Genomic DNA, 72,089 nt, shown 5'->3' on the forward strand with positions numbered 1-72,089 from the left:
AATTTTGGAGTTGCTGAAGTTGCTCCTAAAATTGGTCCTCTGAGGTAATTGTTGCTATTACAATTGGTCCTGCCGAAGAATGGAGTCTTGGCTGCCTTATATAGGCTGGAGGGAGCCTCGAATCCATCTGGAGATTGCTGGAATCACGGGAGGTGAAATGCTTTTACTGGGGTGAAAACTCTTTTCCACCGAAAGCAACAGTGATTCTGAATGATTATGTCTGTGAACAATAACTTTTACTATTCATGAATAGTGACTTGTCCCCCTACTTTTCGAGAGTACTGTTCATCGATCGCTGTTGGACGAATAGTGACATGTCGGGGAATCTGCTGAGTGCTGGTACTGTTCATGATGCGGGTACTATTTATATTAGTGGTTGGTGCTGATTTTGAATAGTAACTGGATTGGAATCTTATCCCTAGTTGCTTGGCCAGGATGCTTTAGTTAGGATGTTTCTAATCACTATCCAAATTATATCCACTATATGGATCTTGTGAATCTTGGAAGGGATCAATTGGATTGTGATTGACTGATGCTACTAAAGCAGTAGGAGAAACCTGTTCTTCTGATTCTAACTGTTGTGAGTGGGCTATTAGCTGCTGGGCTAATTCTTTTAACTCTTTGCTAGATTTTCCGGTGATCTGAACAGAATCTAGGCTAGACTGAGACCTTGTTCTGTGAGCAATGGGTTGCTAGATTGGAGGAGGATAGTCTTTATAGACTTGGTTGATGATTTGTTCAATCCTTAGATTGTCCCACCATTTTACCGAGAATTCTCTGTCTAAGAGATTGATATTGATCTTGTAATCCCATTTGCTAATCCAGTGGATTCTGTACCTTTGGGAAAAAAGCAGAATTACCGGAAATTGGGAGCGGTGGCTTGAAGTCTTATATCTTGAATCAAAGTACCTCAAAGCATCCTGCAAGGGTTCTGGAAAGATCTGAGGGATTGATCCAAACATTTCCCACCACTTTATGAACCAAGAAGGAAGCTGTCCTACGAAGTCTCTGCTAAACATTAAGAACCATGAATGGTTATAATTCTGATTCTGAATGAAGAGAACTTTCTCAAATGCATCAATGTAGTCATAATAACTATAATAGAGTGATGAGCCTGAAGGGGATCTGTAGTTCTTGAGGATCCTTAATTCAGAAGGATGATGTCCCCAATCTTGGCAACTGACAAATCCTGTGATGATGAATTTGTGGTAGAGGACTACTGAGGGGTCCCTGCTGTTGAAGATGTTTTCTATTTGGACTAATTTTTCCAGGTTGAGGATACTCTTATAGAACTTGATATTTTTCTCTGGGTGCTTGGGTAAGAAATGCCAACCTTGTGGCAGAACTTCCATGCCTAGGGCAAGGGGATCTGTTATATGAACCAAATAGGGCTCAATATAAGAAATATGCTAGAGGAAAGATTTCTTAATGTAAGAAGAATTTCCTTTTCTGGATGGATAAGAAGGCTTTTGGGTTTGGATAGGGCCAAAAGGTTCTTCTAGAAGATAAGGGTTGGTTGCTTTTGGTGCTGGAGAGGCTAAGGCTGAACTGTAACTGGGTTGACCATAAGGTGGCCTTTCATAATTTGGTTTTGGAATTGTTGAAACTAAATAACGATTGGCAATGTTTGATGGTAAAGCAGGGTTATCCTGTCTAGGGCTTTTTGCTTAGGATAATGGGACAATTTGGCTAGGAGTGATTGGTACGAGCTTACCTAGGTTCTGTGCTTGGCTAGTACCAACAAGGTTTTGCTGTTTAGGCAATTTTGGTGGTTGGGACTGTTGTACGGGTTTCTTCCCAGACATCTTGGCTATGACTTTGCAAAAATTCACAGGTTAGGAAATCAGGGATGCTATTATGGCTTCCTTCAATGAATTCTAAATCAAAGTCAAAAACTGAAAGGATGGCTTGCCATCGTGCAAAAATCTGTTTTGATGCAATGTTTTGAACATCTTTTTCTAAAACATGTTTTGTTGATTTACAATCAATTCGGACCAAAAACTTTTGATTCAAAAGATCACTTTGAAATTTTGAAATGCATAGTACTATAGATAGTATTTCTTTCTTAATAGTACTATAATTAATCTGAATGGGAGTCCATATTCCCGAATGGAAACAAACTATCTGTTCAGGAGAATTGGGACTAACACGCTGAAGGAGGATGCCACCATAACCTATGTTAGAGGCATCTGTCTGGACAATCTTGAAGGAATTGACTGAAGGAATTCCTAAACAAGGAAGGGTCTTGACATATTTTTTGATATGTTGGACAACTGTGGTATGGGCTAGAGTCCAAGGGGATGGATCCCAGTGTAGCTCAACCAGACCTTTAGGATCATCATTCCCTAGGTCCAGAAGAGATTTAGGTGTACAACTCCAAGGAGTTAGAACCAATTCCCAGCTTACCACACCTTGCTACACAGCCAAACAGGATTCGATTGTCAATGAGGAAGACGATCGTGAGCAATCCCCCCCTTCACCATCTGGAATTGATATGGAACAGCCTCCAGACAAAGAACTCTTTGTGTTAAACAGAGAATTTATTCCTGACCTAGAAGAATTAGGTAAGGAATTTAGTTCTGAGGAAAACATGACTAAAAGAGAAGCCTATAAAGCCAATTATACCAGAGAGCAAAAAGAAAAAGTATTGGAAGCTTGGACGGCATTCATGAGGGAAATATCCCGTAATGTCCCCTTTTTCATATACTTTGAAAGGTATTTTGGCCAACACAAGCAGTTTTGGGTTCTCACCAACACAAGCTTGTAGATAGGTAACTGCCTATGGGGCTGCTGTAGATCTGTTGGAGATCTAATTCGGGATATATCCAAAGGTGGTCTACACTCATAGTCTAGAGGAGTGCTAAGCCTAGATCTGTCAAAACTTAACCTAACCATGTCGTCGGCTAGCTGTTGGACAAATTCTAGATCTGAATTCTGGGCTAGGTTTTGGATCTGTAGAGTATGGTTCTCATTCTCTAGAGTCCAATTATTTGGGAAAGTGACCTCTGTCCATTTCAGGGTTCTTGGGACCTGAATCCTGGCACTAGGGTCAGTGGTTTGGATGAGAGTTGTCTCACCTCTTTCCCTTCTATCAAGTGCTCCGATATTCATGTTCGTTCTCATGCACTTGTAGTATACTCTGTATATCAAGGCGATCTGACTAGTTCCCTGTGTCATAAGGGCTCCATGGGTCTTAATATTGAGTGTGAGGGCTTTGATAACTGTGCTATCATGGATGTGGATAGTGAAATCTGGGAAACAGTTAAAATGGATTGGTCCGTTGCTAAGACTGGTTTCTATGGTTCCTAAGAGGCTGTCATTGAATCTGATGTGACGAGCATCTCTGAGGGCCATGAGGATTGAGCTGTTCTGACCTCTTCTGGTGAGTGGTTTAACTCCTACTTGGACTAATCCTATGTGTAGGAAGTTATGACCTTTGCCCCTATGTGCTTGAATATATATATAATACCACATTACCACCCACCATTTTGCCAATTTGTTTGTATCATTAATCCTACTGTCCGACCTACCCCTCACTTGCTTTCATTACTCTTCCATAAGTTAGATTTCTCTTTGCAATTCTCTCTCTCTCTCTCTCTCTCTCTCTCTCTCTCTCTCTCTCTCTCTCTCGCTGAAGATCTGTTCCATACCACTCCACACCACAAGTTCTCTCTCTGAAGATATGTAGCAAAAAATCTATCCTCATTTGTTCAAATTTTTAAAGAAAGTTACTTTTTTTTAATTGAATTTTCTTAAAACTTGAGAACTCGAACTTCAGGAATTCGAGTTTCAAAATAATGGTAAATTGCTAATTATTTTGTGAACAATGATAAATCGTTATATATTTCGATCAACAGTGATATTTGGTCATTTTGGCCGACAATTAAACTTATTAGAGCATCCACATTGGAAGAGCTATTTTTTTAGCTATTTGGCACATACTTTTTCTATTTTACCTTCTCACTTTACAAAACATCCAACATTAATGGTTTTATTTTAGGTTTCAACACAATAAAATAATATAAACTAATAGGCCAAGAATGTATTGACCCCTTTTGGTAAATCAATTAATTAATTAGCCAAGTTAATTAATTAGATTCAATTACATGCAATAAGCGTAGTATCACAAACAAATCACCAATTGTACTAAATGCAGCGGAAATAAATTCGACACGGGAGATTTGTTTACGAATGGAGAAAACCACTGAGGCAAAATCCCAATCTACGACTGGAAGGAAATGAGCTTGAAAAGCCTATTTTTTACAATAAATTTGTAGAGGATGGGTTTGTAATCTAGATTTCAAGGATGATTTAGATAACAAGGAAAAGAACGGGCTTTGAGCCCAATGGCACGAAATAAAGAGTTATTTGCAAGAGTAAGACTGAAAGTTCCTCCTCGAACACAATCCGAGGATAGTTTATAAAAGTATTTCCTAAGGTTGGATACAATTATTGATTATCATATACTATTGGCCCTTTTTCTTACTGAAAAAGCCTCCCTTCTCTTCGTAGGTCTTCCCCTTTATTTATACTTCCTCTTCTTCTCTTCATCATCTTTCACCTCATGGTTGCAATGCTGGTTTAGGATACTTGTCCCATCAATTTTTCCCTAAAGTCCGCTGGGGTCAGGGACCAAGTTCCAAACTTCATGCTCAGGTCCCATCTTTCCATCTATGCAGTCAGTATATCAATTACAGAGCTTTTAATGTATGGGCGGTAGTAGCAGTTTTACCTTAGATATTCCACCGGTCTTTCTATTGTCCTCCACGTGTACTGTGTATTCCCGTAGTCATAGGATTCTTTATAACATAACCCGGGGACACTAAACCTCTCTTTCTATGTCCTCGGCTTAACAATCCGAGGACAAATCTACTCCTTGGACGTAATTGGTCATTCGTTTATCATATCTTTACGTGGCATTTCTTTATGAGATACATTCAGATACTCCAAGATCATTTTGATGTCTTCGGATTGGGTTTCTAGCCCAAAAGACTTCGTTGGGCCATCCTTGGTAAATTACCGGGCCCAATGTCCCTACAAGTGATATTTGGTCATTTTGGCCCACAATTAAATTTATTAGAGCATCCACATTGAAAGAGCTATTTTTTTAGCTATTTGGCACATATTTTATCTATTTTACCTTTTCACTTTACAAAACATCCAACATTAATGGTTTTATTTTAGGTTTCAACACAATAAAATAATATAACTAATAGGCCAAGAATGTATTGACCCCTTTTGGTAAATCAATTAATTAATTAGCCAAGTTAATTAATTAGATTCAATTACATGCAATAAGCGTAGTAGCACAAACAAATCACCAATTGTACTAAATGTAGCGGAAAATAAATTTAACACGGGTGATTTGTTTACGAATGGGGAAAACCACTGAGGCAAAATCCCACCAGATGAATTTAAGGTCACCACCCCCGAGAATCTACTATTATCAATTACAAGCGTTTACAAATATAAGGAATATTACTAAACCCTTTGGCCTATCCTGAAATACCAACATACAATTAAACCCTTACCCCAAAACCCAATTGCATTTGTATTGTAGTAGCAATCTCTCTGTTCAATGCACGAATCACAATGTGTGACTAACCAATGATATACGGATCCTAGTACGTGACTAACTTCACAGCAACCCTTTGATTGTTGTAGTTGATTTGAGGTAGCTTCACATAGAAACACCAATAAGATCTTCAATGTTAGTGCAAGAGACTTTGCTTGGTTACAGAACCCAAAGGCGTACAAAAAACGCAGCAAGAACTCTTTCTTCTATAGGAGGAGGCTAGGGTTTCAGAAAGAAAATCTTATGAAGCTCTCTAGGGTTAGGTTTTTCTTTTTCAACCTCCTTTAAATAGAAGCTTAATGGGCTCTCCTATTCCAAATAGGTTTACACAAAACTTGGGCTTTCCTAGTCCAATAAGAATTATACAAACCCACAAATCTTGAGTTTTCCTAGTCCTATAAGGATTATACAAACCCATAAACAAATAGCCTTTTAAAATAAAAATGTTGCTGGCTATAGTCTGAATCCTATAGGCTCAATAGATCAAGACATGTGTTGAGTTTTAATGAATCTCGACAAATTGAGATTCTGTTAAGGAGTTATCGAAACCTGCAGATTGCACTTTTCTTGAGCAGATCTTAAGTAATCTTCATTTCTTCAATTTAACCACTTGTAATGATCATCTTGAACCTTCTTAGATTTACCCAAATACAAGTAAAGTGAGTTTTGTCAAAGGATATGTCAATTACATAAAAATGTCCTTAACATAAACAACACAATAATATAATATATCTACTACATTAAACAATTTATTTATTATTTTTTCTTTATTCTTCACCGTCTTCATCACTATATTCAGGCACCACCTCCACCACCAGTGTGAAACTCAACACAAACCCAGCAACCCCAAATCAGCACAAACTCAGTAGACAAACATGAACACAAACCCAACACAAACTTGGCGGAAACCTAGCACAAACATAAACACAAACTTAGCACACAAACACAAACCTAGCACAAACTCGGCGACGATGGTGCTTGAGGTAACAAATCGGTGATGGGGATTGGGGAGATGGGGTCTCAACGAGATGGATCTGGGTAGATGGGGTCTCGGTGGAATGGGTTTGGGGAGATGGGTTTGTGGGTCAGCGAGTTGGGTTGGCAAAATGGCTGGCGAAGCAAAGAGGAGAAACAAAGTAGAGGACAACACAGAATGAGGAGAAACGCAGAGGAGAAATGAGGTAGAGATGAGAAATGGAGAAAAAAAAGTAAAGCGAAAAAATGTTTTTTTATTAAAAAGCAGTGTGAAAACAACATTTAATAATTTTTTTTTTTTAATTTTTACATATGAGCTACAATGCACAACCAAAAATAGTTGTGCACTACAGCTATGAAGCCAAAAAAATATAGTTTTGGCTCTACCGATGTAATCACATTTTGGTATTTGGTGGTACTAAAAATAGCAATATAATTTTTTAGCACCGCTAATACTAGTGCTCTTATAGAATCCACTGTTCGTGTGAATAAAGAAGAAGGTATTCGTGTAAATAAAGAAGGTACTTAGGGACCTATTTTTAGGGATTAGAGCACTAGCAGTGGGGGGTGTAAACACCCCCCAATTGCTATTTACCCACCAAACCTATAAAATGAAACTCCAACCGGGTTTGGGAACCTAAAATTGTTTTGCTACCTGCTACAGTAAGGTTGTATCATTTTTAATTAATATCTTCTCTCCAATGGTTGTTGAGGATAGAGACAAAGATAAAATGATGGAAGAGATAATAATTTTTAATATTATTTGTTGGTATGTTTTATATTATTTTAATGAGTTATTTGTAAAAATAGAAACTGGAATGTTGGAAGAGTTGTAAAATGAGATAATAAAATAGATCAAGTAAGTTTTTAGAGTATAAAATAGAACTTTTTTACAATCCTCATTGCTAATACTCTTAGACGAGTATTCAGGAAGTTGGGCACTTGTGTAAAACTGAAATATCATTATGATTCAACCAAAGCCAAAGATCAGGTGGCTCTTCTTTTTTCTTTTTCTTTTTTTGATATTAAGATAAGAAATGACAAATATGAAGACAAAAAAGAAAGGTCTCTGTTCTTTAAATTTGTGAAAAAAAGTAGATTGACCCATAGATGGGGCAAATTATAGTAATCTGTTCCAGAGTGTTCAGTGGTTAAAGCTCGTTAAAAAAAAATGGAGGGTTCAATTTCCAAACTTGTTTTTTTAGATGAACCTTGGGTCCTCCATTCATGGATCAGGTGGGAGGTGGTTTAGTATATAATTTAAATGAAAAAAACTGGTCACTTGCAAAGCAACGTTAAGCCGCAATATGACGTTTCTCAAGTCCTGTAACAAATAGACATTCATCTTACATTGTCTGAAACTAAATGGATGCAATACTTTAAGCATCTTGGTCCTCTTGCCTTCAGCTTGTGGTTTGGTTAAATAACATCATCATGATTTCCAACTAATCCAAACGAATAAAAATGCGTGCAGCCAAAATTCCTTGTTTAACGTTGCCTTTGTAAAGCCCACATCACATCATTAATGCATGATAATTAATTTTTTACTATACAAGCTTATATATTCTGGGATTATGCCCATTCTGTAGAGAACCTGAAATATGCAGCAACTACATCCCAATAAATGATAGTGTGCATAAGACTCATTTGGAGAATCCTCAATCAAATATCTCCTGGGCTTCAATTATACTGTGCTGACTGAAAAAGAGAGCGGGAGAAGCTAGGGTGATTGGACTGAGTCGTGTATAAAATGAATTTAAGTTGAAAATATAAAAATGAAAAGCAGAAGGAAAATCAGATCAAGAAAGAAAAAATTATGATCTTACTGGTCATCCTTTGCGACCCGATAATATTTTTCGGCATGCTGTCGTTGACCGATTAGTTGAGCAAAACGCTCATCATGAGTAATCACTATCAGCTGAAAATTTTCCTGGCCCTTTCTGTCCTCCATAATTCTAAAGAAAGAGGACAGAAGATGGGTAAATGCAGGCCTTCATTCTGTAATGGACTCTCAAGTGAAGATAAAGTAAATTCATACCTCAGAAGAGCTGCAGCTAGACTCTCAGCATTTGGGCCATCTAAATTTGTGGTCGGTTCATCTAGTGCTAGTATACCACAGTTGAGGCAGAAAGTTTCAGCTAATGCCAACCGTATGATCAGGGAAGCAAGGACCTGAACTAAACAATTATTTTCCAATTCCTTGTAAAAGAAAGAGGCAGTAGAATACAAAGTAAGCATTTAACGATTGCTCACCTTCTGCCCAGCACTACACCTTCCCCTCATTTCTAACTCTGCATCACCAGTCTGCATGAGAACCTGTATAAAAAAAAATGCAACAAAAACAATAATAAAGTTTTTGATGAATAATAAAATGTTACAAATTACGCAATGGGTGGATCTTGAACCCACAAAATTTCACTCCACCTTGCTCTTACACAGAAAGGAGGCACATTTGAGCTAAAACTCATTGGCAAAGCTATAATAATAATAATAATGAAAAGAGAAGGAAAGAAAAGAACAGTTGAAAATAATTTCCATACCTTGTAGCTGTAAGAACGAGTCCCAGCACCTTCAGAATCCGAATGGATACTTATGTAATCTATATCTTGTCCTCTGTAAGTTTGCTGCCACAATTCTCTTATAATTTTATTTATTTCCTCCATTTTCATTGTGTGGAAGCGCATAAGTGCTCTGAAAGGATATGGATGAAGAGAAATGATTATCAAAACATTGTCAACATTCATAAGAGAACTTTCATCATCAGTTTTGTACCCGTAATAGGAACCATAAAACAATGTCTTTTCTTTTCTTTTTCTTTTTTTGGTTGAATAAAACGCCTTATCTAATCCACTATTTTTCAACATCAGGTAATGCTGAGTAATTTAAAAAATGCCTCTGCCAAATATGGCCCGAGAGAATTCCATCCAGGAAAAAAAAAAAAAAACCAAGTTATTAGATAATTAAGAATATAGAGATGTCTACTGGAAAAATATAGATGATTGCAGTGATTAAAGAGAGATGGGAATGTTTAGAATTCTATAGCAATAACTGCAATATAGACAATCTGTTCTCTATTGCTATAGAATTAAAAGATGGTAAATTTACTAACACTTAGATCTTTTCTCTCTCCTTAATCCCCAAATTGCTATAGAATTTATCATATACCTTAGATTTAGCCTTTTGGACAGGTAGGCTGCTATAATTCTCTCTCTTTTATCTAATTGCTGCTTGAACCTCCTTACTATATCTTAAAATTCAACTATATCTTTCCAGGTCTCTCTATAATGGAGTTAAATTCAATTGTAAATTTAGAGAGAGACGGAAAAGCGATTGTCTTAGTTACCATAAGATAAATTCCATAGCAACCATAGCAATATAGACGGGAAAATATAGAGACCTGGAAAGATCTTCATATGGTTTTAATTTACCTAAAAAAAGCATAAGATAGGATCCCAGAGAGGTTATGTGTTGAGTTTTAAAAAAAGAAAGCAGTTCTTCTAAAGTATATTAAGTTGATTAGGGATATGTATAATGGAGCAATAACTAGTGTAAGAACAAGTGGAGGCATCACAAATGAGTTCCTTATCACTATAGGTTGGCATCAACAATAATGATGGATGAGCTCACTAAATCAATTCAAGAAGTCCATTGGTGTATGCTTTTTTTTGCAGATCTATTTTTTGGGAAAAAGTTTGGTTCCAAATTGATATGGAGGTATCTTGCTCCAACCTATGATGTGGCAATTAAAGAGACTATTCATGTGTAGTTTTGATTATATAACTTTTTAAATGGGTCATGTGATTTGTAATAAACATAAATAGTCTTATAAATTACCACATAATGGGTTAAAAAAATGACTTTGTCCATAGGATGAAACTAGAGGTGGAGTTAATTTCAAATTAGAAATTTGGCAAGACACTCTAGAATTTGAAGGCTTTTGATTAAGTAGGATTACAAGAATACATGGAATGTAAGTTAAGTAAAAATAGGAACAAAAATGAAGGGGCAGTAAGACTTGATTGTCAAGAAATATTAAAGTGTGATAACTCATATAGTTGGAGAGATTGATGAGGATATTAATCATAGGATAAGAGCAGGGTATGTGAAGTGGAGTATGAAGTGGAGAAGTACATCAACAGTATTATGTCATCTTAGAATAGCTAATATGTTTATAAGACAAACTATGTTCTAAGGTATTGAATGTTAGACCAACATATTCATAAAAGAGCAAAACTTAAATACAATACTTAGATGTTATTCCTTATGTTCCCTTTTTAAAATTCTGCTGTGTGAATTTTTTCTCATGGGATGGAAGTATATGTTTTAATTAAGTAACTATATGGCTAAATCTTAAAAGAGGAACCTACGGAACAATACTGTACCTAAATTTTGTCCTTCATAAAATAATAGTAGTTGAAATGAGAATGTTAAGATGAACTAGTGGAAATACATAGAAATATTGGGTTTGAAACAAGGAACTTTGCTTAAAGATACAAGTGGCCATATTGATAAAAAGATGAGGTAGAGCCACTTGAGATGGTTTCATAATGTTCAAAGGAGAGCGATTAATATACTAATGAGATAAAGTGGGTTAATTCAAGTTGAGGGAAGGAAAATGGTAGAGGAAGACCAAAACTAACATTAGTTGATGTAGGACGAAAGCCGCTATTTAATTTTTGTAATTTATTAATTTTGGTATTTTTATGTAATTTCATTATTTTAGGTTTAGGGTATTTACTTCCTTGTTTTTAGGTGCTTTTAATGTTTTTTAGGTCAAATTTCGTTCTCACTATGGTTAGGTATTAATTAGGATTTATTTTAGAATATATTTTCTTGTCTGTCAAGTTTTACAGAGCCTTTAAATAGGCCTCTAAGTCTGTATACGTTTTTAAGAGATTATTATTAATAAAATTTAGACTATCTATGTTCTTTCTAGTGATTCAAGATCTATCATATTGTGGATTCAAGGGACTCCTCATGGATTTGAGGTTTACTACCATAAACTAAACTATTAGTTTCTGTTCCATCAAATAGAGCATCATGTATGTTTTCTTCGGGCTTCCGCGACATTAGTTGTTATCAGAACCTTGACTTACCCTAGTTTGATGGCTAATCGGTGTGATGGTAACCACCACAACGACAACGACAACGACGAAGTTGAAGACACAATCTTTACTAGGGCTGAGTTCCACCAATTTCCTGAAGAGAGACAGCAAATTATGGGCAAAATCTGGCAAGGGATTTCTACGCTTCTTGCTAGGAAATCATCTCACAACAATAAAAATCAATATATTCAAAAAGGCACTCCTAAATACAAGAAAATTCTATTCTTTGAAGGAGAGATGCTTAACTTGGATTTTATTGACTGGCTTCTTGATTTGGAAGAGTATTTTAATTTTTGGAAGATATGTTATAAAGAACAAGTACGGCTTGTGTTTAATAAATTGGACAATGAAGCATAGGAATGGTGGGAAGACATTCAAATTGATAGAAAGTGTCAAGGTGAGCATCCAATTCACACTTGGGAAAGAATGAAAAATGCATTGATTTATTTATGGTTTCCTCATGATTATTATGATATACTAGATTATACAAGTGTTGATTATAGATCTATATATTCGTATGAAAAAAAATATGTTCAAAACGAGAAAAGGCAACCACAAAACAAAAATTATAACGGCGAAGTCCATGTTTCAAGATAAGAAAAGTGTTTGAGGGTTGACAAGATGCAACCAATTTCTAAAGAAAATTTTGAAGTTGTTGAATTGAAGCTTAAAGATAGCACTTTCCAGAATTTAGATGAAGAGGTAAAAGAAAAGAAGATTGAGTTGATTATGGCTAATGATAGAAATCAAGAGATGGTAGTTATTGAGAATATTGTGGAATGTCCAATTGAGATGAGGATGAGTCCATCACCCACAATCACTGTGTTCCCGGTGGTTTGCTGAAGATGACTACCCAATCTGTTGATTTTCTTGGAATAGAGATATTTGATTTTATTATCAACACTTTGTTGATTGATGTTACAAATAAATTGAAGGCAAATGAGAAGAAATTTTATGCTACACTATACCGATACAAGTTTCAAAATTGGATCAAGTTACTAAAGCATTCAAAATATATGTTTATTTTGAGAGAGATTTCGGATCTCAACTATTAACTCAGACAAGTTTTTTTTCAAGTGAAGGGGTCTAATGTAGGACAAAATCTACTATCCAATTTTTGTAATCTATTAATTTTGGAATTATTATGTATTTTCGTTATTTTAGTTTTAGGGTATTTATTTCCTTGCTTTAGGTGTTTTTAATGCTCTTTAGGTCAAATTTGATTCCCATTATAGTTAAGTATTAATTAGGATTTATTTTAGAATATATTTTTTTGTTTGTCAAGTTTTACCAGGCCTTTAAATAAGCCTCTAAGTCTTAAATGTTTTTAAGTGATTATTATTAATAAAATTCAAACTTTGTTTATTCTTTTTTCTGGTGGATTCCAGATCTATCACTTGATGGATTCAAGAGACCCCTTGTAGATTCGAGGTTTACTACCAGAAACTAACAGTTTAGTTTCTATTCCATCAAAGAAAGCATTGTATGTGCTTTCTTCAGGCTTCCGTGATATCATTAGTAGAAGTAGTAGAGAAGAACATTTCAATTATGGAAGTTACATAGAGTATAATTTCAAATGGAATAGAATGGCAGAAAAGAATATATGTGGTCAATCCTAACTAATAATCTTATGAAGATGCATAGGCAACCCCAAAAAATTTGAGACCAAGGCTTTGTTGTCATTGACTAATAAGTAATACACACATACTCGGTCTTAAGCAGACAACTTCACCCTTCAAATTGTACTTCGATGAGGATGTGGCATTTGAGCTTAAGCTCATTGGCTAAAGCACGTATAGTTAAGCGAAGGCATTGGAGGGCAAAAAGAGCATGGATCATGGCAAAGAGAAACATAATGTCTTATGATTCTGTTGGATTACCAGTTGTCCAAAAGGTTGAAGCTTTAAAGTATGACAACAGTGTTTATTTAGCATGCCACAAACTACAGCCCTTCATGTCTTGGCCTGCCAAACAAGTTACGACAAATTTGGGCCTTGCAGGTACATAATAGAAGAATTTACTAGAAAGGAAGTCACAAAGACTAAAGGTAAGTATCTCATAAACAATAAGACTACAATACCTTGGTGAACCATCATTTGCAGAAGCAACACTGCATATTAAGCATACCACACACTAGAACACGAATCAAATGTAAGTATGGGCCTAGGAAGTGGAACAATAATGTCGATATTTGAATTTTTTTTTTAACTTTATGTTTTTTGATAGGTAATCAGAAAACTTATATTAACGAGGGGAAAAAAATAAAAGTAAAGTACAAAATGTTCATGATGATGGACAACAAGAGAAAATGGAACACACAACAACAAGGGGAGAATCAGGAAACTAAGCTAAGGGAAGACATGAACTCAGAGAGAGAGGAACACTCAGTAAAACCCCAACAACGAGACCACTCCAATAGACTGCGTTGGCATAAAATCTTTAACTCCTCCACCGTCTTCTCTTTATCTTCAAAGGATCGATAATTTTGTTCCAACCACACCATCCACATTAAGCACCCTGGAACCAAATTCCAAATTTCCGAATTATGCTTCCCTAGCCACTGATGCCAACTAGATAACAAACCTGCCAACGATCCCGGCATAACCCAATGACTGCCAAAAGCCTAAAGCAAGAAAGCCCATAGGGAATGAGTGACAGGACAATGAATAAGAAGGTGGTCTACCGACTCCTCATCACAGCAACACATACAACACCAATTAGCCAAAGGGCGACCCTTGAGCATTAGATTATCCAATGTGAGGATCCAACCATGTGCAGCAATCCACAAAAAGAACGCCACGCGCTTAGGAACTTTAGGTTTCCAAACACCCTTCCAAGGAAACAAAGAATTCGAGGTACCCCAAATCGCATGGTAGTAAGACCGGGTGTCAAAATTACCATCCCCTTTTAGCCGCCAGTTAAGAGTATCTCTCCTATCACCCCGAGGAATACGAGGTTGGATAAGCTGAAGAAGAGCCATGTTTGAGATTCTCCACTTTTCAACTAAATTGCTTACTACTTTTTTTTATAAGTAAATTGCTTATTACTTATCCACTGCATCCCCCACCCTCAAAAAGAAAAGGGAAAAAAAAAAAAAGGGCCAATACCCGTACTTGATGTAAAAGAGATATGCACTGCATAAAGCAGAATGTAAAAAAAATATATATGTAGCTTATCCCAAATGGGTAAGAGTTTTACCACGAGTATAACACAGATAAATTCTTTTAAAATAATAGCATAATGCATTGGTTTAAGGGTTTGCCCATAATCAAACATAACTGAATATATTTAGGAAGACTTTAAACCTTGATTAAATTATAGCGGGTGATATTAAGAAACATATGATAGTAGTATTTATCCAAGAATCTTACTTGTCAAGCGCATTGTAGTATCTGTCCAGGTCCTTGTTTGCCATCTCTGTTGTCTGTCAAAATAAAGTTCAGATTAATAATACAATGATATGAGTAACAAAGGAGAAAACCTAAAACATATCCCACCTTAAGCTGGATTAGCTGATCAAAGTACCGCTTGTCAATGTCCTTGTATTGTGCCTGTTTTAGATCAATTTTGTTTTTTGAAATATTACTTTGGTAAACAGACGTCGTTCCATGACACCTGTTTAACTGCCATGAAAATTACCAAGGTGATAATTCTTTTCATGTAAGTAAAGGACTGCTTCAAAACAAAATTTTAATAAGAAAGTGAACTTAAAAGCATAAAAAAGGTGTATAAGATAGAAACCACATTCAAATCACTCTTCAGCTATTGACCTTCAATGTGTTTTAGAATGTGAGCACTTGCAACCATAACTTTCTTAGTAATGGCAATTAGTCACCTTTTTCTCCACTTCTTTCTTTCTCTCTCCCCAAGCAATTAGAACTTAATGTCTTTCACATTTAGGGGCCAAAAGTGTATTTTAGTATAAACAAAAAAGGCTAGAGCACACTTTTAGCCCTAAAAGTTTGGGGTTGTTTTCATTTTGCCCTTTTACGTTTCAAATTTTTCATTTTGGCCCTTCATGTTTGATTCCGTTTTCATATTGGCTCTGCAATCCATTTCCGTTAGTCATCTGACTAACTATAATACGTTTTACTGCATACAACAATGAAATTCTTGCATTCCACAACATTTTAGAACTATTGGGCAATGGATACAAACTTAAGTCCCAAATAAAGTTCAGAAAGATTAAATGATGATGGATAGTTAAATTTTCCTCACATCATCCTTTCTCTATGAGTCTATGACCACTCATGAATGAACTCATTAATTGGAATGTAATTTTGGTGGGATAGGTCAGGCTGGCAGTCAACACAAGCACTAGCACAAGAATGAGCAAGCAGCCTATAACCGAACAACCAACCCAAATTTTGAGTGGCTCAAAGCTCAATTAGATTCCTAACTGGGTCACAATGAATTTGTTACTTATATTCCATACTATACAACACCTTTTCCTTTCTTTTCTTTTCTTTTTTCCTTCAGTTTATATCTGTCAACATTCATTCTTTTTTAACCTAAACTCTTAAACAATAATCCTGACTCAAGAATTCATCAAGAAACCTAGTAAATTTCTTAAACGGTCCGGCATCATTATGATTCCTCCTCTGTTAAGTCTCACAGCTCCAATTTTATTTGTGTCTTAATGAATCTAAAGATAGTGTCTTGGAATGTGAGGGGGTTAAATGAAAGGGATAAGAGGCTTCAAATTAGGAATTTTTTAGAATATGGCGGGTTGATATCATTTTTCTGCAAGAGACGAAGATGGAGTTGATCATCTAGGGTTTTATTAGAAGTCGTTGGGGGTTGTCTTTATGTTGATTGGGTTTACTTGAGTTCTATGGGTGCTTCAGGTGGGATTTTGGTTATATGGGATAGGAGGGTAGCAGAGAAGTTGGAAGAAATGGTGGGGAAATTTTTGGTTTCCTATAGATTCAAAAATGTGGGGGGATAATTATGAATGGGCTTTTTCTGGTGTTTATGGTCCTAATGTGGATAGGGAGAGAAGCTCAATGTGGGAGGAGTTGCTGGGTCTTTAGAGTTGGTGGAATTTGCAATGGTGTGTGGATTGTGATTTCAATGCAGTTCGTTTTCCTTCTGAGCAATTGGGGGCTGAAAACTTCACTCAGGGTATGCAAGATTTCTCAGATTTCATTTCTATTCATGGGTTAATGGATATTCCTTTGGAAGATGGCAGATATACATGGTCCAATTCTATGTCTGGATCTAGGAAGAACGTTCTCTTTTCGCCGAAGTGGGAAGATTTTTATCCCAATATTTTTTTTTTTTTTTAAATGGTTGGTCTTATCGTACCACTTTCCAATTTTGTTGGGGAGTGAAGAAGTTCAAAAGGGACAAAGCCCTTTTCGTTTTGAAAAAATGTGGCTTCAAGTGGATGGTTTTGTGGGGAAGGTAAAGTCTTGGTGGGATTCTTATCTTTTTTATGGTACTCCTAGTTACAGCTTGGCTATGAAGTTGAATGCTTTAAAGGTAAATTTAAAAAGGTGGAATGAAAAAGAGTTTGGGAATGTAACTATAAAAATAAAAAATAAATATGAAATGGTGGAATGATTTGAATGCTCGGATTTTAATGGCTACAAAGCTCCTGGACTTGACAATTCCTATGGCCTTCTTTCAAACTTGTTGGGACATTTTTAAAGCCAATCTTCTGGCAGTCTTTCAGTATTTTTTTGATAATGCTCAATTTGAGAAAAGTTTGAGTGCCAATTTTTTTTTTCCTTCATTCCTAAAAATTTAGATGCAGTGGAGGTGAAATATTTTCAGCCTATTAGTCTGATTGGGGGATATGCAAAATCATTTCTAAAGTCTGGGCTAACAAGCTGAAAATGGTGCATGGGGACATTTTTTTTTTTTAATCTCAAAATGCCTTTGTTAGAGAAAGGCAGATTTTATCACTAACCAATGCTTGGATAGCTAGATAAAATCAGGAGTTCCTGGGGTTTTGTGTAAATTGGATATGGAGAAGGCATATGATCATGTGAACGAAGGCTTTCTTATTTACATGATAGAGCGTTGTGGCTTTCCTGATAAATGGAGGTGGTTTTTTTTTCTGCATCTCTATAGTCAAATTCTCAATCTGAATGGAGTTCCTTGTGGGTTCTTTGAGAGCTCTAGGGGCATAAGACAAGGTGATCATTTTTCCCCATTGTTGTTTGTCATTGTCATGGATGCTTTTAGTAAAATGTTGGATAAGGTAGTGAGGGATGGTCTCTTGTCCGGCGTCAGTGTGGCTTCTATGGGTAACTCCTTGCAGGAGACTCATCTTCTCTTTGAGGATGATGCCTTGGTTTTATGTGATGTTGTTCTTGATCAGATTTTGTTTCTTAGATTGATGCTATTATGGTTTGAAATAGTCTCGAGGCTGATATTAACATGGACAAGTCAGAATTAGTCCCTGTGGGTGTGGTTCCAAATTAGTAGAGTTGGTTGAGGCATTAGGGAGCAAGAAAGGTTCACTCCTGATGAAATATTTAAGCCTCCCTTTGGGTGCTAAATCCAAAGAGGAGATAATTTGGAATCCAATTATTGAAAAGGTGGAAAGGAGATTAGCGGGATGGAAACACTTGTATAAAGTTGGTAAAGTTACCCTAATTAAGAGTACATTATCTAATCAGTCTACTTATTTCCTCTCCTTTTCCTATCCTGGTGGATGTTGCAAACCACATTGAAACAACTTCAACGGAATTTTCTTTGGAGTAGTTTGGGGGATGAATCAAAAATTCACTTGGTAAAATGGGCTTCGATTTGTGCTCCCCTTCAATCTGGGAGTTTGGCAATTAGAAATTTAAGACATTTTAAAGCTTTTCTAGGAAAATGGCTATGGATATTTGAGACTGAGCAAGAGGAATTGTGGAGGAGAGTGATAGGGATTAAATATGGTTGTGAAAGGGGAGGTTGGTGTTCTAATCCTGTGGAAGTCCATCAGTTGTGGCTGGCCTACATTCTTTCAATGCATTCAATTTAATGTGGGGGTTGGGTCTACAGTTAAATTCTGGCAGGATGTGTGGTGTGGGGATGGCCTCTTAAAAATGTGTTTTCCAGAATTATTCACTATAAATCGAAATAAGGAGGCTTATGTGTTGATCCTACGAAGTTCTCCAATGGAGTTCTGTTTTGGGATTTGAGTTTTATTAGAGCTATTCAAGATTGGGAATTGAAGTCTCCATCCAATTTCATGGATAGTATTTATGGAATCCCATTGAGGGCGTGAGGGAGGATAAAATTTGCTGCATGCTTGCTAAGAAAAGGGGTTCTAAGGTTAGTTTGTATTACCGGGTTTTGACTGGAAGTAGTGATCAATCCTTCCCATGGAAGTCTATCTGGAAGCCTAAGGTTCCTTCTAGAGTTACTTTTTTTTTTTTGAATTGTAGCTTTGGGGGAGATGTTGACAATTGATATTTTACGGAAGCAGAAAATTTGGATTTGAGATTGGTGTTTTATGTGAAAAATCAATAGGGAATCAATAGATCATCTTCTTATCCATTGTCCTATTGCTACGAAACTGTGGTCTATGGTGTTCACCTTGTTTGGCATTCATTGGGTAATGCTGAAGACAGTTGTTGATCTTTTAGCATGTTGGCAAGGGAAGTTTAGGCAATCAAAATGGTGCTATATGGATAGCCGTTCCTCATTGCCTGACGTGGTGCATTTGGCAAGAAAGAAATAACCGAAATTTTGAGGATTCTGAAAGAACAATTCCTGACCTTAAACTTTTCTTCCTCAAAACTTTATCAGACTAGTCATTTATAGTAGGCAGCAATTCTATTTTTTTGGTTTTTTCTTTGATGGATGCTTGTAATTTGTGTTTTTGATTGTTCTTGTCCCTAGTGTATACTTCCTATATACTAGGGCAACTCTTTTTTGATATTTTAATTAAAAATTTTCATTATTTATAAAAAAATAGGGAAGATTACATTAGGTATTTTAAAATCTTAATGGGTGAAAAACAAATCAATACACCCAAGGAATTTGTGGAGAGAGAAATCAAAGAACTTTTAAGGGCAGGAGTTGTCGATTGTGAGGGCCAAATTGATGTTTGTCAACTCCTTCTTTCATTCACTGGTAGTAGATGCGGGCTGGGAAGACCAAAGGATACTGTAGATGTCATACTCTTTGTATTTTTTGAGATTTGTTAGGGCTTTAGGAGGAAATACATATAGTATTAGTATACTCACTGAACTAGAGAATGGTTGTACTTTACATCATATCAAATAATAGTTTCTGCTCTATAGTTGAAAAGGAGAAGGGGGGGGGGGGGCACGTCTCCATGTTTAAAACAGACACCAAACATCAATGAATCGGCCATGCTACTTAAATTGGAAGGAAAATATACAATAAGGTCTGTAGTATATATAAATACCTCTGAAAGAAGTCTCTCTCTTTCATGGGCGAGCTTTCCAAGTTCAGCTTCAAATGTTGAAACCCCACCAATCTTCAATATTCTTTCTTCCAGTGATTCAATGTCACGGGTAAGCTCATCTACTTCAGCCTTCGTTTTCCTGTAATTCAAGTTGTCCTCAATGTTTCGTCTTAATTGATCTTGATTCCTCATCAAGTCTTTACTTTTGTTTAGTTCAGCTAAAATTTCCTGCTTCCTAATATCACAACTTTGGAGCTGAGATTCTGATAGAGATTTCTTTTCTTGCAGTTCTTTCAGCCTATCTCCTTTCTTTAAATCATGATACCTGTTAAAACAATATAATGATCAAGATCAAAGCATTGGAGACCTTACACATCAAATGTTGGGCTCAAAAACTTACTCTTTAATTTTAGAATTAATTTTGAGAAGACTTGAGACTTCCTGCTGGTAATTTCTTTTTTGCTCAGACTGCTCCTCATATTCGCGATTAAGCTTAGCTTTCAATTCATTGTAGTCACTCAGAAATTTATCTTTCTCCTTGGATAAAGGGCCAAGAGCCTCCGTCAAATGCTGAGAGTAACAAAAAGATCATTGCATTGTGCATATCAATACAATAATGACAAAACTTTCTTTTCAAGAAAACTGCACATGGTAAACAAGGTAGAGCAAAGTGTCTGAGGTTTCCAAATCTTGTGGCCCTAAGAGATATACAACATTAAGCATTTGGTTAGGTTCTCTTATATCTGAAGATGCACAGCACCACCTACTTGACCAAACTTATTGAAATGGAAAATTAGACACACAGATAACCGATGTATCCCATAATCAATCACATCACAAACTAAATAATTGCAAGTTCTATGATAAGACAACAATAAAAAGAACTCACTTATGAATGGAAGCACTTGCACATTCAGATTGGGAAGAATTACCCTCAGGAAATCTATTACCAGATATTGCACTTTTCTTGAGGAAACTTGATTACTTGAGAAGCAAACTGTTCTTACTTGTATAAGTCATGGGCTAAACAGTGATATCATTTAATCACATATGTACATAATATTTATGCGTGTGAGGGTAATTTATTTTTGTGCCCTAAAATAACTTCGCCAAAACAACCTTAATTCCACAAAACATCTTCTAATGTTGATAGTGGTGCTTGAAGCCAAAAACAAGTAACAACTGAGTGAGTTTTTTGCACAGGGAAGGGGGAAAGGGAATGGAAGCAACAGATTTATTTTCTCCATCAAGACCACAAGTATTTCTCATCTCACTATGTCCTTCCAAATTAGTTTTTCAGTTTCATTTATTAGGTTATTTGTCAACAAAAAGTCATTGATTTCATGAGAACTAAACTCTTCAATCTCTTTCTTCATTATAAGAGCACTAGCATCAGCTCTTCTAAAAAATTTAGCATTTGACACATCAAAAAGTTACTTCATTTACTATAATATACCATTTTACAAATCACTCTACATCACATCTTCACTTCTACTAATTTTTTTATTCATTTCAGTCTCCCTTTCTCTCTCTTCCTCTCTGGGACACACCATTTTACAACACGCTCTACATTACATCTTTTTAATTTTCAATTCTATTTATTTTTTTATTCATTTCATTCTCTCTCTCTCTCTCTCTCTCTCTCACACACACACACACACACACAAAAATCCTTCTACATTGCATGAGCTAAATCCACTCCTCTCTCTCACTATCTCGCCTCTCTCTTTTCTCTCACTCTCTCATCTTTCTATTTGGGTTGAAATCGGGTTCACAATTTTAGGATGACGGTGACCGATCGGCTGCATTTTTTGGGTTTGCTATGGTGGTGAAGGGCTAGGATTGCCTCTCTCCCAGGTTCATTGATGGTGGTGGATGGGTTTTTAACGGCAGCCAGTGATTGGTGGGTTGGGCCAATGATTGTGTTTGGTGGATTTGGTGGTTGAAGGTGGTGCTTGACGGCGCGAGCTTAAAGGTGGGTTTGGCATTGTGGGTTTTTCCGTTGGATTTGTTTTCTGTGATAGATGAGTTTGGCCGGTGATTGGGTTTTGTGGATTTCGTGGTTGAAGGTGGTGCTTGGTGGGTTTTGCCGGTTATTTTGTTTGTTGTGATTGGTGGAGATTGGCAGAGGTGTTGTTGAAGATGGGTCTATGATTGGTGGTGATTGGAATAGGCATTGTTGAAGGTGGGTCTATGATTGTTTTTCTGTGGCGGTGGGGTTAGAGAGAGAGAAGTCAGAGGCAAGCAGCGAGAGAGAGAGTCAGTAGAGAGGAGAGAGAGATGAATAAAAAATATTTAAAAATTTAGAACATATGACCGTACCATCTCAAAACTAGATCACTATAGCTCAAAGCTAAATTTTTTTAGATTTGAAACATCTGATGTAGGTGAGTTTTTGATGTTTGGAGTGCAAAATGCTAAAAATTTAGCATTTAGCACACCTAATGCTAATGCTCTAATGGATTATATGTGCTTCTATAGTTCTCCCTTTTTTTATTTTTTTTTCAAGACAAAATTACCATTTTGGTCGCATTCAATTTCATCCCTCGTAATTTCAACTTGCAGTAATTTGGTCCCTTTTATTTTCAACTTGCAATAATTTGGTCCCTATTGTCAACTCGCTAATGAAAATTGATTGCAAGTTGAAAATAACATAGACCAAATTGACAACTACCAAATTGACAGTGGCCCCAAAATATAAGGATCAAAATGGTATTTTCACCTTTTTTTTCAAACATGTTGGAATATTACTTCAATTTTCAAAATAAGAATGATTATTCAGCTTCCCTGTCAAAGCCCAACAAATTAAACACCAAGCCCACCTACGTGCCTCAAATTATTTAAAAACAAATAAAATAAGAGTGATCTGAAACAGCATCAGTTTCTTCAATCCAGAGGAGAATGGAGTTCAAATTAAACAAAAATATCAGGACCAAAATTACCAATATCTAATACCTTATGCAGAGAGAAAGTGTCATGCAGTGCATACAACTACAAATGTAGAACCTCTGATCACCTATTGATTGTAAAGGGTTGGCATCAACTACAATATATGTGGGTAATGAAAAGACCGAATTGTTATTAAAACAAGATAGAAACCCTGGGAGGGAAAAAATATAGTATATGCATTACAAACTGCATAAAATTATCATCTGAAAATGCATAAAGAGCAGCAAAACTGATTTCTCCTCAAATAGTATTTTTTCACTTGAGTACTATTATTTCCCTACAATATTATATTTATTCTCAGCAATCAAATATTTATGAAAATATCAAAAGTAGGCAAGCTAGTTACACATGTATCTCATGATATGTGAAAGCAATTACCATTTCACATGAGAAGAATACATAGAGAAAAGCAAGAGATTGGTAATACCAAAAGATATTTTAGATGGACAAACAACCTTCTCATCAAGATCAACTTGACTTTTTTCCTCTGTCAAACGCTCTAACTCTTCTTCTGCCTTTCTAACATCACGCAATGTATTGGCTGCTTTGACTTTCTCCTCCCTTAGAGTATGCCACCGTATCTGAATGTTGGATAAATCATTTTCCATGTACCTCTGCTCATCCCTTAACTTCTCCAGTTCATTATGCAAACCATCCCTGATTGCCGACAATTAAAATAGCCAAACAAATCAAATTAAAACAAAAGTAATAGGTATTGCAATCAACAAGAGTCAATAATTCATACATTTTAAAACGGAAAAAATATACAGTTGGTCTCTATTGTAAACATACCAAATTAGCCCTTCAGTAACCTTACCATTATAAATTTTTATTATGTGGCAAAATTTGAAAAGGCCACATGGCACTCCATTACAATGGAAAGGTTATGGAAGGACACTTAGTATGTTTACAAATTTTTTGAGGACTAAAAAGGAAATTTTAGGGACCAAACATATATTTTCACCAATTAAAAAGCAACTGTACAGCTAAATATTGTAAAAATTATGAAAAAATAAAGACAAAGTAACAAAATCTAATTTCACGTCACATGATTTGCAAAATAAATGTGCTTACAAATGCTTCATAATCAAAAATTGGTGAAATAAAACAAAAGGTGGATAAATTGAAGTCAAATACTTTGTGCTTTGCAATGTATTCAGCTCCAACTGTATTTCTTCCATGGTTCTCACACCTTGGCCTCGAAAATCAAGCTTATACTCCAAATCATCAACTTGCTTTTGCCAAGTTTGAATTTCTAGGAAAAGCCTGTCAGCGGTTTCAACAGGTTGCACCAAGGCCTCAATTGAGTCCTTATCAGCCTTTACTTGAGCTAAAATACCTATGACCTACAACAGATAACAGCCATGGTTGGTGATGAAAAACTTAACTGTTATAAGAAAAGATTTTCAATTTAGCAAAATAAACAAGCTCCAATAATAATAGAAAGGTCAAATAGTGGGTGGGGGCTTCCTGATCCACTTTCGACCTTCCCATTTGTTCTCATGCATGGATACTACCACTTATAATCTTTCCGGCCTGAAGTAGGGAAAGAGAGAGAATTGCTTAAGAAAAACAATAAACAACATATGAAATCAATGTAAGGAAACCTCATCCATGAGGCACTCCTCAGGCAAGTTGCACAAAAGAGGAAGCAGTTTGTTACTTCATTTTCAGTTTTGATTGCACTCTCTCTTTGTTTGATGAAATTGATATGGTTCTAGTAAAATGATAACAAAAAACTTAAAGCTACTACAAATACAGTCAATTCTTCAGATCTCCATTACTTTTGTGCTGGTGGCAGAAATACTTTCACACCATTCTGCTCTATTAAGGGGTGTGTCATCTGTTTGATCAAAAGCAATCATATCATTTCTCACAGCCTCAATCGACTACTTTTACTCCTTGCAGTGCCTCTATCTCAAATCAAATCACCCCTTAATTTCATTTCTTCTAGAACTTGACGTGATCTTTGTTATCATCATAAAACATGATGCAAGACAGCCTCAATCAACTACTTTACTGCTTGTAGTGCAGCTACTTTTTTCAGTTTGTTTCAAAAGAAATGTACCCCAGCCTCTCCTTATAGTCTTCTAAAGGCTCACGTCATATGACCCATTAACTATATCCAAGCATCATCCTTCCCACTTACTACCATATTTTATGTCTATGCTGTAAGGGAAAACACAGTATTACACATAGAATTTCATTGTTTGGAGGTTGAATTATAGTGAACAGTACATCACATGCTTCCCTCAAAAGTTGGCAATACTCAATTGGAGAGAAAATTAAAAGCAAAATGTACCAGAATTGATAATTACATCATCAAGGGCCTGAGACTTTTGACCCAGCTCTTGAGTCAGCTCATGCAAATCTTTCTCAGCATTAGGAATTGTTTCCTTTCCAATTTTAACATATTCTTCATAAACCATACGGAGCTTGTCCAACTGCTGAAAATGAGAGTCAGCACTTGAGGAATCCACAGCCAGCACTTTCATATGCTCAGCAGAACTTGCTGCCTTCACTCGTTGCTGTAATTCACAAGAAAATATAAGCCACAAAATTTATTGGGCATCCTAGTGAAACTTCAAACATTCCCAAAAAATAAAACAAACAAACAAAGTAGTGTGTGCTATAGTCCAATGATTAACCTAATTTAAAATTTTGAATGATGAAATAGACCAACCTTTTTAACAAACTCATCTTCCTCTTCTGCAGAGAAAGGGCGCTCGCAGCAAGGGCAAACATGATGAGCACGGGCAACCCTTTCAAAGGGATCAAACATTTGCCGCATACCATCTGCAATGTTGTATTTGCTGCAGGGGATGCAGCAGAATACCATTAGCACCTCTATAACCACAAAAGTGATGCACAAACATATTCATTCTGATATGCATCAATTGATATGGTCTGTGAAGCAAATGTAAGGAACCTTTTCTGGACATGACTTTTCTCTTTAGCTGACTCCAAGACTTTGAGATAAGAATCAATTAGAGATTGTTGATCCAAGGACTGAAGTTTGGATTCAATAAATCTCTTCCTTGCTGCACGAAAATCAAATATGAAGCACTATAGAGCAAACCATTTTGACCTAGTGAGCTACTTTGCATAACAAGGGGGGGGGGGAGGGGGGGGGGGAGAAGGAAGCAAGAGAAAGTTGGCTAGCATCAAAAGATAATCAGAAAAATACTTGCTGCTGCACTTAATAAGATAAATTAGACGACATTTATTCATTCAGTGTCTCTTACAATTCTGAGGTTCTTGATATGAAGAAAGTCAAACCATAATTATCAATGCCTTAACGGCTGTTCTACTTACATGTTATCTGAAAAATTAGGCATGTATGAAATTTATCTGTATCAGAGAACTCTGGAACAGGGACTGAAACCAGCATTTGAACTATCATAACTGAAGTAACTAAACAATAGCTCAAACAAATAGATTTTTTTTAATGACAAGTAAACATAATTTTATTCAAAGAGGAAATGGATAGCGAAATGACCAAGTATTACAATCTCAAATTAAACAATTTGCTTAACACTCCATTTGTTTTGATAGAAAACGCTTTCTGGAAGAGTTTGATTGAGTTTCCAATGTTTGGTAATCTATGAAAGTAAAGCCATTGGTCAATGAAAAACTACACAGTTTCATCGAAAATGTTTTCCGCATTTACACTAAGGCCAAGCTTTGCTCCAAAAAAGTTCTAATACCTTTGTCAATCCTCGAGGCCTGCATTTTTTTTTTTTTTTTTATAAGTAAGGAAAGAATTTTATTAGATATAAAACAAACCTAGTACACCAGCAGTGTACTAAGAGAGAAGTACAATCAATTCAAAGTACAATGATCAAACCAATGTAAGAGAGGAAAACAAGGTGGAAAGAGAAAAGCAGCACTCCAATCAAACAAAGTACGGAGAAAGAAGGATTTAATTTCAAACTAAACAATTTGCTTAACACTCCATTTGTTTTGATAGAAAACATTTTTTGGAAGAGTTTTATTGAGTTTCCAATGTTTGGTAGTCTATGAAAATAAAGTCAATGGAAAACTACACAGTTTCAGCGAAAAATGTTTTCCGCATTTACACTAAGGCCAAGCTTTGCTTCAAAAATGTCCTAATACCTTTGTCAATCCCTAAGGCCCATAAATATATATATATATATATATATATATATATATATATATATATATATATTTATTTATTTATTTATTTATTTATTTATAAGTAACGAAAAAAATTTATTAGAAATTTTATAAAAAATAAAAAAAACCCCTAGTACTCCGGCAGTGTACTAAGAAAGAAGTACAATCAATTCAAAGTACAATGATCAAACCAATGTAAGAGAGAAAAACAAGGTGGAAAGAAAAGTAGCACTCCAATCTAACAAAGTACGGAGAAAGAAGGCTTTAATTTCAAACTAAACAATTTTCTTAACACTCCGTTTGTTTTGATAGAAAATGTTTACTGGAAGAGTTTTATTGAGTTTCCAATGTTTGGTAGTCTATGAAAATGATAATGCAGGGGATGTGATGGACTATTTGTGTATGGTTTAGAAACAATGAAAGGGTTGAGTTACTTAGAACAAATTGATAGGTGGATAAGTACCTTTGCAAGAACACTTAGTTCCAAAAGGTGGCACTCGGTCTTTTTATCATAAGAATCGAAATGCAGCTCCTACTTTCCCTTCGAAGGGCATTTGGAAAGTCAAGATTCCTAAAAGGGTGGCATTCTTTATGTGGACAGCAGCTCATGGTCAGATTCTAACTTTGGATAACCTTATGCTTTGTGGTTGCCCTTTGGCAAATCACTGTTGTATATGTTGTTGTAATGTAGAATCTGTGGATCACCTATTACTTTTTTGTCCGATAGCTCATTCTTTGTGGACCTATATGCTTCGGTTGTTTGGAATCAATTAGGGGTCATGCCAAGTTCAGTTGTGGACTTATTATTTTGTTGGTATCATTGGCTTGGGAAGCATAGTTCTGATATATGAAATTGGGTTCCAGGCTGTTTAATGTGGACCATTTGGACTGAACGGAATCAGCATTCTTTGAGGATAATGGAAAAACTGTGGTTCAGTTATTAGATTTATACCAGCAAACCCTCTTTGATTGGTCTCGGTGTTGGGGTCTCTCAGATTGTTCTACCCTTATGGATTTCCTTTTGTCTATTAGAATAGCTTAGCGGCTGCTTGTGTCTTTTTGTTTCTTATTATTGTTTATTCACTACCATGAACTCTTTGTATTTTTCGTGCTATTCCTTTATTAATAATATTTTCTTCTTACTGGTCAAAAAAAAAATAGAGCACAAAGGCTAACAATTCATTCAATTACCAAAACTGATTTACAAAGAGCTTACATTCTCCTACTTATACTAGTTATTTGGCATTGGCAGCCTCTAGATGGTTGAACAAGTGTCTAAATCCTATAGGCTAATGCTTAAGAAATCTTCTAACTAACTAACTAAGTACTTAGTTACAAGTGGATTAGGATATAGGCATATACTTGCTTGAAATGCCCTGCATCAAATAAAGTCATTCAGCGAAAAATGTTTTCCGCATTTACGCTAAGGCTAAGCTTTGCTTCAAAAAAGGTCTAATACCTTCTTCAATCCTCAAGGCCAGTATTTTTTTTTTTTATAACAAAAATATTTTATTAGAAATAAAACAAACCTTGTACGCCGGCGGTGTACTAAGAGATAAGTACAATCAATTCAAAGTACAATGATCAAACCAATGTAATAAAGAAAAACTTGGTGGAAAGAGAAAAGCAACACTCCAATCTAACAAGGTACGGAGAAAGAAGGCTTTCATTTTAAACTAAACAATTTGCTTAACACTCAGTTTGTTTTGATAGAAAACACTTTCTAGAAGAGTTTTATTGAGTTTCCAATGTTTGGTAGTCTATGAAAATAAAGTCATTGGTCAATGAAAAACAACATAGTTTAAGCGAAAAATGTTTTCCTCATTTACACTAAGGCCAAGCTTTGCTTCAAAAAAGTTCTAATACCTTTGTCAATCCTCAAGGCCCGTATGTTTTTCTTCCTTTTTTTTTTTTTTTTTTTGCTAAGTAACGAAAAAATTTTATTAGAAATAAAGCAAACCTAGTACACCGGCAGTGTACTAAGAGAGAAATATAATCAATTCAAAGTACAATGATCAAACAAATGTAAGAAAGAAAAACAAGGTGGAGAGAGAAAAGCAGCACTCCAATCTAACAAAGTACGAAGAAGGAAGGCTTTAATTTCTAAGATATTCCATTCACATCCCTCAAAACTTCTAGAATTCCATTCTTGCCAAAAACACCACATAATGCAATGTGGCACAGCCTGCCAAAAAGTAAAATTTCTATGCTTTCCAAAAGACCCCTGCCAAGCTGCAAACATATCAATGACTCTCTCATTAGCATAACCCAATGGAGGCCAAATAAACAAAACACCAAAGTCCACAGGTCCCAAGCTATAGGACAATGTAGGAGCCAGGTTTCAGTCTCCCTACATTTTTTGCAAATGTAGCACCAATCCAAGATCAACATACCTCTCTTCTAGAGATTATCTATAGATAAGATCTTCCCTAAAGCAGCAGTCCAAGTGAAGAAAGCTACCCTAGATGGGACCTTCAAGCACCACACCATCTTCCACATAAACAACATGCCATTAGTCGAGGATAGGGAATAGTAATAACCACACCTCAACCCCCGACTCTTGGCAGGTTTCCAACAAAGTCTATCCATTCCCTCACCCTTAACAGACTTGGAATAGATAAGATCCATAAAAGATATCAAAGACTCCAACTCCCAACTTGGACCAGTTTAGATAAGCGAACATCCCAATGGGGTACCCCATTAGAGAGTCATAAAACATCAGCAATAGAGGAATCTTTAACACTACTGAAGCTAAATAACTCCAGAAATCTCCTTGAGTGGACAGTCACCACACCATACATCATGCCAGAATTTCATTCTTGTGCCATTACCGACCTCAAACTGAAGGTTTTTTTTTTTTGATAAGTAATCTGGAAGCTTTTATAAATAAAGGAAATAGCGTCATACAAGGAGTTCATGATGATGAACAATAAGAAAAAACTACTAGGAATAAAAGTTAAGGGAGGGCAAAAACTCAGCGAGAGACGAGCAATTAGAAAGCCCCCAACAACGAGACCACTCTAAGAGACTACGCTGGCACAAAAGATTCAACTCAACCAAGGTCTTCTCTTTGTCTTCAAAGGAACGACGATTTCGTTCCAACCACACAATCCACATTAAGCACCCTGGAACCAAATTCCAGATGTCCGACTTATCCTTTCCATGCCACTGATGCCAACAAGGAATCAACTCCGCCACCGACCCTGGCATAACCCAAAGAATCCCAAAGGTCTGAAGCATACAAGACCAAAGAGAATGGGTAACAGGACAATGCAAAAGAAGATGGTTAACCGACTCCCCATCCTTGCAACACAAGCAACACCTATTAACCAAGGGCCGACCCTTAAGCATAAGGTTGTCCAAGGTGAGGATCCGACCATGAGCAGCAGACCACAGAAAGAAAGCCACGCGCTTGGGGATCTTCGGTTTCCAAACCCCCTTCCAAGGAAGCCAAGAATTCGAAGCACCCCGGATCGCGAGGTAGTAAGACCGAGTGTCAAACATACCATCCCCTTTAAGCCGCCAGTAAAGGGTATCTCTCCTACTCCCCTGAGGAATGCGGGATTGGATAAGCCGGAGAAGAGAAAACGAAGCAGCCAACTCCCAATCTTCAAACGCTCTATAAAACGTTAATAGTCTCACATTACTATCTTATAGATCTCCAAAGACTCATATAATAGGACCCAAAACAGCTTTAGTGCACCATTCTCCCCATTAATTCCCTTATTTCGTCTCTATAACCTTTCTATATAGAGACTCCCTCTCCGTCCTGTATCTCCAAAGCCATTTCCCTAAGAAGGATCGATTAAATCTCCTTAGATTTCTTAAACCTAGCCCTCCACAACAAACCAGTTCACAAATGGTAGCCCTTATTTTTATATAAGTAAAAATATTTAACATAAAAACCGTACCTCATTGAACCAGATGTGATTTACATCTCAGGTCCCATAAGCCCATTTCCCTGACAAAGTCTCAGGGCCTGTATGTATTGCAAAAAAGTGTTGTTAAAAGTGCACTTAAAAGCTCAAAGTACCAAGGTCTAAGCACTATGCTTGGCCAAAGCAAATCTTATTATATGAGGCACACCTCAAGCACACTTTACTAGTGCTTCTTGAAGAAGCACAAGGCTCACTTGAGTACTTTTTTTTTTTTTTGCTAAAAAATATTTGAATTAATAAAAATTAATTGTTTGATCTTTAAGTAAATGACATAAACATTGATTTATTATACAAACACTATTCTTAAGGTGTTGTTTTACACAAACAATTTTTTGTTTACATATGAAAAGACATGAATAAGGATCATTTACAATATTGTGGTTTTTGGACTTTGCATTTTGGGTTTTGGATATATTTCAACTTGACGATATACTTTCTTTGATCATAGCTATCACAACTATGAATTTTATAGAACATTAAAAGGCATTATATAAAATGTTATGTTTAAACTATAAATCACTAAATTATCATCATATTGTTTATTAATAATTGTTTTCAAATTTATTATGTCAAAATTTTAAGAAATTGAAATAATTTATGTAAAATTTTATTTTGCAAACTTTTTGCAATTGCACTATTCATTCTAGCCAATAGGCCAAATATATTACTATTTTGAGTTTATTAAATTTTTTTTTCATAATATCTTATATGACTTCTATAAGAGGTCATTATAATATCATATATGAAAAATGGAGGCTTACTTCAATCAAGCATGCGCTTGTTTGCACCTAGGCTCAATCCATCACTAAGATCGATTTATGTAGTTCTATGTCTAAAAGTTCTAAAACCCTCATCACTTTTCAATTGTGGAGGCTTAGGTGTTTGATTGTGATTCTGTTGAAGAAGTGATATTTACATTGTAATTATTACAGAAGTTACAAAATTTTAAAATTTCATGTTAGTTAGGGACTTTATGTGGTGTTGAATTGCTTGTTTAGATTGTTAGTTAGTAATTATGGTTAAATACTTTATTCAAAAACTAATCTAAGTAGGCTTTAAGATCTTTTTTTATAGCATAAGGAACCTTCCTAAAGAAGAGCCATTTGGACTCGCCTCTAGCCAATAAAACCTATGGGCAACTGACCCACCCACCAGACAGGCTAAGCACTTGCCACTTTATGTTCAGGCACAGGAGCAAGTACTTTGTCTGCATTGTGTTCATGTTAAGCTATTTGGAATTACAAGAACATTATTGAGCATACCAAAAACACCAATAAAAAATATTTTTCAACTCATTATCAAGGCTGCAACCAAACACAAGAAAAATGAGTAAGTTTACAGAAGTTACGAAATTTTAAAATTTCATGTTAGTTAGGGAATTTATGTGGTGTTGAATTGCTTGTTTAGACTGTTAGTTAGTAATTATGGTTAAATACTTTATTTAAAAACTAATCTAAGTAGGCTTTTAGATTTTTTTTTTATAGCATAAGGAACCTTCCTAAAGAAGAGCCCTTTGGACTTGCCTCTAGTCAATAAAACCTACGAGCAACTAACCCACCTGCCAAAACCTATTGTCGGGTAATCCAAGGGTATTCACCCTACCGGGCTAAGCACTTTATGTTCACGCACAGGAGCAAGTACTTTGGCTACATTGTATTCATGTTAAGCTATTTGGAATTATAAGAATATTATTGAGCATGCCAAAAACACCAAAAAAATGTTTTTCAACTCATTATCAAGGTTGCAACCAAACAGAAGAAAAATTAGTAAGCTTACCGAAACAAATTAGTTGAGTAGGCTATTCAATACCCTCAAATGTTCTACTATTCCTCTCTTGCAAGATGATTCACAAAATATTCAAAGAACAGTCTTCCAAATCTTTTTTTTGATAAGTAATAAAGATGTATATTCAAAAAACTACCTCATGCATAACGGAATAAGGCATATTAAAGATTACAAAAAGAGAGAAGAAAAAACAAAGAGAAAACTAATTACAAAAGAGAGAACTTAGAAACATGGAGAGAGAATCACTAGAGATGAGTCCCCAAGCCTTAAACCAATCGAAAAGGGAGCCACTGAAAGAGGCAAGCAGACCTTCATAATTCATATTCCTATGACAGTGAAATTTTTCATTTACATCTATTTCTAGTGTTTTCTTTTTGGATATGCTTCATAATACTTATTATAGTGTGGAATCCCTTGCCATTCACAACCTATGGGAACTAACATTTTTCATTAATTAGGAGCGCCCGGCTACCTCAAATTAGTCAGAAAGTTTGTTTCCGTTTAATGTTTCTTTTCTAGTTTGGATTGATATGGGTGGATTTCGCAGTTTTTTTATTGAATCGAAGTTGTTTCAGTTGGTGGTCGAGGAAGGGGGGAACTTCTTCTCCCTTAAGATTTTTGAAAGAGGGAAGTATTTCATGCACTCAGTTTTTATGGGTAGGAATGCAGCACGTTGGTTAATGCAGAGCTTGGAACAAACGGTGATTGGGGTCAACCCCAAACACTTTTTCACGCTCAGGGATGGTGACACCGCCTACACAATGCAACGGGGTTCTAACATGTTTGGACAATTTATTCTAGTAACAGAATTAAAAGTTGGCGGGATGAGAAGATCGATCATTATTCCTGTAGGCAAGGCACAACAAGGATGGAGGGCGTTTGGAATTGAATTACGGAGAATGTTGGAACCTTCTCATTATGCGTTGGGTTCAAAAGCTTTACCGTACAAGGCTAAGTCGGGTTCAGTGAGTCACCCTTCGCGGTCCTTTGCTGAAACGGTAAAAGCGGCTGTGCAAGTAAGGAAGCATTTGCATCAGCCCCCCATTAGGGAGATAGGGAAGTTTCATGTAGTGGAGAACACAACGCAGCCTCCGAGAGACGAAGTTGGGAGGCAGGTGGTGGCTGTTGAAGTTCCGGCGGATAATGTTTTACCAATTGCCGTGGGTGGTGTGGAGGGGAGTCTCCATGGTAGTAATGGTGATGCTAGGTCTAAGGAGAAAATCCTGGAACATAATAAATTCAGATTGAATAATTTGAATTTGAATGAGGTTGTTTTTGGTAAGGAGCGTCAAAGTAGGAGGGCTGGCTGGTTAGGGAAAGGTTTGACTGTGGAAATAAATGAATTTGGTAAGAGGCGGGTGTCTTGGCAACGTTACAGGGGTGATAAGCAAGCTGTAAAGTGGGTGGCACGTAAGGATCATTTTGCCCAGGCTGTGAATAAAGGAATGGACAATGGGCCTTCTGAAGCCCATGTAGCTAAGGGTTGTTCAGGCCCATTTTTGAATAGCCCATTTGTTTTTGAGGCAGGGGCTTGCTCCAAGCAGCCTGAAAACAATTCCAGCCCAGGTATTAAGGGCCTATTTGTTGGGGATGGTAAGTTAGAGTCCAGCGATTCAGGCCAGAGCTCATTCGCGAAGGGTGCGAGTGCTAAGGTGCTCCCAGCGAGTCCGGCGATTGACTTTTTACCACAAAGTAGGCCGACGGTGGCTCCGATGGTCACTATGGGCTCGGTTTCTTCCACATCGACACCGGAAATTACTGGCGGAAGTGGGTCAAGCATGTCGGTGAGCTCGAGCTGGCTTACCCAGTGCCCCGCCGTGCCGTTATTGACAGCGGAAGTGGTCCATGTTGACGGTGAGGTGGTTTCAGCACCACTAGTTACGAATTGTCCTTCGGTGGAGCTGCCGGAGACGGAGGTGTTGTCTGCAGGGGACCTGTTAGAAAAGATGGTGGAGAGGTCGTCATCTCCGGCGACGACGAAGGATGTGGATGATGAATTATTTGGTCCGGAGGTAAGAGGGACGGAGCAGGAGGCTTCTGATGGTAAGGTGGTACTTCATCCTTCTCCCACTATTAGGGAATGGGTCAGTGATTTGGACAAATCATGGGGTAATTCCAAAGAGTGGATGCTCCAGTTGCGGGATGGTCAACAAGTAGTGATTCCGTTATCTCTATATCTTTCTCCAGAAAGTGTGTCGGAGTGCTCATTCACTGATGTAGAGACTGTAACAGGTAATGATTCTTTTATCAATGACGGCCAGATGGTTAGTTGGGCAGAGGACTATGATGGGTTAGTTGATACTTGGTCTATTGTTAAGGAGGCAGAGGAGGAGATGGGGGATTTTAATGAGAGGCCGATGAATTGGGAGTGTAGTGGCAAGCCTCTAGTTGTGGTACCTCTGGCCACAGAAGTTCCTTTGGAATTGGAGTGTAGTTCTGAGCCGGGGGGTAGGTGTATGGAGTCGATTGATGGTGATAATTTATCACAATGGGTAACAAACCGGATTAAGGCTTTTAGAAAATCAGTGGGCACTTCGTTGGAAGGTTTTGAGGAGCAGATTACGGGTTTATTGCTGGCTATAGAGGCCAGGAAAAAGGATAAAAAGCTTAAGGCAGTAAATGATCAAATGAAACATGGCAGGTCAGGGCAGAAAGGTCAGCGGGAGTTGAAGAATTTATTGACATCTATGAATGTCGAGGTTGGTTCAACGAAACAGAGGAATGTAAGTAAGGAGAGGGATGTGGTGGTTCATCAATGAATTTGAAGATTATTTCTTGGAATGTTAGAGGGCTGAATGATCGGGATAAAAGGCTTCGGGTTCGTAATTTGGTCAGGAGATGGAAGCCGGATGTTATCTGCCTTCAAGAAACTAAAATGGAGTTGATAACTAGAGCTGTGATTCATAGTTTGTGGAGGGGTCAACATGTCGATTGGTCTTATCTAGACTCTTGTGGAGCTTCTGGGGGGGTGTTACTGATGTGGGATACACGGGTTGTGAATAAAGAGGAGGAAGCCGTGGGGCGTTTTTCAGTTTCTTGTAGATTTACATGTGTGTCAGATCAATTTGTTTGGGCTTTTTCTGGCATTTATGGTCCAAATTCTGTGAGAGAAAGAAGGTTCTTGTGGGAAGAATTATGTGGTTTGAACAGTTGGTGGAATGTCCCATGGTGTGTGGGTGGTGACTTTAATGTGGTAAGGTTTCCTTCTGAGCGTTCTGGTGTAACCTCTTTTACTGCTGTTATGCGGGAGTTTTCCCATTTTATTTCTGAGCAAGGCCTCATGGATATCCCGCTTCAAGGGGGATCTTTCACTTGGTCTAATGCTCGTGAGGTTGCTTCGAAGGCTAGGCTGGACAGGTTTTTGTTTTCTGCAGATTGGGATGATAAGTTTCCATCTGTCTCTCAACAACGCTTGCCTAGGCTGTTATCTGATCATTTCCCGATTGTTCTTGAGGGTGGTTCTTTTCAGAGAGGTAGGAGGCCGTTTCGATTTGAGAATATGTGGCTTAAAGAGGAGGGTTTCGTGGAGAGGGTACGCGCTTGGTGGGAATCTTATAATGTCCAAGGAGCGCCGAGTTTTGTGTTGGCCACTAAATTGAAGCTTTTGAAAAATGATTTGAAGAAATGGAATGTGGAGGATTTTGGAAATGTTGAGGATCGGGTGAGAAAATTGTGGCAAGAGCTTAATGGCTTAGAGATGATTGGGGATAGTCGAGATTTAGTTGTGGAGGAAAGGTTGGAGTTGGAGAGAGTTCGAGGTGAATTAGAAAAAGTTACTTTGATGGAGGAAATCTGTTGGAGGCAGAAGTCTAGAGTCCTTTGTATTAGAGAAGGAGACAGGAATACCAGATTCTTTCATCGTATAGCTAACTCTCACAGAAGAGTTAATTCCATTGATAGGCTTATGGTGGATGGAGAATTGTCCTCAGATCAGGAGGCTATAGCAGGTGGTATTTCTCATTTTTATAGGCAGCTATATGCTGAAACTGTGGCTCATAGACCTTTATTAGATGATGTGGAGTTCTCTTGTATCTCGGAGGAGGATGCAATTTGGCTAGATAGGCCATTTGATGAGGAAGAGGTGTTTGGGGTGATTAGTGACTTTAAGGGTGATAAGGCTCTTAGCCCGGATGGTTTTTCTATGGCGTTCTTTCAGGCTTGTTGGTGTATTTTGAAAGCTGAAATTATGGCAGTGTTCCAAAATTTTTATACTCAGGCTGTGTTTGAGAAGAGCCTTAACGCTTCTTTCCTTGTTCTTATTCCTAAAAAGGTGGATGCTGTGGAGATCAAGGATTTTCGGCCTATTAGCTTAGTTGGTGGGATTTACAAGATTAATTCTAAAGTGTTAGCCAATCGGCTCAGAAGGGTGGCACATGGGCTTATATCAAATTCTCAGAATGCATTTGTGAAAGGTAGACAGATTTTGGACTCCTTTTTTATTGCTTCAGAATGTATTGATAGTAGATTGAAGTCAGGTGTTCCAGGAGTGTTGTGTAAGTTGGATGTGGAGAAGGCATATGACCATGTGAGTTGGGGTTTCTTAATGTATATGCTTCAGCGATGTGGGTTTTCAGAGAAATGGAGAAATGGATAATGTGTTGCATTTCTACTGTTAAATTCTCCGTTCTGATCAATGGTAGTCCTTCTGATTTTTTTGGTAGTACTAGGAGGATTCGGCAAGGGGACCCCTTGTCTCCGTTGCTATTTGATATTGTTATGGAGGGTTTGAGTCGTATGTTGGAAGTGGCTGCTATGACTGGTCAGTTTTCAGGCTTCTCTGTAGGTAATACAGCTGGTAACTCGGTGATGGTGTCTCATCTTTTGTTTGCTGATGACACTCTTATCTTTTGTGATGCTGATCCTACGCATATAGCGTGTTTGAGAGCAATCCTAGCTAGATTTGAGGAGGTCTCAGGTTTAAGGATTAATTTGGGGAAATCTGAGTTGGTCCCTATAGGGGTGGTCTACAATATGGATGTTTTGGTGGGGATGTTGGGTTGTAGGCAATCCTCTCTTCCATTGAGATACTTGGGGCTACCATTAGGAGCTAAGTTTAGGGAGTTGTCAATTTGGAACCCTATTCTGGAGAAGATGGAAAGGAGATTAGCAGGGTGGAAGAGGTTGTATCTATCTAAGGGGGGTAAGGTAACTCTTATTAAAAGTACCCTTTCCTCCTTACCTACATATTTCCTTTCCCTTCTGCCTTTACCTGGGAAGGTGGCACATCGTATGGAGAAGCTACAACGAGATTTTTTGTGGAGTGGTATTAATGGTGAATCTAAATTACACTTGGTCAGTTGGGCTCAGGTTTGTAAACCGATGCAGGTTGGAGGGTTGGGTATTAGAAGTTTGAGGAGTTTTAATGCTGCCTTGTTAGGGAAATGGTTATGGAGGTATGGTTTGGAGACCGATGCTCTTTGGAGGAGGGTTATAGAAATGAAATATGGGAATGATTGGGGTGGTTGGTGCACAAAAAAGGTGACCAGTGCTTATGGCGTTAGTTTGTGGAGACATATTAGGAGTGGTTGGATGAGTTTTTCTAAACTAATTCGGTATGATGTAGGGGATGGTACTCGTGTGAAGTTTTGGAAGCATGTATGGTGCGGAGATCGTACTCTCCAAGAGGCTTTTCCGGAGCTCTATTGTATTTGTCGAACAAAGGATTCTTCAGTAGCGGAGATTATGTGTTGGTCTGGTGGGAGGATTCATTAGGATGCTAAATTTCGTCGTCCTCCACAAGATTGGGAACAAGAATCTTTTGATTGTTTCATGGATATGGTCTACTCTTCAACGGTAAGGGGATTGGGTCCGGATCGGTTGTGTTGAAAGCCAGCAAGGAGTAGAGGTTTTGAGGTTAGAGGATTCTATCTTTCTTTCTACCCTCATAGCATCTTATCCTTCCCTTGGAAGTTGATTTGGAAATCGAAGGTTCCTCCAAGGGTAGCTTTCTTTTTGTGGGCTGTTTCTTTAGGTAAGATTTTAACAACAGATAATCTTCGTAAACGCCGCGTGATTGTTCTTAATTGGTGCTACATGTGTAAGAATTGTGGGGAGTCGGTGGATCATCTTCTTCTTCATTGCCCCATTGCTTGTGAGTTGTGGTCGTTGGTGTTTTGCTTGTTTGGAATTCATTGGGTTATGCCTCAGAAGGTTATTGAGTTGTTTGAGTCGTGGCAAGGTAAGTTTGGAAGACATAGAAATATAGAGTTGTGGAGAATTGTGCCTCATTGCGTGTTATGGTGTATTTGGCGCGAGAGAAATGCGAGATGCTTTGAGGGCTATGAACGCTCTATTCTAGAGATTAAGTCTTCTTTCTTACACACTCTCCTAGATTGGAGTGTGGTTTTTTGTCATTTTTCTTGTTCTTCCATTCCTGTTTTACTTGATCGTTGTAATCTTGGTTTTTGATTTATGCCCCCATAGTACATTCCCAATGTACTCGGGTTGGCTATTCTTCATTTTTTAATAAAATTTTGTCGTTACTTATCAAAAAAAAAAAAATTTCATTTTCCTTGCCAACATTCCAACATTTGAATCACCATCCTTGGCATAACCCAAAATACTCCAAAAAGAATAAACAAAAATTACCCCAAGTCACTTTCTACTTCGCAATGCAAAAGAAAATGATCTAACAACTCTCTATTACTCTTACATATGAAGCATTGATCAATAATTGTAAGGGATCATTTCCCAAGATTATCCACTGTCAAAATTTTACCCAACACTGTTGTCCAAGTAATGAAAGTGATTTTGCAAGGTACCATTACACTACAAATATTCCTCCAAGGGAAATGAACTATTGAAGGCTCTAAAACTCATAGAAAGAGCAGACCCTAAAGTTTCCACTCTTAGTTAAACTCCAAGAAATTTGATCTTCAACTTGGCCCTGACGAGAATAAGAGTATAACAAATCAAAGAAACTGATGCAGTTCATTTTTAAAGCTAGTTGTTACTAACTTATGTTGTATAATAAGTAGTTTCCTTTTCCTTTTAATAGCTTTTATCACTTGTAACAGAAAATTAGTTAGCTAATAGGTTGTTGGTGAAAAGTGCAATAGCCTATTCGTTAGTTAGAGAAGTTAGTTGGGCTTTGGCCAATCACATGGCAGCCACATGGTGGGTTCTTGTAACTAACTTAGCAATTTGCTTATGTAACTATAAATAAGCAAACTGCCCTCATCATAACTAGTTGAATTTGAATCCAAGAAATCTCTACCTATGAGGTATTATTTCAAGAGTGTTACTCTTGAAGAGCTAGTTCATTCTTTCTTTTCTCTAAGCAACTTAGCTTTCTAAAACATCTTTCCTTTTCACCATATATCCTCCATCATAATTTGGTATCAGAGCTTAAGATCCTTAGGATTCAAGTTGGTTTGCAATTTGTTTCTTCATTCTCTGTCATCAAAATCCTATCTTGATTTCATTTTTCTTATCCTCTACTAGTGAACCTAAGAATTTGTGAAGATAGCACCAATAGTTTACAATAGAAGGAACAAGAAAGGCTCAGCAACACATGAACCTGAAAGAGAAACCCAGGTGACATTGGACCAAACTGTGGAGCTGCTAAAGGGTAGCTTGCTACCTTGACTAAGGAAGTGAGAAGAAATCAGTGTTATCATCCAAGAATGATGATGAACCTACTGAAGATGCTGAAACTGACAGTCACAGCAACTTTAGTAACCCAATTGGTCAGCCTAAAGGAGGTGTTCCAAGGCAAGTGCCTAGTACTCCAAGGGGAGAACCAAATTGGGAATCAAACTTCAAGATTGAGTTACCTGAGTTCTATGGTAGCTTGAATCATGAAGAATTCTTGGATTGGCTTAACCAAGTGGAAAAAATCTTTGATTTCCATGAGGTACCAGATTCCAAGAAGGTGAAATTGATCTCTAACAAGCTGAGAGGGAGAGCTTCAGCTTGGTGGAAACAACTCCAAGTTCAAAGAGTTAGGAGGGGTAAAAGAAAGATCCAAGATTGGTGCAAGATGAAGCAAAAAATGAGAAACCAGTTTTTGCCCTTCAATTATATGCAGTCCTTGTACAAACAACTGCATAATTTAAAGCAACATGGCAGTGTGGAAGAGTACACAGAGGCATTTTATCAACTGGTAGCTCGAGTAGGCCTAAATGAGATTGAAGAGCAAATGGTTGCAAGGTTCTTGAGTGGTCTTTAAACCATCAATTCAAGATGCCTTATCTTTGCACCAGCTGTGGACTATCTCTGAAGCTTACAATAGAGCCTTGATGTTTGAGAAGCAACTTGCAAGAAGAGGTTTTGTGCAGTTCCAAGCTTATGGTGGTAGCAGAAGTACCCAAGTCAGTACTCAATGAATGCCAACTATTAACAGTGCACAGCCTTTCAAGATTGACAGTGTAGGTCTACCTTCAACTTCTGGTGCAGCCAAACCAGTCCCTAATGCAGCACAAGGTTTTACATTATAGTGCTACAAGTGTGGAGAAACTAGGCACAAGGCCACAAATTGCAAGAAAGGGGGAGTTAATGCTCAAGGCAAGGGTAAAGCTTTGATGATTGAAGTTTGTGAAGACCAAGAAGATGAAGACTTCCCAATATATGAAGAAGAAGAAGAAGAAATGTGTGATAGTGTACTGATAGTTGAAGACAATAGAGGAGGGGAATGTATTCAAGAACCCGTATATGACCAATACATGGAAGAAGAAGTAGATGCACATGTAGAGGAAGAAAAGGATTTATCATTAGCAACAAACGTCTTGCAAGTTACTAAGAAAGAAATGGAGGATGACGAGTAGCTTAGAAGAACTAGTTACGAGGATATGGTGTCACAAGAACTTTTTAACAATCTTGAATCAAAGAATCAAGACCAACCCCAACCACAAAAGCTATCTTGCTTCAAGAAAGGAGGTGAAGTTAGAGATTCTAGAAAGTTCTTAGTGTTCATAATTAATGACTTTCAAGAGTTCTTTGTAATGTGGCAACCATGGATATTTGCCATCTCTTACTTGGGTGTGAAAGATTATGTCCATATCAAATCATTTCAGGTGGAAGGATCAACACAACCAGGTTATACAAGAAAGGAGATTGTTACACATTGCAGCCAAAGAAGGGGAAAGCTAGTCCCAAACCAATGGTCAAAATGAAGAAGCTTGGATGCAAGAGCATCTACATGGCTGCTTACACTTGCAGCCTTGACACAAAGCAGCAACAGATCTTAATGTCTAGCATGCAGCAGCTTAATAGAGCAACTAATGAGAATGTAGATCAGTGGAACTACCAGATCATATGCACATCACCAACAGTTTCAATTTACATCACTTGCTGCCCTATCATGCACCAGATCAGCTTACAACTAGCCACACTTGAGGACAAGTGTGTTCCAACAAGGGACAATCCTGATGCAATTCATGTTTAAAGCTAGCTGTTACTAGCTTATGTTGTATAATAAGTAGTTTCCTTTTACTTTTAATAGCTTTTATCACTTGTAACAGAAAATTAGTTAGCTGATAGGCTGTTAGTGATAAGTGCTATAGCCTATTAGTTAGTTAGAGAAGTTAGTTAGGCTTTGGCCAATCACATGGCAGCCAAATGATAGGTTCTTGTAACTAACTCAGCAGTTTGCTTATGTAACTATAAATAAGCAAGCTGCATCATTGTAACTAGTGGAATTTGAATCCAAGAAACCTACCTATGAGGTATTATTCCAAGAGTGTGTCTCTTGAAGAGCTAGTTCATTCTTTCTTTTATCTAAGCAACTTAGCTTTCTAAAACATCTTTCTTTTTCAACATTTTTCCTCCATCAAAAACCATCCACTACTTCCATCTCCCAATCTTGAATAGATTGACAAAGAAAGGATTCCAACTCCATCCGCCAACAAAGGCATCCTTATCCACAGCCAATGTAAACAAATAAGGGAACCTGTCGCTATTAAAATCACCGCACCATGGATCGTGCCAAACTTGACCTTAATTCCATCCCCAATTAAAAATTGAGAAATCTGCTAAAAATCCCACCCTTGTCAGATGTTCTTCAATAAACTTACCCCAAGTGAGCTCCTAGGCAACCCCGTCATCCAAACCCCCCCCCCCCTCCCCAACACACACACACATGCACATGATTCTTCATACTTATAAAAGGTCTCCACAAGTGCTCTCTTTCTACTGCAAATCTCTACAACCACATCCCTATCAAAAGCTTAACTAAACGAACTATGCTTTCAAATCCCATAATCACCTTCCTTCAAAGGTGAGCAAACTACCTTCCGTCAACTCAGTGGTATTTCTTAGCATCCCTCATCCCCTCAAAAAAATCTCTTTGCAGATTATCTAATCTATGGGAAATATGAATGGGCATACTGAAGAATGACGTAAAGTACATAGGAAGAGAAGATAGAGTACTCTTGATAACAATGATCCTCCCCCCTTTCGAAAGATAGTTTCTTCCATCCTACAAAGCTCCTCTCCACCTTTTAAATAATCATATTCCATACAATTCAACAAACAGAGTGACTTTGTTTATAAGATTATATGCCCAGGATGTATAAGAAAAGAAAGCAAAGTGTTATATAACCTATTTGTTCATTAATATGGGTGACAAAAGTTTGCTAAGCCATTACCAGATAAGTACACTGTCCTACCAGATTCTTTGGCACCACACAACACCTACTACAAGACTAGTAGTATCCTAAAAAGATCTGACATGTATAACTTTCTCAAGTTGTGAGTAATACTTACATTCCATATCCTTGCGATATTTGGACAAATTATTATTAACTTCTTCTATTTTATTTTGCAGCATATTCACCTCCTTCTCAGCTTCACGGGATTTTGTATTCAAGTCATCAAACTCCATTCCAATAGACCTGCACAGGAACAATATCAACTTGAAGAGAAGTACCAATGCATATTGAAAAACAAAAAGGATAAAAACAAGAGATATAAACACCCAAAAAGTTTGGAGGTGCATCTGCGCTCTGACCTATGAGCTGACAACCCTCCATCACATGGTGGAGATAATATCTTATCTATCAAACGTACGTAGTATCTCTCTCACAATGTGTGGGCCCCACACATTGTGAGAGAGATGCTACATACATCTGATACATAAGATCTTTTTTCCACATGTGACAACAAAACATATGGGGTATTTTGGGGGGGGGGGTATAAAGGAGTAGGATTTGGGGATGAAACAAAGGGGGAAAATTGAGATTTGGGTTGTTGTTCCAAGCTTGTGAACAGTAACTCATTGACAGCGTTTTGGCTCTTTATGGTCTATTAGGGGTTGTTTAGGGTTATGAAGTTGCATATTTTTGCATTTAAAAGATAGAAAATCATGTGTGTGTGCAAGGTTTTAAGTTGCTGGGAATTTAAAAATGGAAAATAAAAAGAATAAACTTCTAGGCATCAGACCTTAGAGAAGGTTATATCACACAGACCTCAAACAAATCTTCATAGCCTCTAAAAATTTGAAAATCTGTTCTTTTCCTCTATTGAATAGAAAACATTACATCCATATAAATAGATGGCTAATGCCTGACCCAGATGACTAATACATACCTTGACAAGACTTGGACTCATTGGGCTTTGATAACTAGCCCAAACTATATAACTAAACTCACAAATAAAACACAATAAAAGAGTCTAACCTTAATTTAAGACCCAATCGATCCATATCTAAAAACCATAAGATTAGAAAATTGCCCCTAGCACTTAAATAAATTAAATTAACATTGGCTTCTCGCTTCCTGCATCACTTAATCATGTAAAGAATGAGAAGTTGAGAGTTACGTCTTGGTAATGCAAAAGAGAGCCATGACTCATACATCATATGAGCTTATGTGGATTAAAACACCAACTTAAGGAATTAAGGTTTGATGTGCAATTACCTATAAATATGTATTGTGACAACTAGGTAGCAATCCATATTGCTTCAAATAGTGTTTCGTGAGCAAACTAAGCATATATAGGCCGATTATCATCTTGGATTATTTTTTATAAGTAATGTAAAATTTCATTGATATCAAAAAATGGAGCCACCCTAGTATACAGGAAGTATACAATTGGCCATACAATCAATCATGCAAATTACATAAATCTATCAAATCAATAACAGACCATAAGGACTGACTATACATTGACATCCAATCCAACAAAGTTCTAAAGAAAAATAATTTAAGATCAAGCATAATTCTATTAGTATCTTCAAAACTCATGTTATTCCTCTCCTTCCACAGACACCAAATCAAACAATGTGGGGCAGCCATCCATACATAACAACTCTACAACTGGAATGCACGGACGCGGCACCGGAGGTGCCGCACCCGCGTCCGACGCGGCGGGACTCGCCGACGCGCGAGGGACGCCGCTGCTCGCGCGTCGGTGCGGCGTCCGGCCGAGTCGGCCACGTGGCATCTTATTTTTCCAGCCGACTCGCGCCGACTCGCGCCGATTCGGGCCGATTCGGCCAGAATCGGCCAGAATCGGGATGTTTCGGCCGTATCGGTCCGTATCGGCCGGCGACCGAAACGGCCGAAACGGGCCCGAAACGGCCGAAACAGGCCGAAACAGGCCGAGAATCAGGTTGCAACAGCCGAAATCTGCTCTAAATGAGATCCAAAAACCCTAAATCTATCATTCCTTAATTTTATTTTGAATATTTGTTGCTTCTTTTATGTTTTCTTTTTGGTTTTGTGTTGTGTTTTGTGTTTCTTGCTTTTTTCTTTCTTTGTTTTGTGAATCAAGGCATAGTAAATTAGTAATATGTTTTTTAAGAATATTTTAATAGTAAAAATATATAGAAAATATAAATAAAAATATTTTTAATAATTTTTTAATTGCCGAGTCCCGCCGCACCCGCACCCACTTTTTTCAAAAATTGCCGAGTCCCGCACCCGTACCCGCACCCGTACCCGCACCCGCACCCGCACCCGTGCTTCATAGCTCTACAACTATCTTCTACATCACCCAATAAACTCCAAATAAATCCAACACCATAGACCACAGCTCTGCTACCCATGGGCGGTGAAGTAAAAGGTGGTCTATTGATTCCCCATTACGTTTACACATATAGCACCAATCCAATACATACACATTCTTTCTCCGTAAATTATCAATCGTCAAGATATTCTCCAAAGCTGCAGTCCAAACAAAGAAAGCAACTTTAGAAGGGGTCTTGGATTTCCAAATGCATTTCCAAGGGAAAGATTTATCACAATTGCCAAGTAGAACCCAGTAGTACCCACCCATGTAAATCCCTTTTTCTTATCTGGTTTCCAACATATTTTATCCTCCCCACTGCCTCTAACTAAAACACTAAATCATATCCATGAAATGTGATAAAGACTCCAACTCCCAATCCTGCACAGCCCTTATGAAATTTACATCCCAATGAAGGACTCCATTAGCGTATTGCATAAGATCAGCCACACTAGCCTTCTTTTCACAAAAAATCCTAAATAAATAACTCAGGAAAGCACATTACAAGAGAATTATCCCCACACCATCAAGCCTGCCAAAACTTCACTCTAGATCCATCCCTTACGCCATACTGGAGATATCTTGACAACGTAGGCCAACCTCAGCTAATATACTTCCACAAACTCACTGCAAGAAGCATACACTGAGTTGGAACACCAGCCCCCCCCCCCCCCCACACTCACACTCACATCCATACTTCACTGCATCTTGGATTCTCGTTCAAAAAAGGGTAGAAAATGGAGTTAGCAATCCCATATGTTTTTACAAGAGCTCAAATTGGGATGTGCAGTTCTCTTGGGATTTGAATGATTGGGAGTTGGGTTCAGTGGCGGATTTCCCTCATATCTTGGAGTCCAAAACCCCTTCAAAAAAAAAATGGGGACCAAGTGAGATGGAAGTTGAAGAACGGGGGTTTTCACATTCGCTTTCATTATAAAGCGCTACAAATTTCCCCATCTATCATCTTTCCTTGGAAAGGTATTTGGCGAGTTAAGGCACCTAAGCGAGTTTCTTTTTTTGTTTGGACTGTGGCTTGGGTAAAGATACTCATCAATGATAATTTGGGGAGGAAGGGTTTCATCTTTGTTGACCGGTGTTGTATGCGCCAATGTTGTGGGGAGAAATTTGATCATCTATTGCTTCATTGTGAGAAGGCTTATCAATTGTGGTTTTTTGTCTTTTGATCTTTTGGGGTCTCTTGGTTCTTACGAAGAACAACGCTAGACCTTTTGGTTGGAGAAATTGGTTAGGTAAGCACTCATCAAACATTTAGAACTTAGTACCGTTATGTCTGATGTGGTGTTTATGGAGAGAGCATAATAGATGCACATTTGAGGATGTGGACAGTTTAGGAGACCAGTTGCTTTGCTTTATTCAATGGTTCTATCTCAGGCTTGGGGACTAACATTTGATGATTCCCTTCCATTGTTTATAAGTTTTCTCCTCTCTTGTAATTAGTTTTTCTGTTTTGTTCTTTGATTGTAACTTTTGACTACTATGTGATAATTTCTCATATAGTAGTACATACATATTAGGGGTAAATCTACTAAAATGATTATTACAAATAATGTGAGTTAGGGTAGTTAATTAACCCTAAACACACTTCAGGAGAATATAACAACAACCTCCATCCTTCTTGATTTTTCACCATTATAAAAAGATTGCATTGAAGCAAAAAGGTCAATAATAGATCATTGATTAGATAAACAACCCAAAAGCAAAAAAGTCTATTATAAAAAGTTTATACCTCATACTCATGTCTGCGGACACAAACATATTGAACAAGTCTATAAGATCATTGATTTGACATCTCACCTTGACCGTCCCAAGGGCACATAAAAAAGGCCAAGCTCAAAAGGTTGTATGAGATAAACAACCAGCATTCATGGACTGGTCAATAATGCAAGCATATGCTTTGAGCTAAGGAAATTTGGCCCGTCTTAAACTTTAGCAATCTACATCGATTACAATGCAACTCTCTCATTGTTCATGTTATTTTCCTATTTCCAAATTGATTCAAGGTTTAACTTGGTTTAACAATTTAGAAGATCAACAAATGATCAAACCAAACTAAATCTCAGAAGTTCTAATAAAATGAAAATCTTAAGATTATTCATACACAGCCACAAGAAAGTAAAAAGAAAAATGGAAACTCAAAGACATAATCCTCTCCTTCAGAGGTTCAAAGCTAATCAAAATATATCAAAAAGTTGATTCCCTAACTATTGTTAGAAACATCTGAAAAGTCATATTTCAAACACATTCCTGAAGTGACTAAATATTGTCAACTGATAGGAACAACAGTAACCTTGGTTAATTATTAGCAATGCATAGCCTGGGAAAAGACCTATGAATACAGGCATTTTAGTGACACTGGCAGAATAAAAACAGAGTAATATAGAGGAAAATCTGAGAAATAAGATAAACATACTAGACTATCAAGCATTAAAGCTCTTCACCTTGATATATAAGCTAAAACTAAAATGTCACAATATTCCTCGCTATATAAAATCAATTTGGAGGGAGGAAAAAAGAAAACAACACAAAGAAATGCCATCTTGAATTATGCAGCATGCTCACATTTAAGGATCTTAAAAAATAGTATGGAAAATAACGCTGAAAACAGAAACGTTATGAGTATAATTTTAGTCATGTGCAGGAACCTTATGTGATACTGATCTGAATAATATATTCAAAAGGCCAGCTTTAAATTATCAAAGGACTGATTGCAGAGATATCATCCTCTAGAGTAGTCATATTACAAATAAAAGAAATAGGTAGAACAACCTTAGGACTTGAGTGATTTCTTTTTTCAAATCCTTGTCAGGTGGAAGCCTCCCTTTCAGTACTCCTCTAATTCTGTCCTTGTACTCATCAACTCTGTAAATAAATTAGAAACAGAACACCATCAGCTTCAAAACACAAGAATATGTGCTAACTAAAAACTAAAGCAAAGAAAAGAAGAGAGATCTGATTTACATTTTTTTGTGTTTCCTCTTGTGATTCTCCAACTCTGCCTTCTTTAGAGACAGTTTCACTCTGTCCTCAGAATCAGCAGCCATAATGTCTTTCTCTCGATTAACAGCCTTTATTTTTTGCTCTATGCTATACAGATCACTTTGCTTTTGACGTATGTTTGATTCAAATTCTCTTTCAGCAAGCTGGTTTGTTTTTCTCTCAACCTCAATACGCTGCACAATTAAGATTAAAGTTACTTGAATATAGCATAATGTGTTCGCTAAGACTAAGGCTGTGAATTCCAAACAAGACTGGCAAGCAGGGTCACCCTCACCATGTTCTTTTCTCTTTCATCAATGTGAGAAAGATTAACGTGAGAGTTTTGAAGTTCGAACGAATCACGCTCATTATCCTTCTCTTCTATGCGTTTCAAGATGCCACTCTGCATGGATCATGATTAAAAAGCGTACATGAAACATGAAGGAATTGACAATTGGAAAATTTATGAAATGCATACTTTGAAACCACAAACCTTGATCTCTAATTTAGCCTGCTTCTGGGCCTCAGCATTTTTCCAACGGTCATTTGCATCCATATAACAGTCCCATGCTGTCTTAAGTTCATTTTCATTTGATATCTGAAAAAGAATCCCTTGCAATCAATGCTAATACAAATGGTTGAGAGAAAGCTCGTATATTTTGGATTTTGAAACAAATAAAAGATTTCTCATCTTTGATAGTCTGATTTAACAACAGAATATTGAGAACATATTTATGCACATTGAGAAATATTATGTCCACAACATTTTCACAACAAATCCTAAGTGGCAAGTTGTTATTGGCTATTATTGGTGGGCAAAAAAATAATTTCAATTGTGGGTTCAAATTAGAACCAATAACAACTTAGCACCTATTATTTGTTGTAAAAATATTGTGGTCATAGAACTTCTCATGTTCATTTCTATGAATAAAGATACATCTAGCCAAAAAAATCACCTTTTTATCCTCCATATCCTTCTCAAGATCCATCAACCTTGATTTTATTCGATTTATGAGGCTCAAAGAAACTTCATTGCTGAAGGGGATATCTAGAAGAGACCCTAGATTATGCCTTGCAAAAAGTTTTTGGATGGTGGTATCTCGTTCAGTCTTCAAGGACATATGAGCCTGAAGCCAAAAGCAAAAGAGATTATTAGGAAAATGATCCACATGAATTTGTAAGGCTTTTTGACTGTCAAAATATGCATAGTTTCACTTACTTCAGCTTCAGTTTGAAGCTTGCTAATCTCCCAGATATATTCATTAATTGTCTGCTTAAGAAAAGAACTTTTAGTCTCTGTGTCGTTCATTTCCCTCTCCAACTTGCTTATTTTAGATTCCAAAAGTGCAATCCTTTCTTCAAACTTGGTTTTCCATTCATTCAACTCTTCATCAGTGTCTGACCAAAACAAGATGAAAAAATATGAGAACACCCAACAAAGAAAAAAAAGTGCAAGATTGAGGCAGAATATCCAGCTTTTGCTAAAAATTCAAACCTTCATTCTCCTCAGCAAGAGCAGCATACTGTTTCTGCTGCTCCTTAAACAAAGTGCTTCTTTCAACAGTCTTGATTGCTATCTGTTCCTGTAGTTTCCGCAAATCTTTCAGGGTTATTTCAGTGTGGTGAACTTTAGCATCCACATTTTGGATGCTTCCCTCCAATTCCTGCATTTGAATTTTCAGAGATTCTGCTTTCTCTTGATCTTGAGCAATGCTTTCCCGAAGCTGTAGAAATCAATGAAATAACTCTATTAAAAAAGTCTAGGTAGATAGCATGTCATCAAAATTTTCATGTATAATTGGTACAACTGAAATACTGATCAAGTTTCATAACAACTCAAGCAAGTCAAAAAGATAGGGGATTAGAACTTCAAGACGCTTCCAGAAGCCACCTTCCCAAACACCCCCCCCCCCAAAAAAAAAAAACAAGAAGTAAAACTGAATAAATCAATGTGACTACAATCTCTTCCTCAGGAAGCTCAGCTGACCACACACAAGTATATATATGTGGGTGTGTGTGCACGCATAAAATTAACTCAGCACAAGGGGGATAAGAGGAAAAAACCTTATATGCAGCATCTTTCAAAGTTTGAAGATTCTCCAATTTGAGTTTGTAGGTCTTTATTTCTTGAGCCTGATCCTTATGAAGTTTTTTTATGACCTCCAATGCCTTTGTATATCTGCTTCATAGTACATGACCAAGTATTATAACTTACTTCAAGTCATTAGCACCAACATATTAAAGAAAATTAGATAAAAGCATGTGCATAGAGAAAGAAAAAATTGCAATGGCAAATTGAATATAGCATACATGAAGGTTATAACAGAGAGCATTTTTGCTCTTGGCGCTCAAAATCATGGAAACAAGCTATTTGAAATACTTTTAATCTTAGGGTTAATTACATCAATCATCAACCCTATTCTGTAGGGGGATTTGCAATATGCACCCTGAAAACCTCAAAATTTTGCAATCAAAGCCTTAATTTGATAATAATTTGCAAAGCTCACCCAACATTTAGATTAGTGTAAAAATTAAAAGCGTAGTGTACAAGTATGAGTACACCCTAAAGTAAAACATAATTTGCAATGTGTAGCCAAAACTATGAAAGCATTTGCAATGTGCATCCAAAACTAAGATAATTTTTAATTGAGATATGAAAGATGATAAAAAGAAGAAGAAGAAGAAGAAAAAAATGATAGTGCATAATTTTAATTCTGTTTAGCACATAATATACCGGGTGGCGGAGAAGATATCGTCGAACTTCTTTTTAAGGGTGGAAGGGTCTTGCAAAGGCCAATTAGCTTCATCTTGGTGAACAAAAATGACATTTTCGAGAACAGCCTTAGAGACGCCCATTAAAGCAGGGATCTCTCGGTCCATGTCAGCACATCGATAGCTAAGGCAAACTTTTTCACCAGAATGAGGATTAATTGTTTGAAGAACACTCTCGATGGCCTTATACTCCATCTTGGAGGCCTTCTGCGTCAGCTGAAACGACCTTATGCACACCACATCCTTGCCAGCTGCAGTCTTGAATCGGAGCTTAATCTGTCCTTTTGTCTCTGTTTCCCCTGCAACCTACAATCTCAATCTCAATCTCAATCAAAAGACAAATTATTATTATCATTATTATTATTACACAATAGACCTTCTTCTTATACCTTGGGGTCATGAATGAAACTGTGGCCTGAACGCGCATTGGGAGGCAATTCTCCTGTGCACGAAAGCTTTAAGCACTCTATAATAGTCTGCAGCACATTAATTAATTAATTAATAATTAACAAAACAAAATTATATTACAAGGGATTGAGAAAGTGAAAAGAAAATTACGGTTTTGCCAGCTCCGTTGGGGCCGACGATTAGGGTTAAGGGTTTGAAGAAGGTGATAACGAGCTTGTTCTCCGGGTCGAAGCTCCGGATGCCTTTGATTAGCATCTTATCCACAGTGCTCATCTTTCTTTCTTTATTCTTCTTCTTCTTCTTCTTCTTCTTCACAATACAATGTATAATGTAATAGAAGCATGAAAATGGAGGGACTGAGAGAGAGAGAGAGAGAGAAGGATTTTTGCTATTTAGTGAAAACTGGAAATCGGCGGGACGCCAAGCAACTCTTGTGTTGTGTTGTGTTGTGTTGTAAAATTGCCACAGACCCAACCTGGAAATCGGCGGGACTCCAAGGCTTCGTCTATTTGTATTTTTTTTGTTTCCTGAACTTCGGTTGTAATTTTGAGTGTAAATTGCAAATTACACTTGGAATATGACTAGATTTTACATTTTAAAAGATTCAGAATCTTTGGTTTGATTCCATTAGCAATTACCACGGTATGATTAGTTTTTGCTGTTAAAAGTAACACATATGCATGCGGACATGTTTTATTTTTGCCAAATCAGCTTCAAAACTACGTCGTTTTAACGATGGCCAAGTGAAGAGTTAGCATGCATCAAAACTACGTAGTTTCAAGGATTTTTTTTTTAAATAACTATAAAATCTAAAGTATTTTATTAGTTAGCCAAGGTTTGAAACTATTTTGCTAACTAACAAGTCGAGTGTTTTAGTATCAATTTTGGCTTGAAAATTTGAGTATGTTGTACTTGATTTTCTCATTGTGCCAACAACTAAGGTGGACAACTCGTCCATGTAGGCATGTAAATCGAGTCTAATGGACTCGGTTTTTGGTCATGAAAATTGACTCTACTGAACTCGAGTTTCTAGTCTAGTCCCACTAGGGCTTTTTCTTGCTCAAGTCACGTGCTCAGGTCACGTGGATCTCTTTAATGGAAATCGAGTCTACTGGACTTGATTTTTGGTCTAATCCTACTGGTGCTTTTCAGCCACGTGGATGTATGACTCGAGTAAATTAGACTCGATTTCTCTTTAATGGAAATCGCGTCTACTGGACTCAATTTTTATGAATGGTCCCCAGCCCGTCCATGTGTAGCATGTGGATCCTAACTGGGACCTTTTTCCCCCCCTTACTCGGCTCACACCCTCTCTTCAGCTTTCACGCCCTCTCTTCACTCACTCACAACTTTCCTCAAGTCTCACAACACTCACACTCACAACTTTCATCAACTCTCACACAACACTCGCATTAACAACAATCTCTCACGGGTAATTTACAATATTGGGAATATTTTTTGTTAGTTAATATTGTGATTATTTGCTAGGTTTTTTTTTTTTAAGAAACAATTAGAATGTATTAGGAAAATTTTTGTTTTTTTGCTAGTATATTGTGATTAATTTATTTGTTAGTATATTGTGATTAATTTATTTGTTAGTATATTGTGATTAATTGCTAGTTTTTTTAAAAAAAATTAATATTATGATTAATTATTGGGAATTTTTTTTTTTGTTAGTGTAAATATTGTGATTAAATTATTTGCTAAGTTTTTTTAAAAAAAATTAATATTGTGATTAATTATTGGGAATATTTAGTATTGGGGGAATATTTAGTACCAAATATTGTGATTAATTATGTTATTACAACATACTGAGATTTTTTTGGTTGGTGTAAATATTGTGATTAATAATATGCTAGGTTTTAAAAAAAATTTAATATTGTGATTAATTATTGGCAATATTTAGTACTAAATATTGTGATCAATTGTTAGGAATATTTAGTACTTTTAGGTTTTTGTCATTGGTATGAAATGGATTATGAGTTTGATACCTAAGACACCCATTTGTAGTATTTTTAGCATAAATTATTTCAAGATATATTTGTTTAACATTTGTAATAGAGATTTCAATTGATAACTAGTTGGTATAATATTTAAGTTTGATACCTAGAATGATTTGGAATTTAAAAAATATATAAAATTGGTAATGACTATTTTTGTATGTGACCTGAGGTGAGTATATGCAAATTTAGTTGAGGTTAGTAGTGTTGGCATTTCATATGCAAAGTTTTGTGATTGATGTTGATTGAGAGTTATAAATTTGTCACTAACACAATTGCACTTGATGATTTATAGGTTGACAATGATCTATATAAATATATATTACGGTGGACCCCTTAGCAATACCAACTCTTATGACGGATTCCCATTTCAAGGTCCAAGTATCCAGTGCAACTATATGATGATACGCCGTAAGCTAAAGACCCTGAATGATTTGAAAATAAAAATTATGGAAGAGCTGCAAGTGAACCCTGCTTTGCATGACATACATATTACTTTCCGTTCTCCACATGAAGTCCTCAATCAATGCATTAATTACAGATATATCGCGATAACAGAAGACAAACATGTGAAGATCATGTTTAGCAAGATGCAGAAATGGGAACAAGTAGCAAATTTTGAGTTGTACGTCACTCTGGAGCCACGTGTGGAAGTCGGCATAGAAGAAATTGCACAAACAACTACATCTCTACAGTTTGTAGATCTCTACAGTTTGCAGTCCTAGATGATTGATGCACCACATTGGGAGGCTATACACCCCCTTTTCAAGAAGCACCAATAACAATTGAGAGTGAAGTTGGCAATAGATATGAAGATCAATTCTGTACACATTGAGGTGAATCCTCTACACTTCCAGTAGTTGAAGATGAAGATGAACACTGTGTTAGGGAAGATCTTGACGATAAAGATGAGTACGAAGAAAGGATTGAGCAAGGCGACTTTGACAGGGGTGTTGATGGCCATGAAATTACTCACAATCCTTATATTAATGATATGGTTGAATGTGATGAAGATGATGCGGACGCTACTGTTAGAGTTCAGCATGTTACAAATACAACCCCCGTTTATGAACCTCTTTCCTCATCATTTTATGCAAATACTTGGGAAAATATGATTGATCTTGAAGTTGTTCAACAAGCATTTGCTTCTTTTTGGAATGTAGACATGAATTTTGGTATAGGGTTGATTTTTGCGAATAAAAAGGCGGTGAAAAGTGCATTAACAATTTACGCCGCAAAGCATAACAGAAACTTTATGACTAGTAGGTCGACCAAAAGTAGACTTTATGTGAAATGCATGGATGAGTCATGCAAGTGGTACGTTGGGGCAGTCGTGAAGCCTAAACAGGGACTATGGATGACCACATCTTATGGGGGTCCTCACAGTTGTATGCCCCTTGGCACAGCCCTTGATGGTAGAATGATGGATTGTAATTTTCTTGCAACAGAATTTGTTCCAACGTTGCAATAAAATCACACGGCAACAGTTGATCACCTTAGAGATTTCATTAAAGTGAAGTATTATGATCATAAGCTTTCTTACTATAAGATATAGGATGCGAAACAAAAGGCTATTGCAAAGATATTCAGGGATTGAGAATAGTCTTACCAAAGGTTAAGAAAATTGTTGTTGGCATACTTGGATCAAGAAACTAGCACCCAATATTGGTATCACACCGAACAAAGGCAGGAGTTCGGTGATACAATATTACACTATGTATTTTGGGCTTTTCACTCCATGTATTAAAGGATTCAGACATTGTAAGCCAATGATCAATATTGATGGGACCCATTTATATGGTAAATATTGAGGGGTGTTGTTGATTGCAATGGTCACCGATGCCAACAATAAGGTTTTGCCTCTCTCCTTTGTTGTTGTGGACAAAGAGTCAGGGCCTAGTTGGAGGTAGTTTTTAGATTGCTTTAAGATTTCACTGGGGGATGTGTTAGCGAATAGACATCTGCGTAATTTCTGACCGACATAAGGGTATTCAAAATGCAATTGTAAACTTGCCTACATATGATGATGGACGAGTACAAGTATTTCACAAATATTGCCTTCGACAAGTTGCTAGCAACTTCAACACACAATTTTAGGATGCCACTTTAAGGTCATTGGCCTTGAAAGCGGGGTATGCTACTTAGGAAGCTAAATTTGAGTTGTTCATGCAACCTATCAAGGAAGCCGAGATCGAGGCCCTTAGGAAGAAACAGAGCACCGGGCAGTAGGAAAGTGAACCCAACTCATCCATCATGCCATACACATATCTAATGAAAGAGGATCTAGACATTTGGACCCAGCTACATGATGTTGGATACCGTTATGGGGCTATGATAACCAATGTCTCGGAGTGCTTCAATGGAGTACTCAAAGGTGCCCGTGGCCTGCCCATTGTTGCAATGGTTGAATTCACTTGGAGCAAACTTGTCGTGTATTTCCATGATCGACACAAAGAAATTACTCATGATCTCTCGGAGGGCAAGGTGTGGAGTAAATATGCCTTAAAAATCTATGATGCAAATCTAAAAAAATCTAAAACACACCAAGTAACGCCGTTTAATAATGTTCATGGTATATATCAAGTAATGACCGCATACAACATCCATAGCTCTAGAGGGGGACACCATAGTCATGAAATAAACATATTGGCCAGAACATGTGGTTGTGGAAAGTGGCAAAATTGAAAGATCCCTTGTTCACATGCAATTACAGTTCGTCAGTACTTGGGGCAAGATGCGAGTAGATATATTGACCCATGTTATAGTTTGGAAAACGTCATTCGCACCTACTCACACTAATTTGTGGTGCCAAAGTCAGAGTCATTGTAGAGGGATGTGGACGATCCAAAGTGGGTGCCTGACCCAGACCTATTGCGAGCCAAAGGTCGACTTGTGAAGTCTAGGATACGAAATGAGATGGATGGGGTCCGGCGAGAATCGGGAAGCAGAAGGCCAGATTCTGACTTGAGGGAGATTCAACAAAAGTAGAGCAGTGGACTATATCATCAACATGGGCATAACCGTATAAGATGTCCGCTTTCCCGTGGGGCTTCGACAAGCAGTAATGATCCAAACTAGGTAAGTGATGCTTTTATATAAAATGTCATGATTGTATCAATTAGCCAAGCTGCGTAGATTAGTACCTTTGTTTTGTCTTTTGGTATCTAATAACAATATTTCAATTTTTGTCAAGCATGTAAATACTTGATTTTGGAATGACATTGTAGATGTAAATTGTGGTTCTCTTTATTGTGTATTCGAACTTAATACTGGGTTGTATCAACATAATTATTATTTTGTTTATCACTGAATGCACTTGTAATCAAAGTATTCTATATCCAATGTACCTGTTTCTAGATTGTGATATAATGAATGTTTAAATTTGTCTTTCAATTAGTTGTTAATTATTTCCATTATTTTCCCCTTCTAAAACATGGTATTGGGTTGTGATTTATCATCAAAATAGAAGCTTAATTTTTTACTTAATCATAATATTTTAACCTATTGGAAACTAAAGGAGAAGTTTATATTATGAAGGATTGACAATAGTTGGATACTGCTTGTATGTTCGTCATTGTTTGATATTCTTTCCTACATTATTTTCAAACATTATTAACTTGAGGCTAAGTACTCTAGGTGACTGCATTTCATATGTTGTGAAGTCTAAGATCCTAGAGCTTTGATACTAAAATAACTTGCCTAATGGTATAACATCTTACTATGAAAAGGTGGGGCAAGCTGTATAACATGAGTTAGCTTAAAAGTGACGAACTTAAAGGGAATGTGTAATCAAGATTCGAGATTGCTAGACTGTGGAGGGAATGTGTAGTCATGAAGCAAGATCCAGTAGAAGTCTTGTCATTATGGCCTTGTGTAATGAAAATGTGTTTTTGCAGGATTGAAAAAAAAAGATTAAAACTCGAGTTTCTAGTCCTTGAGTACTGTGTAGAACTCAAGATTCTAATCCTCGAGTACAACTCTGTTTTTTTCTAGGCTTTCAGCCTGAAAACTTGAATTGTGGGAACTCGAGTACTAAATGTAGAACTCGAGTTCTAACTCAACAAAAATTGAGTTCTATGAACTCGAGTTATGTTTTTTTTTTTTTTTTTTTTCCTAAAGCCATCAGGCCCTTCTGTGATACACCTGCCAGTATTCTCTTGAGTAACAGGAAAACTAAATCCATCCATGGAGTGAATTCTACCCATTTCAAGACAAATGAAGAGAATTTTTGGATACCATTAGATTCAAGAAAATTAATTCTGAACTTCACTAGGATAGTCTCCACTAGACAAATTGAAAAAAAAAAAATCATAATCTAGATTAAGCATAATAAACAAGCGTACTTGAAACAGAAAGACACCACTAGCTTCAAATTCCTGGCAAGTTACAATGACAGCAAAGGAATAGTCACCAAATAATGTTATAGCAAAGCATAGTTTGATACACTTTCACTAGTTTACATGGAGAAACCCACAAAAGTATAATTATTCTATAAGCTATATATTACGTTCAAAGCTACATGTCTAATTTTTGGTCTACTAGCAAACTCTTTAATGCTACCATGGTTTAGAAACATTAAATGACCCACAACAATGAATAGCACTTCTTCCTCAAGATCAGCACTGTACTTGATCTTCTTCTTTGGCCTCAGCTGCAACACAAGTAACAAGCAAAGGAACCTCACCTTGAGGCTTCAGAGGTGCCTTTGTGGTGCCTTGCCCAAGCACTAGAACAATGTGAGTGCCTTTTCGAAAATCCCTTTAAATTCTAAAAACAAGAAAGTTTGACAATAAGAAGCATTGAAATCAATTTTATGAAAAATAAAATATCATAATTATGTAACTCAAAATATTATAAACTTCATAGCAACAAATCTAAAAAATCCACGCGTAATTTTTTTTAAAAAAAAATTCAATTAAATAGCATGAATCCATAATACAAAATTCAACCAATCTAACTCTTTGTTACCAAGTCAATCCCATCCTTGAGCAACTGAACCGTTTCCTATTATACAAAATTATGTTTCAACTATTACAACATGCTTGCTTTGCTTGATTATAGGATATTAAAACATCATAAAACCAAAATGAAATAAATTATCTACAATAACCAGTCTTTCTGCAACAGACCACATAATCCCATACTTAATTTAAATAACAGTATAATCCACAAAAATGCCAAGGATTACAAGATCACCTTAAATCTAAACAGAAAAAAAGAAATTCTCTAACTTGAAGTTTATAATTATAATTCAATGCAATCAAAAGATTTTAATACTAAAAAGTCTTACTAGGATAAATGTCCCCTCCGACTCTGTGGGGATACCAGTACTTTTCCAGCGCTCACCAACAAGCTTGGTCAACTCCTCTGATGGTAGTGCTCCTAAATGCTGACCATTCATCCACCTTTAATTTGAACATATACGAGAACCTATTAGGCAGCTACTTTACACAACAATTACTTGCACACTATTAGACAGTTAACCTCCAATACATCCACAATTTAGAAATAGTCTCGCTCATTCAAAAATATAATAAACCATCTTTTGTTTTTAGTGACAGGCAGACCAAATTACCGAGAAACGATCAAAATCAAATCGTGGAAATAAAAATTTGAAATTTGGAATATTACACAATATATGCAACCATCAGAAAATGTAGACAAACATGCCATTGCGTAACTTTTTTTTTTTTGATAAATCCATTGCATAAATTTTTTTAAACTCTACATCTTCAAGTCCAAGGGACTGCTTGCTAGGCGTAACAATCAAATAGGTTTTCTCAGCATATGATAACCAAAAAGCCATACTTACCTTAACTTAGTAGAATAAAAAATAGCACCACCTTTGTTGACACAACCAATTGAGAAATTTTCAACTGTAAATTTCAAAAAGATATTTAGGTAAGAAATTGATCAAAAGAAAAATATATGCACACGCAAAAATTTTAGATTTTTTTTATCCACATGAACCTATCAGCATAATTCTAGAGAGAGAGAGAGAGAGAGAGAGAGAGAGAGAGAGAGAAAGGGGATTCAAAATCACTAACCAAGTTGCTCAAGGATGAAAAATTCATTTTTAGTGCCATCTCCCCACCTAAAAGTGCCAAATAGTTCACCATTGCTTGGGGTAGATACCCCATCTCCCTGAACTATTAGATGGTAGTAATGCTGGAAATGTTTATCCTTACAAAAATATAGGCTAACAAGAAAAGGCTAATGACCAAAAAGGAGAGCACAAGAACAACTCATACCCTAACTTCTGCATGAAGTAGAAATTCAAGCAATAAAGATTAATGACCTGACCCACAGAAGTTGCACCATGCCTTTTTGACAGCTTACTCCGATCAGGTGCAAGAATTAAGGAAACATGTGCAAAAGAAGGCATTGAGAATCCCAAAGCCTGTAGTAGAATAATGTATAGAGACCACAATCAGTTTCTCTCTATTGTTAAAAAACAAAATACCCAAAAGCAAGGAAAAGCAGGAAAAAGGTTCAGATTTTTAACAGTACCTATATATCAGTGCTTGCCTTAAAGTATTTGGTAAATTTTCCTCTGCCCTGAAAATGCAAGTTTTGAAAGAATATGATGTCTTAACATAACATGGACCATGATAGGGTAAAGAAAAATTAAAAATTAGAGATGGTAAACTTGCTACATTTACTGACAGGTAACTAGCAAATTTCCCTTAACTTTAAGGTGGTTGGATGTAATACCTTATAACATGTGATATAGCCATCGTAGCATCATCAACTGTGACACAAAAATTGTAAATAGGTTGCCCATTGCTCCTCATAATTACAAAATCTCCAAGTGTGTCCAAGTTCCAACTAACCTTCATTTTGTTAGGATGTATGCCCTTAAATCCTATTGTATGATGTTATGTATTTTATTATGTATGACTTAATGTTGTGTTTAATAAAATTGTTTTATTATTATCTAAAAATAATGGTAAGATGAATATTGGGACATTATCATATAGTCCATGAGATGCATTGTATGTGATTTATGTGATTTAGTCACAGAAGATGTAAATCACAAGTTCCTTGTAAACTCAAAATGTTGTTCATAGTCGGTGATGAAAATTGGGCGTTTCATCTGCGAAGACTATAACATATCAACTAAGATGATTTGTCTTGATCATGGAAATTGAGATTTCTAGTTGGTATATTGATATGTTTTAAGGGTTAAAACATATTGAACTGGACTGTGTGAGATTTATTATTATTCCAACGACTGTCATATGAATAATAAACTCACGACTTATATTTGCATGAACTCTTAATCCTGAGAGAATAATGGACTTGATCATGAGGTGTAGGTTGCTTTGATATATCAAAAGTGAGATCTAGAGTAACGGTCAAAACCTCAGTATGTTAGGCAACCACATTTAGTGTTGATGGAACATATATTCTCAAGATGAAATTCATAGTCTCTTAACGGAGATACAAAATATTCACTTGAGATAAGTTTAATGGGTGTTATTCAGAGAGCTAGGCCTAACCACTTTAGTAAGGGGTTACTAAAATATATATATTTATGGAATTGGATTTTATAAATATACATATAATGAATAACTTTAAAGGATTAAATCGGGTACTCAAGGAATTAAGATGTAGTAATCTACAAAGTGACAGTCTTCTTTCATGATTTTGTATTACTACGAATATTTTATGAAGGGGTTGCATGTACAATAAAGTCTTGGGATATAGTTTATAGATAAGGCCTAGAGTGCAACTATATTTATATAGTGGTATTAAATATAGTTAATGGTAATTTTGGATTTGTCAAGAGTTGACAGAAAAGTCCAAGGCCCATTGGAGCTAGTGTCTTATTGGTCCATTTTGGTCCCACTCCAAGCCACACATTTAAGCCCAATTAGAAAGGCCCAAAAGGCAAGCCCAATTAGATAATCGGTTAAACACAAAAGGAGAAACATACAGAATTTTTTTGTAGAGAATTTTGTAAGAACAATTGCGAAGTGGTGCAAAAAGTGTTAGACATTATTTGACATTCTCCTTTTGGAACTGATTGAGAGACCACACATCTTGGGCGTTAGTGGAATTAGAGTGAAGATTGAAAGTGTTCCCAAGCGATTTTGATCTTCAGTTTTGAAATTCATCGCTCCAAGGTACACTCTCTTGTTCTCAAATTCTAAAACTTACGTAGTACATGTTAACATTTATTAGTGAAGTAGATCCGTTTTTTTACCGCTCCAAGGTACACTCTCTTGTTTTCAAATTCTGAAACTTACATAGCACATATTAACATTTATTAGTGAAGTAGATGCGTTTTTTTTTCGCTGCGCACATGCATATTTCCATCACATTTCACTATCAAACAAAGTTAACATCCTAAACAACTTGATTTAAGATTATGTTATTAGATACATCCACTAGATTATTTACTTAAAGTTGATGGCTAGCAGGGCAAAAGCCATCTTGATCAGGAAGTAAAAAAACAAAGTGGTAATCTGCAGGTTACTTTCATCCATAAATGCTCAAAACAAAAACTTGATGTACATGCAAATTTTTGGTTTTTTTTTATGAATGTTTTTTTACCAATGAATATACAGTATCATTTTTTAAGTTCGCCTAATGAAGAAACAAAATACCTAGCCTACATAAAACTAAGAAAAAGATTTTAGCACCCAAAACTAAACATTTTAGCACCCAAAAAAAAAAAAAAAAACAGAAACTGAACTAAGTGAACCATATTTCTAGTAATCAACAATGCATATCACAAACAACATAGCATTTAAACCCTGTTGCCAGTTTTTGGCTAAGACAGACTTTTGGTGTTTAGTTGAGCTTTACGTCTAAAGAAAGTCATTTCATATGTCTTACTCAAAAACTAAATGAACTATTTTAACTGCCATATATGTTCTACTTAACTAGTGATAATTCCAATTGAGTACTTCAAAATTTATTAGCAGGTTGGGTTTGCTGACAAAACTCACATATAAATTCAGATGGGGTGCCGACCCTAATGCATTTTACACTTATGCTGTCTCGTATAGTGTCTAGTATGTGGGGGAGGGGGTACTGCATCTCCTTGGTAAGGCTCCTCGCGTTGCTGCAAAGATGGAGTTAAAACCAAACAATGGATTACATGAATTCTAATACCAACCATAGCAACAATCGCGAAATTATTCATTACATTAAATGACTTGTCATACCGTAGGGCCAGCCTTGTGTCTTGCTTTGTGACCACTTGTCCCTCAAGGAGGTGCTTTTATTGTGCATTTAGGTCGACCTTGTGACGGTGAGTGTAACCCAACTACCTGCTCATTCTCGATATACACATCTAGTTGTTTTGCTTGACTTCTAACAACTGAAGATCCTACAACTGCGGGGGAGGATGGTGTAGCAAATGAAATGTGAGTGAGGCTCATAGTCATGGGATCTGTATGCAGTCCAGGAGTGGGCATGAATGACATGGAGTGACTATGGGGTGGTACATGGTCTATAGGACCAATGCTGTATGAGGGGGGTTGAGTGTGCATGACAGGAAGGGTCTCACTGAAATCTAAGCCGAGATCAAAGGATGGCAGAGTAAGTGAAAGATGAGTGGGGTCAGAAAAAGTACGTGGGGTGGGTGAAAGGATCTTAGGGTGAGAAGATGCATGAACAGTGGGTTGAGGGATCTCTAGGTCAGGAACTGCATGAGTAGTACGCGGAGGGATCTTTGGGGAAAGAGATGCATGTGGAGGTGGAGGGAACTCTAGGGCAAGAGATGCATGTGGGGGTGGAGGGGGATCCGGCCTACTGACAACCTGATGGGGTGCAGCACGCTGACCATGGCTATGGCTGGCAAGAGTTGAGCTTGTGCTTGGTCGTCTAGTATCTTCTAGCGCTTATGGATTTGCCCTATCGATATCTTCCAAGGGAAGTTGGGCAGTTATACGGTGAAGGCAGTCCACTGCCTTAAGTACAGCTATAATCTGTTTGTACTCAGGACTGCCTACTGCATAATGCGTCAACATTTGCTTGTGACTGGCAACCTGCAAGTAAATAAATACAATTAGTACACCTAACACAAAAATGGTGATACGCAACAAAATTTGAAAAGAAAGGTTGAAGAAATTACCATAATAAGCAGTGCAGCGGTACTGTGGTCAACGAACCTCTAAGTCACCCTACCGTACCAATGGAAGTATGGATGAGCAGGCGACATATCACCCTTGAGTTGTGCTCCATGACATAGTAATTGTGCTCGACTATTCCAAACTTGGATATGGCCAACATGTTTATCCCTCCAATTCATGTTGGTCTTCCCCCTCAGGTCTATGGCATGAAGGGCGTCGTCAGTATCAACATTTGGGGGGATTTCTTGTACCATCCCAAATTGACGAACAACACGGTCCGGTGTATGTTTCTCTACTAGCCAGAAACATACAAGCGGCATTGTCGTCATCCACACGTCCTTTCCTGTAACACAGAATATAGGCAGGTGGCCTAATTCAGCTTCATATGGTTGCCACACCACCTGAAATAGCCAAATAAAAGGGCAACACATTATGCAATGTTCCATTATTTTTTACTATGAGCTATTTTACAGTTATAACAGTATACAATAGTCATAAACAATAGAAGAAACACAATTTGGGTACCTGGTTGGGATGCGTAGGATCTAGAAGTTGACGGTACCGGACTAGACAAATTTCAGTGGGGCTATTCTTCATAACATATGACCTCAGTGGTTGTAAAACGATATATAAAAATAAATGAAAATCCTATTAATTTTCAAAATATGAGGAATATCAAAGTTAAAATTTTATTTTCTATGTCTAATAATGTGTCATGTTGTTTAAAATTATGGATTTATTTCTAATATAGAGAATTGGTCAAGGAAAAGACTTACTCAATGGACAATGGAGTAGGTGCAAATGATGGGCCATATGCATCATCTAGTGGGAGGTCCGTCCTTGTGCACAAAAAAGGGAATCTGACCCATGCCCAATACTGAACCAGTATCAAGGCCTCACAAATCTTACCAACACCTCTGTCGGTTGCCCTGCATAACTCTCTGTACAATCATGCAAGGCAAGAGCTCCCCCAATTGTACCGAGGTGGATTGCGAAGGTCCCTCAACATCTGCAACCACATCTTATGCACTCTATTGCCAGACTTGTCGGTGAGAATTGTGTCCCCCAAGAGTGCTAGAATATAACACCGTGCATACTGATGCACAACCACCTCTGCTGCACCATCAGGCAACCCTTGGTCAACTTTTTGAAGTAGCTTGTTAATTTGGATCCTTTGTCCTTTAAGCACCACATGATTAGTAACAATTCCAAGCATATTTTGACATTCATCAGCACATGTAAAGTCAGTTGTTCCAACAATTGCCTCACCATTGATTGGAATCCCCAAAAGAACCTCCACAGCCTGTAATGTGATCGTTGTATCACCATGTGGCAAGTGGAAGGTGTGGGTTTCAGGCCACCATCGCTCAATGAAGGCCATTATCAAGTTATGATCAATCTCTCTAGATGGGGTCCTATGCAGCCCCTTTAATCCAACTCTCTTGATAATATCGAGGACTCGATCATCTACCATCAGGCGTCGTTTTCTGAACTCGTCATTACGACCACGGCATTTCAGTGCTCCCGGATCCTACACATGATAGAACCATGGTGATGAGATGCAATATGCCATAACCTTTGTATATATGACTGTAGCTAATTGATCCTAAAAAAATAAAAAAAATAAAGTGGTTATCAAGGGAAATTAAAATATCATCCCAAATAAAAAAGCAACAACGGGAGAAAAATAAAAGGATGCAATGCACTTGATACATTCGTTTATCCTGCTACTTATGTCATGCATGCTAGTGCAAACATTGCCATAATAGCAATCCAACCCATTACCCACCATGTTTACAATGAATACATACATCAAAATTTGATTCTCTTTGGCTCTCACAATTCAATTTGGTTATCTTAGTCTAATGCTAAAAGACTGAAACAGTCAAACCTCTCTAAATCTTATCAATGGTAATGTCTTAATTATCTAAGTGTAACCTTTATGTAAGGGTGTGCAACAGTCAACCAATCTAACTCAGCCCAACTAATGGGTATAACTGTGCATTCAAAGCTAGTAATACCATTGACAAACTTAGAATTTTAGAAATGAAAAAAAAAAATCAACATGATGTAAAAGGATAAGAAGAGAATATAGAAATTCAGCAGGTGGTCCATTTTAATTTTACCTCTCCTTCCCAAACAGTGCACGATCAATGTTCTTTTAGAAACCTTAACACCGAACCCTCCGTGGGACCAGGATTGAACTCATCAGGGATCTTAGTAGCAACGACAGTCATACTGCACGAAGTTTAGGGAGTCAAGAGTAATATAAGCAATTGTTGAAGATAAATTGGCAAGGATCTCAATGTATAGCCTAATTTCTTGTACAAACGATAAGCATGACAACCAATCACATGGAATAAAGATACATATAAAAAACTCAATATGCTGCCAAAAACTCAGTATCAGCTAAATTAATTAAGCCTTCTACATTTGTCCATTTTCATTCAAATGTGTTCTGAGGAGTTAGAGCAATGCTCTGACAAATCAAGAACGTTGCTTATTAAGCTTGCAGAAGCATTCAAAATCCTTTTTCATTTTCTTTACAATATTCTTGACACCCAACATGCTATTGGGGTGTCATAAATAATAGTAGTTTATGGTAACATTGTCATTAAATAAGCTGTTTTTTCATATGAGTAATTACTTGAATCAAGATGGAGTGGTCCTTGAAATTGGAGTATGACCACCATAAAAAATAACAGCCTATTGGCTATACATAACATTGTACAAACTCTTTCGTGTGCAAATGATGAACCATAGTTCAAGCATACCATTCAAACTGAGCATAATGTATTAATAAAATAAAAAAAATATAACAACTTTTAATTTTATTGATAATTGATAAGTTACACAAATTCAGTGGGTCTTACTCTTAAACCCACAACCTAAACCTCCTTCATGATCTCATAGGGGGAGGAGGTGTCATTTGGGCCAGAGTTCATTGGGCCAAAAGAAAATGACACCTACTTTAGTGCTGGAAAAAATAAATTACGTTTTGAGAATAGCTAAAAGCATACAATCTGCAAGTGCCACTTTTTCTTGGTGATGACCATTTAGATTTAGAGGAACAGAGGAAGCTGTGAAAGAGTTGAAATGGGGCAGAGCTTATTATTAGAACATTACAGTTTTTTGGTTTTCATAACAATCTGTACAGGAAATTTCAACTATGATTTTAATATAGATGATTATAACAACAACAATAATAGGAAGACTATCACCATATGCAAACATATAGTTCTGTTCACTGTTTGTGTGACAAAATCTATAAGTACAATGCATGCCAATAGAAAATCATCCATTACCAATAAACAAAAAATGTATTGATTATGAAAATATTATTTAAGATGAAGATTTCAGATTTAGTACATCATTTTGGACACCCTTTAATGGTTGAATTTTTTTAAAAACTAATCAATATATTTCTCCACTAACAAGCCAAGTTAACTTTCTGAATTTGGTAGTATTTCATAAACATCCTCCTCTTTTCTTACAAAAATAGTGTGTAGAACCCTAAAATATTGTCCATATCAATTGTTACTAAACAATAACCCAATAAAGTCCATTACTTAAAGGTAATTACAATTATTCTATCTGACATTCCATTCCATTTCTTGGCAGTCATATTATACAAGATTCTAAGCCACCTAAAAAGTATAGCTTTCAGAGAGAGAGAGTATATTGATATATGAATGCCCACCAACTTCCATTGCGGCATGGTACTGATACTCCCCTCATCACATTCACACCTCCACTATTGGCTCATCACAATCACTGGGGACCACTTTCATTGGGTGGATTTTTTCCATTTCCAATGAAATGTAATTAACACTACAAAATTTCAAGCAAAAAAAAAAGCCCGTAGTGTAACAAGAACACATATATGATATGATGTATCTAAAGCAAACCCAGAAAAAAGAAATAAATCTGGAGCATTAATAAATAAATAAAAATTATTTTGATCTAATCAAAGCAAGCAGATTGAGAAGGGGTACCTACCTTCAGATAGAGGTTGAGCAATGGCGCGAGGCTTGCAAAGTGAGAGTGAAAGTTTGAAAAGTGATAAGGTTGAGCAGCCGCGGTGCCAGGTTTGAAGGAGAGTGAGAGTTTGAAGAGTGAGAGTGAGGGTTTGAAGAGTGAGAGACTGTGAGGACTCGATGTGTTTGGGTTTGAGTGTATTTGAGTGATCTGTTGAGCGTGTTTGAGTTTGAGTGATATTTTGAGTGGGGCTGGCTGAACTGAAATTGAGTTTAGAGGGCTTGGTTTCCATTTAAACTAAATCGAGTCCTTTGGGCTGGATTTCCTTTAAACCAAACCGAGTCCAATGAACTCGATTTCCAGGCCTACGTGGACACTTTGTCCACCTCAGCTGCTAGTGCAACAGGAAAACCGAGTGCTATATACTCGATTTATAAGCCCAAATCGAGTCCAAATGACTCGATTTATTAGATACCAAAATAGTTTCAAACATTCGCTAACTAATAATATAGTTTGGATTTTATAGTTATTTTTAAAAAAAATCCTAGTTTCAAGCCTAAACTTAACTTCTTGCACATCTCCATAAACGACACAGTTTCAAGCAAAGTTCTAAAATCTAAAAACAAGGATTTTTTTTCTACAAAATAACAATATATTGCAATCAACTTCATTAGTTAACATAGTTTCTAAACTATTTAGAAAACTAACAACTCGAGCTTGTTGGAGTCGATTTTGCTATAGTAACTCGAGCATAACATACTCGAGTTCCGTGATCTGGAGACTCGAGTTTCACACACAACCCATCTCCAACAAATTCTTTGAGTTTCACACAAAACCCATCTTTAGCAAATTCTTCAAACCCAAACCAACAAAACACCGGTACGATTGTTCCGATCAAAATCCAAACCCTACAAACTCAAACCCAAACCCAAACCAACACCACCACCGATCAGAACTCACAAACCCAATCTTGATTAGAACCCTAAACCAAAACCCAACAAACGCTATTCATACCCACGGAGAAGAAGAGGAGACCCATACCCACCTGTTCTCATCTCAGTGGCGAATCAGGTCTGTCTCTCTTTTTCTCCGATTTTCCTTTTTTTTTTTTTTATTATAAATTCCATGAGCCGCCCCGATGCCGGTGCTGAGATCGTGATTTTTGAGTTGGAGAAGAAGAAGGAAGAAGGAAGTTCTTTGGTTTTTCAGAGCGAGAACTCGAGATTTACAAACTCGATTTCCTGATGGAAATCGAGTTTTAAAGACACGATTTGCTAGCGAAATCGAGTCTGCCGAACTCGAGTTGTTAGATTTCTAAATAGTTTGAAAACTTTGTTAACTAAGAAATTTGTTTACAAAAAGGAGTTATTTTGGAAAAAAAAAAATCTTGAGGACTCACGAACAACTCAAGGATCTCACGAACCCAAACCCTTCATCCCAGGTGGCGGCGTTGACGGCTCCAGGCTGCCTCGGTGGTGACGTTTAGACCCACTAGCAATTGCATGTGTGAACCCAAACAGACCGACCCCAAACCCCACAAATCCATCGGCTCTTATGAACCCAAGCAACCTTAGTAGCCATGGCGACAACCACATTGATGGTAAAACCATTGGCTCTCTTTCTCTCTCTCTCTCTCTCGCTTTTTCTTAGGATTATTACTTCTGGATTTATATAATTTTTGGAATAATAAAGTTTTTATTGATTATACAATTTTTTTTTGATAATTTAATTGTTAGAAATTGTAGATTATTATTAGGGTATATTTCATGATTGTGCTTCTTTCTGATGCATTAGCTTACAATACGTACATAAATTGGAGTTAGGTCCCACAAATGATTAAGAACATATGCAGTATGTTTAGGCTTCACTTACTCCAGCGATTAGAGTTGCAGAATTGTATGTATTCAAGATATGCAGATGAAAGGTTGAGGTCCAACAACAATAATAAAAGCAATACAAATTGCAAGATCAGATTAGAAATCACAACATTAGAAACTCTAAATCTTTTAGGTACCTATTGATCCATGAAAAATACAAATCCCTACTTACAGATACACCCTACTCCCTTTCTAAAATCCTATTTCTAGAAATTACTAGAAAGTGTAATATCAATGGCCCCTTACAATGCAATTAAATTAGCATTATGTCTTAGGAGCACTATAGGAATTCTTGATCTTGAATATTGTACATATCACTGTTATCTTATATTCCTATGGTGATTTGGGCTACCATTTTACTTGAGATCTTTTCTCATTTTGTAGAAGTTGTGGATTATTATGAGATATAATAGTCTAAATCATTTTATCATCTTTATAACTAAGCTAAGTTAATTCCTGATTGTTCACCATTCTTGTATATGCTTATGTTTGAATCAAACAAAAAAGTTTAAAGATTAAGGCAAATGAACATGCATAATTCAGAGGCAGCCATCCTTATGTTGGGGTAAAATTATCAAGCATTAATCTGACTACTTTAAGTCTTGCTTCATTTTATTATTGCCAAATTATATTTATTTGGTCACAGGTAGACAGTGTATCTTCCACCCAAAGGAAGACATGTATTGCCCTTCACGAGAATCTTTTAATTCTGGCATTGGTAACATGCATCCAGCAGCATTAGAACAATTGAAGAAGTGAAATTTTCCTCTGTTCCATAGATTCATGATCAGCTATACATATGCCTCTTATCTCTTGCAAACTGACAATCTTGAAATGGGAAGAAGTGAAATTGTAGAGGTAGCAGCTTCTCTGAGAGAACCTAAATTGTAGAAATTTTTTTTTTTTTTGAGAAACAAACATACACACACACACACACACACAAGGGAGAGGGAAAGGGGTTCTAACACAAAGGCACACCACAACTCCACTAAATTGTAGAAGTTGGTTTTTTTGTTGTGGTGGTCATTTTAGTGTATTTAGTGAATGCAAAAGGCCAATTGTATATAGTTTCTTATCTTATTTAATGAAATGAAAATTGTAATAGCCATTGACTTTATTATATTGTAATGGAAATTGAAATGCATTTCTTGCAAAGGAAATTGTCACTTAATTTTGTCTCTTATTAGAATATTGTTTATTATAATGGAAATTGGCTGAAGGTTTTTAAATGTGACTTTTGCTCTTAACTTAAAACTTAGAAGAAGTCTACCAAAACCACATCTTTTCTGCATCAGTCTATGAGAAATGTGACTGGAATAGTAAGTCGCTGCAATATGACTGAAATATGCAAAAATATAACAGAAATATGCAAAAACATGAGTGAAATATGCAGAAATAGGATTGAAATATGCAGAAACATGACTGAAATATGCAGAAATATGACTGAAATATGCAGAAAGATGCAGAAACATGACTGAAATAGGCAGAAATATGCAGAAACGTGACTGAAGTATGCAGAAATATGACTGAAATATGCAGAAGATGCAGAAACATGACTGAAATATGCAAAAATATGACTGAAATATGCAGAAATGTGCAGAAATATGACTGAAATATGCTACTATATTTTTTTTCTGCTCATGTCCAATATGACTAGAATAATAAGCTTATGAAAGCTTTACAAAACAGTGACTACCAAAGTTTGCCAAACCAAAGGTCCTAATAATAAAATGTCCTAAGACTAACACAAAATAAGTTATTTTTGTCTAGTAACACCATCAGATAAGCTTATGGGCAGCTTTATAAAACAGTAACCACAAAAGGTTCTAACAATCAAAGGTCCTACAAACTACCAACTCCTGATCCACTTCCAGTTTCGTTTCTAGCTCCAGCTCCAGGTCCTTTTCCATATCTACCAACTGCACTGCTTCTAGCAACACTTGTTTGGGTTGAGACTTATAATAATAGATACATTGGACCATATGGTAAGTACACAACAAACTCAATGATCAAATACTTGCAATATGCAAATATTAAGCACAATGTGAAGTATATATATAATATGAAAATTACTATAGTGGAATAGCTTCCAGCAACACTTGGTGGGTGATGATCCTCTTCCACTCTTAAACCCATAAACACATGATCGCCTCCGGCTCTCCTAACCTTCAAAAAGTTCAAAAATTTTG

General features: G+C 36.8%; 1 protein-coding gene across 1 annotated transcript; it reads right to left on the minus strand.

Annotated features, from left to right (window-relative positions):
- Nucleotides 1-7,809: 7,809 nt before the first annotated feature.
- Nucleotides 7,810-52,499, minus strand: LOC142625721 (DNA repair protein RAD50). Its single transcript, XM_075799419.1, has 26 exons — nt 52,111-52,499; nt 51,942-52,028; nt 51,515-51,858; nt 50,845-50,959; nt 50,276-50,504; nt 50,000-50,178; nt 49,737-49,907; nt 49,274-49,378; nt 49,076-49,183; nt 48,763-48,974; nt 48,571-48,663; nt 43,543-43,670; nt 25,908-26,019; nt 25,662-25,791; nt 25,297-25,506; nt 24,116-24,324; nt 23,434-23,635; nt 20,430-20,599; nt 20,030-20,354; nt 15,153-15,278; nt 15,027-15,079; nt 9,091-9,241; nt 8,804-8,866; nt 8,589-8,722; nt 8,377-8,505; nt 7,810-8,248 (listed from the first exon to the last, which is right to left on the minus strand). The coding sequence occupies exons 1-26, from the start codon at nt 52,231-52,233 to the stop codon at nt 8,209-8,211; spliced, it is 3,948 nt and encodes a 1,315-aa protein (XP_075655534.1). The 5' UTR covers nt 52,234-52,499; the 3' UTR covers nt 7,810-8,208.
- Nucleotides 52,500-72,089: the final 19,590 nt, after the last annotated feature.

This window comes from Castanea sativa, chromosome 2 (assembly GCF_040712315.1).
Source record: "Castanea sativa cultivar Marrone di Chiusa Pesio chromosome 2, ASM4071231v1".
Lineage (NCBI taxonomy): Eukaryota > Viridiplantae > Streptophyta > Magnoliopsida > Fagales > Fagaceae > Castanea > Castanea sativa.

Bases quoted from the DNA above. Each gene is read 5' to 3' on its own strand.
- LOC142625721 (XM_075799419.1), bottom strand. From the start codon at position 52,233: ATGAGCACTGTGGATAAGATGCTAATCAAAGGCATCCGGAGCTTCGAC. The intron at 25,507-25,661 runs GTTGGTCTATTT...TGTGAATTACAG, and splicing joins AAGATGAGTTTGTTAAAAAG to CAACGAGTGAAGGCAGCAAG. The intron at 15,279-20,029 runs GTATTTATATAT...TTTTCATGGCAG, and splicing joins GAGAGAGACTTCTTTCAGAG to TTAAACAGGTGTCATGGAAC.